Genomic DNA, 72089 nt, shown 5'->3' on the forward strand with positions numbered 1-72089 from the left:
TAAGCATTTTGTCAATAAATTGTATTAATGTATTGATTGACACACTAATATTTTGTATATCTGTTGAAAATATTTTACATTTTATTTTCACAGTGTTGAACTTTCAACCATCAATTGCAATAAAGAAAGTATCAGTAAAGCTCATAAGTCTTAATTTCGGTCTCAGTTTTGTAAGAATGTCTTAAGGAAAATGCATAATCAGAAAAAAAACAGGAAAAGAAAATTTTACTTGGAAAAGCTATTACTTTTCTTACTGCAGTAATTTCCCCTTCCAATTTGGCTTTTTTTTGTACTGAAGTTTCAACCATTCAGTCCTTGAAACCATCAGTAAAGGTCCTTTTAGGTCTAAAGTTAGGTTTCAATTCTCATTAAGTTCCTTTGCAGAAAGTTGGAGGACTCACCCATTTTTTATTCCTATGTATATGGGAACCTCACACAAAAAATGACAAAAATACAGGTCACGTAGTTTTTTATTAAAAATCTTTAAATGATTATCATTTACCAGACGCACAAAACTGTTTTTTTTTGTCTATAAAAAGCATTCGAAAAGTTTGGTGTAGAATTTTGTAAAAATGATCAATTTCATGTTAAACAATTTTTACTTTACACTGACAAGACAAACATGTTGTTCCATATTAGTAGAAAAGTGCTTTAAAGTAGGTATATTTTTTCTTGTTTTTGCTGTTATATTTGAAATGATATAATTAGGACAAGCAAAATTGTCTCGTATGTAAAGTATAATTACTTTACTGACTTTGGTGTAACTATTTCTTTGACAAAATTGCTTATTCTACTAGAATTTGTTGTAATTATGGTATGAGTAATAATACCGAAAATAAGTACATTTTCTCCAATGGGGTGATACATTTTGCATTGCAAAACTTGTTAGTATTGAATTTGAATTTTTAGACATTTGACCTACCGTAAATTCCGGACTACTAGCTGCTCCTTTAAATATGGTGTGATTTAATCTTTTTTTTTTTTGTTGGCGAAGCCGAAGCGAGCTGCTCTTTTTCACAACGCATGTGCTCTAAATACCACACACACACACGGTTGTGACATCTGGAAACATTTTGACATCCTTCGAAAGAAATAAGTCCATGTTTTTGTCAACATCATTACTATAATACACATTAAGGGCAAAACGGGAAATTTAACATTACCGGTACTTTATCATAATAAAGTACATTGCTATAAAACACATTTTCCTGATCAGTAAAAACACATTCAAATAATTTGACATGGAAAAATACGGTAATAAGATATCTCCATTATCTACACCGCTTATCCTCACTAGGGTCGCGGAGGTTCTGGAGCCCATCCCAGCTATTTTCAGGCTGGGGGCACCTAGGGGACACGTTGAACTGGTTGCCAGCCAGTCACAGGGCACTCAGGGACAGACAATTCACTTGCTCATTAACACCTCGGGACAATTTGGACCAGGCGATTAACCTGACATGAATATTTTTGGAATGTGGGAGGAAACCGGAGTGCCTGGAGGAAACCCACGCAAGCATGGGGAGAACATGCAAACTCTGCAAAGGAAGGCTGGTAGTTGATTTTAACCCATGACCTCAGAATTGTGTCGCAGACGCGCTAACCACTCATCCGCCGTGCTGCCAAATGGCAATTCAACTTGTTGTTATTTTATTCAAAATTAATCTTAAAAGATGGAAATGTAAAAATACGTATTAGGACTTGACACAGCATTTATGAAGTATTAATGATACATAAGCACTAACTGTACACCTAAAATTCAAGTTACTGCAATTTTTATATGAATGCACGCACCAATCGTTTTTTAAGTACTTTTATTATTTTGTCTGTCAAAGTTTGTATGTGCAAACTGGACAAACTGATGCTGGCGGTAAGTAGTCATGAGCGGTCTCGATTGGTCTTTAGTTATAGCCTCTGGGACTGCTCGTGAACTGGATTTTCCTACGTATTAGAGTACGAAGGAAAAAAACAAAACCCTCGTATACAAAAATTCTCGTGTTCAGAGGTGCTTTTATAAAGAGGTACCACTGTATTGTCTCTGTTTTGCATTTTGAAGACACCAGACGCCTATTATTGAAAACCCTTTACATTCAAGTTACAAATTGAGATTTTTTTTTACACACAGACGATGATTGTAAGCACTGATGTTTACTCTTATTTGTCTCTTTTTTTTTTAGCTGAGCTCTTCCACCAGTTGTCTCAGGCCCTGGAGGTGCTTACTAATGCGGCTGCCAAGGTATGAGTACAGCTCCTGAAGACAATAGGAACTGTGACACAACTGCTTCCTATAAAGATTATATCACAATATGACAATAAGGGGTGCAGCTTACGACTATTTCAATAGTCGACTGGTAACCGACTATTGAAGAGATAAGTCGAATAATTGAAAATATATATATATATTTTTTTTCTTAAATCTATCATGATATTGATTTAACTATGGTACAATGAACATAATACGGATTCCTACAAAAATCAAAGGCTTGAACAACTAGGCGCAGTGCACGGTCAGTAGAGACATAAATCCACAAATGAACCTCCCAATTTCTCGGGACAGGCAAATAAATAATAAATTCAATTCTAATAAACATGTTTTTATCCCTGTAAACCAAAAACAAGCTTATGAGCAGCAGAAGTGCATAATGCACATTCAGTGTTCTAAATGGCAATCATAAAGCCACAACATTTTGTGTAATCTTATTTTACCATCAATGGGCTTTTTTTAAATTATAAGTACTTGTTTATTGTAGACTACCTAATAAAAAAGCAATAGCTTTTGACGTTAAAAAATCAACATGAATAACGTATGGTCATGCTAATGCGAGCGTGAGTAAAAATAGACTAGCACCATTTGCACTGTATCATTCATAATCAACGGTAGGGAAAAATACTATTGATCTCTGTTCATTATTATATTGCTACTGGCTTACCAGCATCTTGCTTTATTCGCTCCTCTTTTCTTCTTTTTTTTTCATTCAGGAGGGATAGTTTCTCTTCATAGTGAAGGTCTCAAAACGCATTTTTTAATTCATCACTAAACTACTTCGTCAACTGCAATATAAATTTTGAATTTCTGTCGCCAGTTGGTGGGGGCCCCAAGCAACTGCCTGGTTTGCCTTGTGAAAATTGCCTCTGCTCTCAAACTCGTTGTTGGTTTTGGGGGAATCGCAGCATAACGTCTCTCTTACCCGCATTTAGAATAGAATAGAATAGAATAGAATAGAATAAAATAGAATACCTTTATTGTCATTGTTACAAAATGGGTTAACATATTGTGACAACGAAATTGGGCATTTAACTGCTGTGCATCATTTAAAAATATTGATAAGCAACAGAAGTATATTGAAGAAGGATCAGGTGAAAGAGCATAACAACCTTATTTTGGGTTAAGATATTGTCAAGTCCTTGATTTACACATTCATGATTTATTTATTATTGCTTTTAAAAACATTTTTTCAGGCCTCCTATGACAAGGTCCGCGCTTCCAAAAAACGAGCCGAGGAAAGAGACCGAGAACTTGATGAGAAGACAAAGAAGATGAAGCTTGGTAGGTTCCTTCTAAGAAAGACCAATTGCAAGAGGTTGTTGTTGTAATAAACCCTAAAAAATGTTTTAATGTGTTATATTGTCTGGACCCAAAAGGAATGTGTAAAGTATGTTGATCCACTGTATGTCTTGACAGATCTTGAGAGAAAAATCCAAGAACACAAAGCTAAGGCCGCAGAGGAAGAGGAAAAAAGAAAATATGAAGCAGAGGTGAGAAATGACCAGAGAATACACTACCGTTCAAAAATTTGGGGTTACCCAAACAAATTTGTTTTCCATTAAAAAGTCACACTTTTATTTATCAAATGATTTGACCAATGTCTGTTTTGCGCTTACTAATCTCTTCCGTTTTTTTGCTTTTTCTTTACCACTCTGCCTTAAAGGCCAGAATTGTGGAGTCGCCTCTTCACTGTAGATGTTTACACCTGTGTTTTGTGGGTACTAAGTAACCAAGCTGCTAGTTGAAGAACTGTAATGTGTCTATTTTGCAAACTACAGACTCTAGTGTACTTGTCCTCTTGCTTGGTTGTGCTTGCTACTTCACTTTCAACTCTGGCTAGAGCCTTTATGTGCTGTTTTCCTACACTCTGTTGTCGGAGATCTTCACTTTTTTCTTTCATGGAATAACCTTCATTTCTTGAAACAAGAGTAAACTGTCGAGTTTGACATGACTGTAATATTTTCCTGGCCAATTTGAAAGCTGAATCACAACCATAAATGTGATTATCCAGACACTTGACTTGCTTAAAGGAAGGTCAGTTTTATAGCTTTTATAACCAGTGAAACTGTTTTAAGCTGTAGCAACATCACAATGGTTTTCTAATCATCAATTGGCCTTCTTGCGCAATTACAAAACACAATATACCATTAGAAAACTGTAGTACTGGTTGCTGCACAAGGGCCACAGTACACCTATATAGAACTGGTTGCTGGATAAGGGCCTCAGTATACCTATACAGATATTGCATTTTAATAATTTGTAACAATGTATGCAGTTTATTTCTGAATAGTTTGATGTTGTCTTTGTTGGAAAAACTATGCTTTTCTTCTAAAGATAAGAAGATTTCTGAGTGCCCCTGAACTTTTGAACGGTTGAGTATGTGTTTGGAAAACCCAAATATTACTAAAATTCTCATTCATGCATTCTTTTATCCACCCATGCCTGCTGTTACAGTGCAGTTTCTATATTTAAAAAAAAGCAAAGAAAAGATACAACAACAATCTGTAGCCAACCCATCAATTCATAGATTGGGTTGATTGTGTTTCAATCGTCCAATGTTTGGGGCCTACACCAGATGCATCATCTTTTCACTGCCACAGCATAATGATATGTAAACCAATTTAGACAGATTATATTGCATGACTAGACACATATTGATCAGATAGGAAAATACCGTACATTAAATTATTGTCCATCCTTCTAGATTGAGTCACATGACACGATTCTTCTGTGGCATTGTTTTGTGTGGTAAAAATAACCACTAGGTGGCATTATCCTAGTTTTATTCAACTCGTACCCTACTCACGTGCAGCTATTTCTTTTCTAAAAACAGTACATATTACCTTTGTATTCTATCGATTTACAGATCGTCTTTTAGAATTCACTCATGACTAAAATGCATACTTTTTGTAATCATAAATGAGTGTGTATACCCGTTATGAGTGTTGCTATTTTGACTATCACAATAAACATAATGTTGTCACTAATGTATTGCTGCTAAATAAAATGTCAACATTCCTTCACCATGGTATTATTTGACTTTCTCCACCAGCTTAATCGTATTCGGGCAGAGAACGAACAATTTATCAAAGAAGAAATGAGACGCCGGAGAGAGCGAATGAAAAGATTGTTCGAAGGTACTTCAAGTTTTGATTTATAACCTGTTGTGCATGTTTTGTGAGGAAAACAAACCAGGCAGGCTTTATGGAGGTTTGTCTTTCCTGTTTGACTTTTGCACTCACGCAATTGTTTGAACCCCTGCAATCAAACAGTCATGGTTTCCAAAGTGACCTGTTATTTTCGAGATATGAGTCACACTGAAATAATTGATAAATAGAATAAAATGTTATCAAATTGTTTAGTTTTGGGTTTACTTTTTTTGAGCCATCTGTAAAAAATAACCCACAACATACTGATAGACTCACTGATACCATTAATACTTCATTATAAATTAGTGTAGATAATTGTAATTGTAATAATTGGGTAGATTTTCTGCTTTTTGTTTTCATTTCCTTGTAAGATAAATCATTTCACAAAATGCTAAATAATTCATTAAAAAAAGAAACTTGATAGGCATCTCTCATGCGTACATCTGTTCGTTTCTGTTTGTAAAAGCAGATACCAGTAAGCTATTGTAAGTACTAATACCTGAAAATATGATCTGGTATCTTCCAAATACCAATACCCGACATTGATATTAGCAATTCCTATTCCTACTTTCATTCATTTTCACTCAACTTCTTGGATTTGAGTTCTAGCTCCAAACATTATTTTGTCCCTTTTTGAACAAACTGTTTGGACAGTGAAGAAAAGCCATACTCTTTTAACACTTTAAAACTAACATCTTTTGTCTGTCGCACAGACATGTTGGAATGTTCAAACAGGAAACTCAATCATCAAGCCAAATATACACACTCGAACCTCCACTTTGACCCGGCGAGTACATTTTGGCATGAAAACTCCCATGCTGGAGACATGAGGAACTAAGAGTCCATTAATCACGGGTATGGATATTGTGTGAAGGTAAAGGAAATTGGGAGCGTTGGCTCACGATTAGACTTCTTTTTGTGGCCGCGCAATTACTCATGCAAAGTCAGCATATCTTCAGCTTGCACGCAGTCGGCCCCCCCCAAAGTCTAGAAACAGTCCTCTTTGTCTTTTTCTAAAGAGGCACTCTCTACTTGATCTTAAGTCTTTGGTATTCATTTCATTATCCCACAGTCCAAATAAAGGTATTCAGATAATATATAATATATGAAGATATGAACATTGTTTCTTTTTTTTTTTTTTTTTATTTCAACTTCTTGTGTTTCAGAAAACCGCCCGACAGTCAAACCACTATTGAAGGTAAAGACTAGAATTGAAATTCTTTCTTCAATCCCTTGCCATCCTCATTGGAGAACGTGAGACATTAGTAGAATTCAATACCCTTTGGGCCAATCCTAGCTGTTTGTATAAGTCCCAATATGTTTTAAGTTGCCAAAAGGTAATTGTTATAGTTCTTTCTCTGTGTGACATTAGATGATTTAAAAATATATATTAAATAAGAATAATGCCAGAGGCTGCTTTCCATGTAAAAAAATCTGTATGCCACTTAAAACTTTTTTCCCTCGCGTAGTTCCTTGAGATCGTTTAGGCTCATTTTGACCTTAATTATTTTACATAAATAATGGTTTTAAAAAAAAAAGCAGAGTGGTTTTGTAAAAATAGTCACAAAATAGTGCAAACAAGGATACTGACGTATTTACGTTTGGTGCTTTAGGTTTTCCGACCGCTGTTTTAAAGGCTTAAAATATAACTGGTACTGTGGATCCCAGCTAATGTTTTGAAACATTAAATCGTGTTTTAAAACTTAAAATCTGTCCAGCGCAGGAAGGAACAAGTCCCACATTTCTCAGTTTTGTTAGAACAACAAACTGCTGCTGGTGGACAGTGTCATGTATTGTGTTTTAAGCGGACTGATTTAGATATGTTTAGATTAAAATATCAAAATGTTCTGTTTCCTTTTTGATATTTTGCAATTCAATGTTAAGGTTTTTTTTTCTACTTAAAACTGGCAACATTTTGAAGCTGTGACTCAAGCCTTCGCAATCAAGAAAATACTTAACATTTCACTTTTACTGTGACTGCTAGTTGCATGAACTTTCACTGTCCCTGAAATTACTTCTTCTTCAACCTAGAGCCGGATCAACACCTTTTGGCTCACATTCAATAATACTGTTTTATTTTGTGATTGTTGCTGGGCCTTGACACTGTGCTTGATTTGGCAAGTTGTGTAAGAACTGGTTTTAGCAGCACAGGAATTCATGTCCATCTTGCCTATCTTGCAAGATTTTCATTGAAGCAGGCTTACCAAGAATTTCTAAAACAACATCACGTGTTATGGTGGGAATCAAGGCTGAGTTAAAAATATGAAATTTCTCTTCTCAAAAATGAGTGAACCAAAATTCTTGTTTAAAAACTTTGTCATACACTTAGCAAGTCCTGTTTGCCTTTTTTATTCTCCCTGTTTACGGTTACATCTATTCTGTCTTCTCTTTCCAGTTAAGGTGGAAGTGCAAAAAGAGTGACAATACTAATGGTGGTTACACCGAGGACAAACTTTATAGACTACTAATAAAGGTAAGGGGTATTGACAAAAACCATTATCACACCGAAGGTTCAAGTTGTTTTTGAAAAGGAGTGAACAGTTTTCGAGGACATCAAAAGTGACCATTACTCTTTAGTTACTGAAAAGGCATTGTGAAGAATACCTATTCACATTGTGTGATCAGGTGAACAGACTTTCTTGAGTCATAAGTACAAAAATGAGTTGCATATAACTACTCCCAGACTGTGCAAAATGGTTTTAATGGTACCTCGTTTAATGTTAATACTTTTACTTACAACACTCTAAAATCTGGATTTAATAAGAAGCAACATTTGATCCAAATAAATCAATGTATTACTTTATACCGACAGCAAGACAAACACTTACAATAACAAGGAAAATAAAAGGGGAAAAAATAGAGGGATATGACCAAGGTAGATAGATTACTTCATACCCGTTTTGGGTCAGGAGTGTTGCGAACCTCAACTTGTTTTGTCACAATTGCTGGAATGTTTTGGAAAAACATCCCAACAAAATGGCGGACAATCTTCCGCTACCTTTAGGTGAGCTTCACGTTACATACAAAATAAAATATATGCAAATTCCTTGAACTTCGAGTGCTTAAAAAAATCCACGTTTATATGAAAGTTCATGTCTCTCATCTCATCTCATTAGCTGCACCGCTTATCCTCAGTAGGGTCACGGGGGTGCTGGAGCCCATCCCAGCAATCATCGGGCAGTGGGCAGGGGACACCCTGAACCGGTTGCCAGCCAATCACAGGGCACACGGGGACAGACAACTCACTCGCTCATTCATACCTAGGGACAATATGGACCGGCCAATTCACCTGAAATGCATGTTTTTGGAATGTGGGAGGAAACCGGAGTGCCCGGAGGAAACCCACGCAAGCACAGGGAGAACATACAAACTCATTTTTCTTTTTCTCCTTTCAGTATGGACACATTTCTATTGTGACTATATCAAATTCGAAGAAAGGACTTGGAGCTGTAGAATTTGAAACTGTGAAGGCAGCTGTGAGTACCAAACAATTATTTGTTCAAAGCAAAATAAATCTTGTTTTCATGTTTTCATAAATGCACAGTGCAATATCCTGTTTTCATATATGCATAAATACACAGCCCTTTACATAGACTCTTCCACATTATTGGTTATTGTTTTTTTAACATATAATGTCTGTATGAACACAACACAAATAAGAAATTAAAATTGAGAGAAAGGATCTACAAAGGATATACAATCAACTTAGCATACTTTGCTAGTGGATTAGAAAGACGTATGGGTACTGATCTTGCCCTTCTTGTTATAGATTATTTACACAAATGTGTCACATTTATGTCTGTAAAGTGTTTGATATTTTACATTCATTCTCTTGGCTTCCTGACCACATGATCTTTGCACACTCTGGTAGGGGATGACTATGGATTTTAGTTATATTGTCAATGAAGTTTTTTTAATGCTTCTGGAAATCATAACATGGATATACCTTTCCACTACAATACTAACCTTGCTTTTTTTGAATTTTATTCTTAGGAGATGGCAGTGAAATTTGAACAGGGCCTCCAAGAAAATCCATTAAAAATTTCATGGATCCAAGGCAAGCCACTGGTAATAAATAAACTCTACTATCTTTTTTTGTTGATGTGCTTTCCCTGTTTTCGTCCGCTATGGTGTGTTGATGCAGCCGTGAGAGATGCTGTGCCTAAATTCGACCCCCCCTGCAAAATCTGACTTCCCTTTGCGTGAATGCGCACTGTGCCTTCGACAGAAAGTGTGTTGCGTTCGTAGTCGGTACAATGTGTTTATTAAGCCATATTGATTGGCGTGATTAAAACCAAATAGTGATCATAGCCTATATAATGAATTTATTGAGACATTTTCAAACATCACCAACGCTACAGTGCTTAGAAGTATAGTTCACGCAAAAGAGGGCGCAATGTGCTCTGTGTATGTGTTAAATACAGAAACAGAACCAGCTATGGAGAGTGCGCCTTTTAAGCCGGTGCGCCCAATAATCTGTGGTTTTACTTTAGGTTGTCAGCTATCATCATTTGCTTCTATTGCCCGTCTTTGCGCATTTTGTATGGGTAAAAGATCTTGCTTAGACCGTCCTGGTGCGCTGGTGCTCATTAGTGGTCCTGACCTGGGGGGCCTCAGAAATGTTGTTCTTAATACTAAGGTAGCATGATACCCCAAAGGGTTATTTCTAAGGTTTTGTATTGAAGAAGGAAAACGTTTTCCTATCATAACCCATTATTCATTATCTGCACCGCTTATCCTCAGTTGGGTCGCAGGGGTGCTGGAGCCCATCCAAGCTATCTTTGGGCAGTGAGCAGGGGACACCCTGAACTGGTTGCCAGCCAGTCGCAGGGCACACAGACAGACAACTCACTCGCTCAGTCACACCTAGGGACAATTTGAAACGGCCAATTAACCTGACATACATGTTTTTGGAATATGGGAGAAAACCTGAGTGCCCGGGGAAAAACCATGCAGGCACCGGCAAAACATACAAACTCCACACGGGGAAGTTACGGTAGCTGGACTTGAACCATAATCCTCTGCACTATGTGGCTGCGCACTAACCACTCAGCCGCCCCTATCATAACTAATTATTTTATCATGTTTTGATCACCCTTTTTTAAGATGCATATTACCCCATCAGCTCTTATTCTTTAGAGATAACTTGTATTTCACCCTTACAAGCCCCGTTGCTAAGGCAGATTTAGGTTGTGTGACCTGGGAATTGTCACACTGATCTTTTGAAATGTTATTACAGTAACTTACTTAGCTTTCTTGATATCCAAGGCTCATTACTTCATAGATTTGACTGCACTCGCGACTGAAAACTAAACAAATGTCGAGGGATTTTTAAATTAGTCTTCCCTGGGAACTGCTCTCAAAAAGAAGGACCCAGATGACATAATGTTGATCCACATCTGGTTTAAGGTCAGTGGCCAAAACCTTAGAGGACCCGTAGTATTGGATTTTATCTGAAATCAAACAATCGTATCTCTCTCCTGTTATTTATCCTGCTCTCACCTCTTCACATCAAACAGCTGCACAAACACACACAAGGAGAGGCTGTTGTAATGAATGGCTTCCAGTCCAAATATAGTGTTCTCTACAGGGAGCAGACACATGCGCGCATTGAGTACACTGCTTCAGTCCAAAATTTGAGGCCCAGAAGAGTGGGATGGTGCATTTGTTTTGACAACCCTACCTCATAGTCAAATGGGATTCACCAGTAATTACTTGTGTGGTGTTTTCTAGCACAAACTGATGTCTCCCACAGATCATGGAACAAATGACACCTGCAGTTATTATAATGTTAGCAAAAAAAAAACAGATACGAATTGATGACATTGATGCATGTGGTTTTCACCTAGTTTTTTACTATGGATATTTTGGAATGTAAAATAGTAAAATGAAAATGTTTCCATCATGTGGAAGTTTTTTCCTTGTCCGATTTAAAATGTGCTTATGTATAACCAAGTTTGCCACTTTTTTAAAATCGATTTTTTCATTAGAATAATCGTTTTAGGAGTCCTTGAAAAACGTAATCATTTCTGTCTTAAGTATGTTTAACACAGTGCTTTAAGAGTTCCCAGAGCCCATATGCTTAGTTTTGTCTGCGCCTATCTGCTTTTATCTTACTTTTAGCAAAGCCGTTCAGGGCGGAACACATTAGGTAGGAAGAATGGTGAGTTGGAGGTTGTGCTGGTGAGTGACGTCAATCTCATCTCTGCTGGTTCTTTTCTATCTATATTTTAGTGCAGCATGAAAATGTTGAAAGTAAGAAAATGCCTGCTTCAGTTAGAGTCCAAACACCAACCCAAACCTTCAAAAAGATGGAAAATAGAAGTGTTTATTCGAGTGCCTAAAAGAATTGCATGTACTTGCACGCACATCATGAACGAGCTGACTGATGCTGTAATGATGACATGATCCAGGAGATGGCGGCGGTGACTAAATACGTTTCAAATTCCGTACAGCTACTTTAAAGCAAAACATTTTTAATATAATATTAAAAAAGACCATTTGGTAAGGCTTAGACAGTTCAGAATTAGTTTGAGGAAAAATGTGACTTTTTATTAGGCATGGAACATCACCAGGTATCGCTGTCAGTGCCAGCCTTTTCCTTTTAAAGTAATTGTCCATACAGGTATCTACTAATTTGTAGTTGCCTCATTTGGGAGCCTTTCATTAAAGGACTCCTAAATTAGTAGCCATTTTTTGCAGAGTCGAATACAATTAGCTTACACTAACATATTAATGACTAATTTATAATTTGGGTTTTGGTATTGGTTTAGAAATGTGGAATTGAACATCAACATGTATGACTAATAACCTCTATTTAATGCATTTTCATGCTCAACGAATTGTCAGAGTAAGACGCTAACATTAAATTGTTCCCTACAGTACATCTGAAAAGGTATTTTGTATCTACTACGTAAGTATAGTGTGTTTAAAATAGTCCGTACATGCGTCATGTCCACACTCGATCAGCCTTATAAAACTGGAGAGGCATTACTAACTTCTCATGATGCAAACCAGATGCAGGGGGGGCCTTCTTTTTCGGCTTGTTGTTTATTTTATAGCTCGTCAATTCGCTAGTGATTGAAAAAGAAAATACTCTTTAAGTCATCAAATGTATTCAAGGTCATGCAATGTACTATTTGACCTAGCACCCTTATAATTACGGGTGATGGACCTTTGTAATTTAATAATGACAGCCCAGTAGTGCCCAGTAATACCTTACCTACAGTGAACATCTCATGCAATCATGTAGATCCAGTGAGCTCAGGTCAATGGGCAAAGGTGGTTAAGGTCAAAGAGAAGATTCATGTATTTTCTTTTACAAATTGAAGAGCAGCTCGATTGCAAGCAATTTGCTTTTACTTTTGTTCCTAGTTCCTCGTACATTAAATTAATAAAATGAAAGGGAGTTTGGACACATTGACCCTTGATCGTAGATAACAGCATGGCTTATGGCTGTACAGAGAATAGCATAGACTTGAGACAGCACAATATGTAGAATAAAAAAATCCTGTTCTCTGCCACTTTTTAGGGTACAAAATAAAACAGGAGGTAGCAGAAGGCTATTTTGATATAAAAATGGATGTCTGTGTACTGTCTAATCATTCTTATGATGAAGTTTTAAAAATGGTCTTGCTTTTATGTAGGTTTTAGATCAGGGGTGGTGTAATTGTAGTCTGTACAACCCTTTGAGACTTCTTGTTATTTAGAGCTATACAAAAAACTTGTCATGTATAATGCTTTGGCAACTCTATAGTATAAATAAGGGACGTGCAAATGCTGAATATGTATGTGCCATTAATAACCAATAGAAGTATCAATGTTTTCACAAAAAAACAGTAGTCATTTGTAAGTACTATCACAGAATAAAAATAAAACCGGTAGTCATTTCTTGGGGGAAAAATGACACCGTATGTAATGTGGCTTTACCCAATGTGAAATTTCAGAGTAGAACTTTTGAGAACGCATTTCATGATAAAAATACAATTGGATGCTTTAACACATTACAAGAGTCTAACTTTTGACAACAGATGCACTAGTTTTGATAAGTGTGAATTTTACTGATGTAGATCAAAGCAATGGTAGCATATTTATTATTTTGGGACAATTTCAGATTTCAGATTTACTTTATTGTCATTCGTATACACGTGTATACAGAACGAAATGTCGATACATCTGACCCGCACAGTTACTTTGAACGTCAGCCGGGATAGATAAGATTAACCATGTCTTTGTCAGAATTTTAGCGCAGCAGTTCGTCATCTCGCGGTTCGATGCCACTTCCAGTTGTTAAATGGTCCAGTTTATTGTCCAGAGAGCGAACGTTGGAGAATGGATGGGAGAGGCGTTTAGCCTTCAGCCTAGCTGTTAGCACGGCCCGACAACCTCGCTTCCTCGTCCGGTGGTCACACCGCTGTCTTGCCACTCTGCTTCGCTGCTTTGTAGGCCGCTGGGTCTTGTTGACATAGCAGTCCGTGGCTAATGAACACTCCCGAGTGGTCGTAGCACCGAGCGCTTGATGTCTGGATGATCGCATATCCAGCAAAAAAAAAAAACTGCGATCGTATCTTAATCTGCAGTTCGAGCCGACTTTGTGCGCCGTCAAAACTGAGTCGAAGACTGGGTCTTATGGCCGACGTGTAAAAAACTGTTGCGAGCCGATGCAGCCGCAGCCGAACAGGGGCGCCGCCATGATGTGATCAAGATATATATAATATATATATAGTGTAATTTTAGTTTGGTCAAGATGTTATTGCGGTATGGATCAGTCCCGGTTTGCTTTTAGTTTGGTCAAGATGTTATTGCGGTATGGATCAGTCCCGGTTTGCATTGCTTCTGTCCCAACTTGGTAAAATGTCCTGAAGTGTCTTGACGGACAACTCAAAATAATATCAATTTGATGAGTTGGTTATGTGTGAGCGAAACCTGTAATGCATTTCGGTAGCACCAATTTGTGCTGAAAGATGCGAGTCCATTATGACACGTCCCTCATTTGCCAAAACAATATTTTCGTTGTTTAGTTCATCCCTTACGGATTTCATAAATCATATGTGCAACGCTCAAAGATATGACTGCTCTTTTGGTATCCTGTCTGACAGCAAACTCAAATGTTTGGATGGACAGAAGTAGAACCAGATGTGATTGAGATTTTTGCTGTGTATGCAAATCTGTTGCGGCTTAAATATTGACAGCCCATACACACACCCACACCCCAACCCCCTCCTCAAAAAAAAATGAATCAATCATATGGTGGAACACTTGTTGATCCATAGTTTTTTTGTCACTCTTATGCAGCTATGTAAAATATATAAATTTATTTGTATTTATCTTTGTAAAACGTAGGTTTTGCCTTTACACTTTTGAGCAATGGGAATTTTTCTTTTCTCTGATAAACTTTTATTGAAAGCAGGTCGGCGCCTTGCATGGCTGCATGGCCGCTATTGGTGTTTGAGTGTGTGTGTGAATCGGTAAGTGTGAAGCACATTGTAAAGCGCTTTGGGAGGTCTTCATTGACTTGAAAAGCGCTATATAAATGCAGACCCTTACCATTTGAACTGCTCTTACACATCATTACATAAAAAATGCTTACAAATTGCACTGACTGCATGATTTTGCTTGTATATTTCTTTAAAAAATAATATAAATTGTTGTGGCATACTTCACATAAAAATAACAAGAATAAACAAAACTTGCTTACACTAGAACCACAGAAACTGTAAAAAATGTATTTTTTGATCAACTTTGAATGGACATTAAGTAAACCTGAGTATTTAAAAAACTAGTTGTCGGCCCTTTTAACAGCAGTAATCTCAAACAATAATATCTTACAGTAGAAGTTTATACATACACAACAACCACACCCTATTATGAACATTTCAGTAAAACTTGTTGTAAGGGTTCACCTGATATTTTTTCAAACTTGACAGTGCTCTTTAGCCTTAAAGTTCGAAAAGTGACATAAAAATGCTTCAGTATGCAGTCATACACCAAGTCTGTTTTCATCACAGTTACCTGTCTTTGAAAAAAAACCAATACCCTCATAAGTCAATGGACAAATTGTGTAAGCTAATAGGACTTTCTCTTCAGATACATTAAGCAGTACCTTTTTGAATGCAGTATTTCCCAATGTCTGATTTAAAAATACAAAAACAAAAGGGGTACAGTGCCATTACGCTGAATATAGTCACAATCCAAACTGATGCAGTGCAGAGATTCCCACATTTATGTTTTTTTTTATGACCAGCATAGAAGTCTTAATTCTCAGAAACTGGAAACGTGCAGATCCTACATGACCTGTATGGCACTTCCTGCTATGAAACATTACTGACTGTAGTTGTATTTCATACATGACCACATTTACTTGTTTTTTTTATGTGGGCAAATTTGTGTGACATACAAGCATTCATTTTATTGTCCGAAGTTTGTTTGGTCACAAAGTTGTGTTTAAATAAGATTTCCACTGCCGTAATTGATGTCCACTTCCTTCGACTTCCCTTCATATGTAGAATTATCACTTTACTGTTTACCACGTTTGTTCTTGGTGCCATTCAACAGTCTATGGTACTGTTATTCCAGCTAATAAAACAGCTTACTCAGTTATTTTGTTTTCATTTCATTTGCCTCAAATATGTGTACCGAAGGAAAATTACCCGCTTTACACAAAGGATTTGGAAATAACGCAAAGACATCACACCGCCAGGAATTTTCAGTTCCAGCTGCAGCTTTTCTTTTTTGAACGTTACATTACTTGAGCTTTAACAGTGACAAAGTATTGCACTATACAGTTTTGGGAACAACAATAGCAGCTTATGTAGTACACACAGGTAAATATGAACAAAAATAATTGAAACAAAGAGTAGGTTACATGCAGGAATCGTTGAAATAAGATCAGAATATTGTCTATGTTGGGGTTTTGTAGGTCCATGAAAACACAGAAATCCAAATATGCTCTTATTCAGGTCGTTAATAGCCCTGATAATAGTAGTTGTGAAAATTGAGTTAATCCTTTTAAAAGTGGTTCACTGTAAACCCATTTTGTTAATTAATTGCCTTATGTGTATGCTCAATTTCCTTTTTGCCTCTTTGTTTTTTTTCTTCCTTGGTGCTGGAATGAACCTTGGTCTCTAAGTACAGAATCAAACTATATATTCTTTATCTGGCTAACTCACTAAACAAGGCTGTTAGTTTGACTGCAAAAAAATGATTTCTATTTTATTTTCTGTCACAACAGTGAAAATGCCAGTCTATACAGTACATGTTTAATGTAAAGCCATGTTACTGGCGAGCAACGTATGATTAGAACATGTAAATGCATGATACATGGCAATGAAGACAATTTTGGGAGCTAAGAGGAAACGATTACTGTTCTTGTGGAAACAAGGTTCATTATTGTCACTAGTCATCTGAAAAGATAATTTTGAATGACTCAGAAACCAGAATTGTGTTAATCCAAGTCTTCCCTGCATGACAACATACCCAATCTCCACAAAGGGAAGGTGTTTCCCAAAATGATTACCTACAAATTACTGCAGACAAGTTACTTCAAAAAATATTTCCTCTATAGTGACACCAGACCCTTATTTTTACATTGAACACATACTGAATTGTGAGGCTCCAAAAGAACTGGAATTTTAAGCTCCTGTTCTTATTACCACTAGCTGTATCATTCACTGTTGAAGTCTGTCCATCACTTGCAACACGTCATTCAAAATGGAAGGCCCAAGGTCAAGGCTAAAAGAAAAGCCGTTGTCGTACTCTTTCTGTTGTTCTTCAATTTTGTCACTGAGCATTGAGGAGTCTCCATTTACATCTCCACTGAGGGCGCACCATGCTGCTTTTGAAAACTCATTGTTCACATTGTTGTTTCCACTTTCACGCCCGCTCGCCAAGTCTGCTTCGCCTTCTTCGTTGTCCAGCAGTGGCATAGAGCTGCATTTCTTTCTCGTCTGGCTGGCGCTGTTCTGGTCGTCCACAGGCCAATCGGGGCTATCAGACCACTCTGTCTCCATGTTCAGACGAGGCGGCTTTGGTGGTGGCATGCAGGCCAGGAAGAGATTTTGCTCACTTTGAGAGCTTTTTAGAAGCAGACTGCGGCTCATTTTTAGGAAAGAAAGGTCTCCAAAGCTGTCTCTATTAGCATCGTTTCCGATATGGGAAATGTGTCTGAAATCAGCCAACGGAAGACTGATCATGTTGACGGAGAGAACTTCTCTGCGCTTTGAGTGTCTGCTTGACCAACGGCCAGTAGTTGGCCTTCTGTTCAAGGACGCTCTTAATGGCATCTTGGCAGACTATATACAGTAGTGGAGTATTTTGTATATCCTTTGAATACAAGCGAATTTGTAGAACCCTCTTTGATCAAATGTCAATCCTTAGAATATGATTCATTAGAAGCATCTTTGGTATCTACAAAAAAAACAAAAACATATTTAGAACATTGTTTTAGTGACTGTTAGATCCATAAGAGCTTGGCATTCCATCACGAAAGCCCAACATTCTTTTACTATATTTAGAAAGTGGGTTGTTGGCAGTCAAACAAACAATTAATGTAAAAAAGGAAAACTTTCTTGCTCCATGACTTATAATTATTGTATTAAGTAAAGCCTATCTGAGCGAACAAACACTTGCATGTAGATTAGACAATCATGTCAGGGTCTGTAATTTTTTTTTTTACGCTCCCCAAACAGCTTTGTCTACATTAGAGCGGTGTTCGTGACTTGAAACACTCACTTTGTAAATTTAACGCCACTACAGAAAACAGGTTTTGTTTGCACATAAAGGTTCTATCGCCACTTTGTTAGCAGCGGGGGATTGGAGCGCAAGGACAGAGCAGCATTCCTATCCCAACATGTCAGTTTGGCCTAGGAGACTCCGCTATGCATTTTTGTCCAGGAAAAGCTCAACGTTGCCAAGTTTTCATTAAAGTAGACCATTAGAGCAGATTGTCCAAGAAACACTAAATGATTTCTAAACGCTGCCATAAATGATTCACACTTAAGATTCAGAACTTAGCCCTTGGAAACATTAACCAGCTTTCAAGAATAAATTATTTAAAGCTTTTCTTTTCCTAAACGTATGAATGATTCTTACCTCTGCCCATGAGCAAATACTGGATATTTGTATTCCATACTTGTGCACTCCATACTGCCATGAAAGTCTGATGTGCCTCGTACCTGATCACTGAAAAAACAGACACGATGGGGCTTGTTCAACCGTTACACAGACGTCTTCAATACGCAGCCTAGAGACATAAACTAACAGTGATAAGCCTTTCCTTAGTCACGCAGGATAATTATTTGCATTAAAATATTCTAATCTACCTTTTCCTTTCTGTCAATTCAAGCTCAGCCTTTTCTTTAAAAATCCTCTCGCGTAGCGACTCCCATTTTGTCTGTGGCTCTCCAGGTGTGTTACCGTTGAAAGTCCTTGCATGAGCAATAAACCAGGTAAGGTCAAAGTCCAAATGATTCAAAGCCTTAGGGTGGGAGAGTTTTTTTTCAAAAGGTATTCCGTACTTTAGTTCATGTTCATCCCATTTTTGAATAGTTTCCAGCCGTCTGATTATTTCTCCCAAGTGAGCTGGCTGTTGAGTCACCAGGTTCAACGGACGTCTTGTCTGATGCTTTGCTACACCTACAATCTCCGGGAGAGGTTGGGTGCTGGTTTAGATCTGTAAACCGAAATGCACAACTACTAACGCAGGGTGTGTTACAGAATGACAGGGTGAGCGTGGGTGAAATGACGCAACAGGTTGCGTCCCATAGCGTAGGTGCACCTTTGTAAAAAGCAGGAAGTCAGAGTGGGTTGACAAATGGGCCAGCTCCTCACGGGAGGAGGTTAACTGAACCCTAATCTCCATGTTATTGTCCCTTGCTCTGCTGATTTCCTGACTGCTATTGGCCTGTCCAAAGCCCCAAAGTCGCACAACTACACAGGTTCTTCTGCCTGACTGGATGTCTACAGCTTCACTTTGTAATCAAAGCACGGTATTGCACAGGCATGTGTGTGCAAGTGGCAATGGTGGTGACACAAGACATAAAAGCCATAGATATTTGGTTTCTGGTATAATTGCCAGGAATGGAAATCACAGGGAATGACACTGTAAATGCCCCTGCTATATTATTGTTAGCTTGTGTATGTCGTGATTACCTAACTGGAGCCACCTGAGGTAATCAGCTGGTGTGCTGGAACGCGATTTCCTGATTGGTGGAAGCTTTCTACATAAGCTGTCAGCGTCCAGAGATGGACGTTCGAGTGTACTCCTCGTTTCCCTGAGTGAGCCTCCAACATTCAAGGTACCACGATCCCTTTGTGTATTCCAAGTCTGATTCTCGTTGCCTGACCCTTGTCTGTTAAAAGTTTACGATCTACTCTTCCGTCCCGGCCACCGACTTACCTGCTACGTTACTCGTCACGCGTTTTCACCACGGAGTTGCCATATCGTCCAAAGAGACTTTCTGCTACCAAGAGACGACGTCCCAAGCCTGCTCCACCGAACCTTGTCCAAATAAATCCTTTAACTGACGCTATTGGATCCGAGTGCTTGTTCTGGTCCCTGACAGTGTAACTTTTAAATGCTCTTTGAGCTACCTTTCATTTTATTCAACTGATTGATGTGTGTTCTTTTACTGCTTTGATTTTACAATCATGTTTATAATACCGAGTTCATACATATTAATTGTGTTCCTCTTGTTGTCTACCATGAAACATGCGAGGTCTATTTTATCTCTCACGTTGATCTTATAAACAATAGTCAAGTCAAGTCATTTTTATTTGTATAGCCCTTAATCACAAAGAGTCTCAAAGGGCTTCACAGGTTATTACACAGACTATTTTTTTCAGACTATTATTACACCATCCCCTGATCTGGAACCAACATGAGGGCAAGGAAAAATTCAAAAAAAGTCAACATGAGGAAAATGAAGAAACCTCGAGAAGGGACAGCACATGTGGAATCCCCCTTTCAGGATTACCAGACAGCAAATGATTGTTGCAATCACAAATAATACAGAGATATTGTCCACGCATAGGTTATTCATATGCTATAGAGTACTTGTTGCACATTATAGATGCCTTAACTCCCGATGAAATAACTCATGCAAATGGAATTATCATAACATTTACTCAACCTTGATCTTGAAAAATAACACTAATGAAGGTATTCCATGAGAATCCCTCTACTCAGCCCTCTGTAACCCTAGAAACTGTTTTATTTATGAAAAATACCATGTCAAGTACAATAATGTTTCTATGGATTACAATGTTACTATCAGTTTATCCGATGCAGTCCAAACAGGTCAATCCGATAAACAAATACAGGTCACTCTAAATTGGCAGTGAGTGTGTTAATGATACATTTGTGGAAGAATTACAATTCACCCACCTGTTGTTAGCCTGAACACTTCCTGCAGTCATGTAATGTTTGCAAAGTAACCTGACAATGGGAAATCTTGGAATAAACACTTTTTCTCTCATCAGATGAGATTAGATTGCTTGGGTAGCTGTGAAGTTGTCGGGTTCCTGTACTGAGAAACAAGTTTGTTTCCAAGTAGTAATATTTTATCACCCCTTTATAGTAATTTAGATGAAAAACCTCTCAGGAAGTGTTTATAGCCACTGTGAGATGACTCAAAGCTGAATTTGTCTGACAACGCTCCAAAAGAAACTCAACAAAAAGGAATTTTATACATTCTGCGGTTTGACAGACACAAGATAAACTATGGTAATCTGTTTTTAGCCAAAGTCCAGTTGTGGCAATGTTGAATTTTTTAGTGAGACTAATCAACATTGTGAAATTACAATTAAAAGTGTGGATGGGAAGATTAATTGGCTTTGTTTAGACATTGTTTTTTTTAAAAATAATTTTAAATTCTGTTGTACATGCGCCATTTAGACTTCAGTCACAATATTATCTCCTATTTTTTTATTGTATTTTCAGCCATCCATCCATTTTTGCACCGCTTATCCTCATTAGGGTCGCGGGGTGTGCTGGAGCCCCTCCCAGCCATTTTCGAGCAGTGGGCAGGGGTCACCCTGAACTGGTTGCCAGCCAGTCGCAGGGCACACAGAGACAGACAACTTACTCGTTCATTTTCTTGTTTACAAAAAATTCAGGTTAAGAATGTTAAGTATCTGACTGTCAAATATTAATTAAATTTACTTTCAGTCAAACAACATGCAATTTGGATACGTTCCATCGATTGCAGACCATAAACAACGAGAGGCTCTTGGAAAATGGTGGCACTGACTTAACATAAACTACTGCATTTGTTTGTTTGGAACTTTTGTTTCACCATGACACGCATAACCTTGTTTTTATGTTTCACAGTCTGAGACAGCATTCTTATCCATCTTATGGCCAGTTTTGTTTCATTAGGAAATCTGTTCCTATCAGTAGATTTTGTTGAAAGCCTAAACGTGAAAGACATGTTTTTTTTTTTTAACACTATAGTATATTGTTAGATCTTAAAGAAGCCAAACCCCCACACTCTTGTTATTCTGGGATCTCTGAGCCCATCCATTATGTAAAATGCAATGGCACTGGGAGTTCAGGGCTCTGTTGCCATTTCACTTTTCACTGTTTATTTCCTTTGCTTTCACAGTTTCCAAACAAAGCATCGATTTGATCCAACATTGTGACCACATGTAACACTGCATACACGTCCACACATATGTATTTCCCTCCCCTTTACTCTTTTCACTGTTACAAAATCTGCAGTCTGCACGCAACTGTGATTACTTTTACTTTGTCATCCTTCACTTGCTTTGTTACAGTTTCGGGGAAAACGTTTGCCAAATAACGTAGTATGTATAATATGCAGGGATGAAGACCAAAATGTTGGTGTGGTTGTCCACAACTGTACCAGAGGTTGTCTTGTGCTCATTTCCCCTTGATCCACTGACCCCCGTCTATATGAACTTGAAAACTGGACAGTCTCAAAAAGACCCCTTTCTAGACTTTATAAATGAAAACAAAGGCCTGTGTTAAATAAAATATTAATTTATTTTGATCTGTGCAAGCAAACAAAAATTATTTGTCTTCAACTGAGTCAAATCAGAAATGTTCACTGTTATTCAGTAGTTCAGATTCTGACCCAATATCCATGTTCACTATTTATTGACAGTTAAATTGCCACATTTCTAATCAATTTGAATAGGATTTAAATTGTTGTTTAAAAAAAACTATAAAAGCTTTAATTGAAAAGAGTTAAGAAAACCTATTGTGTAGCAATTTGGCTATACCAGTGGTGTCCTTACTAAGGCCCATTTGCACCCATCTGACTTTCTGATTGGTCCGCACTGTATACTAGAACTTGTAATTGCTATTCTAAAAAAAATGAATAGACTTTTTCCTGAATTTAGAATGGATCATTAATTTCTAGAACCGTCAAAGGCAGTGAACAACCTTGATATGAGAGGATGCTATACTTTTATTTACAATAGTTGTGGCGACTCTTAATTTCATCAAATTTTCATTTCGGTAAAACTCTGAACTAACAATAAATAAAACTAGCTTTCTTTTTTTAATCGATAAACAAAAACCACTGCTTTGCTGTGTTATAAATAACTTTTCTCTAAGCTATCAAAGCAGCCCTTCCTTGTTTTAATATGTTTTATGTGGCGTTCAGGAAAGGTTTGGACACGCTGATCTCTATCATATGTCACTAATGCATTACCTAACCTAAGGAAATGGTTTACTATGTTGTTTAAAACAACTTGAGAAAAATTGATCTCCCCCGTAAACCTCGATCTTCGTTTGAATTAATTTCTGATCCGATTGCTTGACAGCGATGGGAATTTCATTTCCAAGAAGAAAAAAACACAAATTGGATTCAGCCACGTGTGCGTCCCTAAACAAGTGCGCAAGACCCAAAAACAATTACCGTATTTTCCGCACTATAAGGCGCAACGGGTTATAGGGCGCACCCCAAAAAAATAGTTTTTGGTCCTATTTTTGACGTACATAAGACGCACCGGATTATAAGGCGCTACAATGGGAACGTCGACAAAACAGTCAGATAGTTCAGTCAAACTTATTACCCCCTTAACATTCCCAAAGCTTGCAAAGAAGCAAATACGTGTCAAGAACACGTGCGGATGCGGTGTCCGTAGGATGTCACTCAAATGCATCGTTCCATCATTCGGAAGGTTAAAGTCTTGGGAATTCAAGAAATGCCAACCATTACTTAGTTTCTTTTTTCTTTTTCGCTCGCAACTTTACTGTGCATATGACAATAAACACTTGGAATTGAGTTTAATTTAAAAATAGACACTCCATTCCATCCATTATCTGCACCACTTATCACAGAAACATCGAGTTCAGTCTGAAACAAGATACAGGGTTCATATGTAGCCGGAGTAACTCACCGAAGTCATTGTGTTCAATAAAAATGTCCTCTTATATCCGTGAGTGTAGTAAATCCAGGAGAATAAAATATTTACAAATACAGAAAAGTAAAAAAATGCTTTCTCTATGCCGTCAACCACGTGCTATACACATTCATCTTTTTCGGCCAATTGCAGGCTTTGTTTTGCCGTCTAAGCCAATGCCAGCCTGTAAATGATAAAAAGGATCCGCCCCTTGACCTCCGAATAACTTTAGCCAATAGTGAACGATTCAACTGATGATTGACACATATTTTTCGGCCAATTGCAGGCTTTGTTTTGTCGTTTAAGCCTATGCCAGACTGTAAATGATAAAAAGGATTCGCCCCTTGACCTCCGAATAACTTTAGCTAATAGTGATTGATTCAAATGATGATTGACACATTGGTTAGCCAATGAAACGCCGGTAAATAAATCCCAGCATACACCGCGGACTACTGGCGTTCGGGGGGAAATCTGCTGCATTAGTTGCAAGACTTTGCGAATTAATATTGATCCATAAATAAGGCGCACTGTATTATAAAACGCATGGTCAGCTTTTGAAAAAAATAAAGACTTTTAGGTGTGCCTTATAGTGCAGAAAATTACGGTACTACTGTTCAAAAGTTTTGGGGCGCCTAGAAGTTTCCATTCTTTAACGAAAGCAAAGTTTGAAGGATAAAAGTTTTTCCCCAAAATCAAAATGATTTCTAACCTTCTCAATGTCTCCACAATATGATCTCTCCATTTTGCAACTCGTTTGATGAATTAAAAAAGGGTGACTTTTTATGTAAAACACACTTGTCTGGGTGACCTCAAACTTTTGAACAGTTGTGTTTATCTTGCCGTATGTTTAGGAAAATTTGTTTGTCGCTAAATGTTATTGCACTTCTTTTCATTGCACTATTGTTAAGATGCATTTTTTTTCATCGCATTATTAGTACGAAAGAAATTTTCACTTACAACTAGGCCAGTCTCCAAGCATCACCTTGTTAAAAATTTTGCCTGCTTATCTTGTCAAGTCAAGTCAAGTCAAGTCAAGTCATTTTTATTTGTATAGCCCTTAATCACAATAAGTCTCTAAGGACTTCACAGATTAGTACACTATGTTACACAGATTATTTTTCAGCCGACAAGAAGAGTAGGTTATTATTCATATGCAATGGAGTAGAAGTGAGTTTTAAGTTTAGATTTAAACATTTCCACTGAGGTTGCAGATCGGATCTCAGGGGGAAGAGCATTCCACAGCACCGGTGCCCGGATGGAGAACGCTCTCGAACCAGCAGAACACTTCTTTGCTCTCGGGATCACCAGAAGACCGGCACTCTCAGATCGTAGGCTTCGGACCGGGACATAGGGGCAGATCAGATCTGAAAGATAAGAGGGAGCAAGTCCATGTATGATTTTGTACAATACTAAGAGAACCTTGAAGTCACATCTTTGGCTAACTGGGAGCCAGTGCAAGTTAGCCAAAATCGGTGTTATGTGATCGTACTTTTTTGTCCTAGTTAAAAGCCTCGCTGCGGCATTTTGTACTAGCTGAAGAGACTTGATTCTGGACTTCGGGAGACCGGAGAGTAGTGCATTACAGTAATCGAGACGGGAGGTAACAAATGCATGAATTATAGTTTCCGCATCAGACTGAGACAGTATTGAACGGATTTTGGCAATGTTACGAAGGTGGAAGAAAGCGGTTCTAGTAATTTTCTTTACATGCATCTCAAAGGTTAGATCAGGGTCAAATATGACACCTAAATTTTTAACTGAGTCACTCTGTGTAATGTGACATTTGTCAATGTTCACAGCAGTTTTTGAGAATAAGTCACGGCATTTAGATGGACCAATGACTAACATTTCGGTCTTTTCAGAGTTAAGACGCAAGAAATTGAGTGACATCCACTCTTTTATCTCAGTGAGGCAGGCCTCCAAATTTCCACAGTTTAGTGTGGAAGATTCCTCCAACGGAAGATAGAGTTGAGTGTCGTCTGCGTAGCAGTGGAAGCTGATATTGTACTTGCGAATAATGTCACCTAATGGAAGCATGTAAATGTTGAAAAGAAGGGGGCCAAGCACTGAACCCTGCGGAACACCGCAGGTAACATTAAAGGGCTCAGATGTCATTTCACCATATTTAACACAGTGCGTCCTATCTGAGAGGTAGGATCTGAACCACGAGAGGACGGTTCCTGAGAGACCAATCCATTTTTCCAACCGTTCTAGTAGGATATTGTGGTCTACTGTGTCAAAAGCAGCAACTGCTCCAGGAAGGAGTTCAAAGAGCTCAGAAACTGTGCCAGTGCTTATATTGCGTCCGCTAAATACTTCAGCTTTTTTAACACTACACTTAGCTAGCACCTCAAATGTAACTAAATAATGATCCGAGATAACGGTAGTACACGGTAACACCATAATGTTTGAGGTTAAAACTCCTCGAGTCAGAATCAAGTCAAGCGTGTTCCCATTTTTATGGGTTGGCAAATCAACCAGTTGATTAAAGCCAAATGCATCAAGACCTAAACGCAATAGTAAGTGAATTGAGTGGGGAGTTCATATGAATGTTAAAGTCTCCCATAATTATAATTTTGTCTGCATAGGTTACTAGTTCAGACAAAAGTTCAGCAAATTCGTCTAAGAAAGTTGTGTATGGCCCAGGTGCACGATAGATAGTTATTACATAAATTGACAATAGAGAGGACCGCATCACAAGAGCCTCAAACGCCTTGTAATTATTAGAGGTACGTGGATTAAATTTAAGCGATTTTTCAGAATTTAGCGCAACACCACCACCCCTTTTCAACGTGCGTGCTATATAGCTACTCTCGTAGTCTGGGGGAGAAGCATAATTTAGCGCTAAGTACTCATCCGGGCGTAACCAAGTTTCACACAGACCCATACAGTTAAGTTTATAATCACGAATAATGTTATCAACAAGTAAAGCTTTTGGAGCAAGCGATCTAATATTTAACAGACCAAATTTCAGCTTTGCTGAATCATTTGACTTAGCTGAACTCTTTGTAGTCTTTGTCGAAATCTTCAAAAGCTGCCGCTCTTGTGGCTTTTCGTGTGGGTTGTCCGGCGAGGGATGAATGGTGGAATTAGTTACATCCTCGCGTCCTTCCTCGCGTCCATCTTGCTGCTTAGACTTCGCACGCTTCATACATCTACCTGCACGGCAACCACGCTTCTGTTTTCTGTCCTTACGGCGCCGTCGTCGTTTATTAAGCGGAATAGCCGTCCACAAGGATGGCGGGTCTCTTTGAAGTTCGCTCGGTATATCATAGGCGGTATAAAAAGTGCCCGAAAAGTCGAAATTTAGACGCCCACCCAACCGAATAAGTTCGTCCCTACTGTAAGTATTTTTGGCCACACATGTGTCCAAAAGTGAAAGCAAAAAAGACAAGAGAACGGCAATAAATAGAAGATTATCTGGAGAACAACGAGCCGCAAGCATGTATCCATGCGCCGCCATGTTGGATGATTTGAATACAATCTTGACATCTTGACATTTATTTATCTAATTTTTCTATTTTCAGGCTTTATTATGAAATTATGTTGTTTATCCTAGAGTGCTATGTCTAGTCTCATTGCAAAAAATGTTAACTGCAGTGTTACCTCTCCTTAGGGGCCGGTCACACAGACATTTGCGGCTGAATCATGGCCAGAAATTTCTGCCTGTGAGGCGGACGCTATTGGACGCATTGAGATCGCCATTCAGACGAGATACAGCAGTGCTTAACACGAGGTCGGAAATTCGCGCGCGGGTGGCAGCGCGAATAAGTTTTGCGCTGCTCAATTCTTCAGAGCGCGGGAACACAGCCTTTCACGAGCGTATCAAGGTTGAACCACGGCCAGAAATATCTGGCCGTGAAGCAGATGCTGTTGGGCGCTGTTTGACGTTTAGAGACCGCCATATAGACGAGATAGAGCAGTGCTTTACTCGCGGTCGGAAATTCACACGTGGTCGGCCGCGCGCAAAACTTTTGAGCTGCTCAAAAGTTTGAGCACGTGTTAAACCGCGTGCCGCACACGTGGTCAACACGAGGTAATGACGCGGAAATGACGTGGAACGACGTGCTCTGGCCGCGGCCAGGGCGTGGTTACACATGGGTAGGACGGGAAATTTCAGCGGGTAATCGTGGGTGGAGCATGGTAATAGCATGTTCTGCGCCTGTATCGCGGTGTTATTACGTGAAATTAGCGTGTTACGCGTGTGACAGTCAAACGCCTTTCTCCGCGTATATACAGCGCGATTTGCTGAGCACACGTCAGTTGTGCTCGAGACGTCAAGGGGGTGAACATGGATCCCCGTCAGCGTAGTGACCTCGTCTTAATCCATTTTTATTTCTTTTCAAGATAATGAAATAAAAATGATGCCATAGCTTGAAATCTTGATCTTCACTGGACTGTGTCTTGAGCGGTTATGATTTCTACAGCCCGGTGTTATCGGAGAAATGCATCCCTGTCGAGATTCGCATCCCCACTTTGACCTTGTTTTATCTCACTTTTAGGGAATGTAATGGCGAACATATAACCAAAACCACTTCGTCTTGCATTTGTTGGGAATGTAATACAACTTAAACCATTCCGTCTTTGTTTTTGTTGTGAACGTAATCGAACGGTAAATCCCCCCCCTCGCGTGAACGCGCATTCTGCTGCGCTTCCAACAAAAGCGATCATATTCTATATAAAACGCTTATGAAAACAATAAAGCGAGCTAATTATAACAATTGGGAGATCCTAGTCTATATAACGCGTTTATTTAAACAATAAAGTGCGATCGTATTCTACAAAATGCGTTTGTTAACGCGGATGAAAAAGTCACCAACGTCAATGCACGCTTCCCACAAAAGCGATCGCAGCAGAATGCGCGTTCAGGCGAGGGGGTGGGGGGGGTCGGATGTGTTGCGTAGGAGTCGGATTTGGGCACAACACTCGGGAGCTTTTATACCCGTGGTCCACACGAGGAAATGACGCAGAAATGACGCGATGAGGAAGCGGAACAGTCGCCGGCGTGTTTTGCGGGCATACCACCGATGAACAGCGGGTTGGCCAATTTTGCGCATTTTCCATCGCGGGCAACCACGGGCAAAAAAAAACCCACAAAATTTTAGCCGTGATTCAGCCGCAAATGTCTGTGTGACCGGCCCCTAACAGATTTAATTGGTTCTGGGAGTCGCTTCATAACTAGAAAACTTCTTAAGTAGAGGCGCATTTCGTATGCAAATGCACTAATCTGTTCCAAGCCCAGCAAAAGTAAAGTATATATTTTTTAAAAATCATAAAAGAGCATCTGAACATAAACACATAGATGTTGAAATTAGATTACCGCACAATAAACATAAAATGAAAGGTGCATAATGTAAAAACTTATAATAAAGAAACTAATAAAATATTCATTTCACCTTTTGCATAGCGTTCATTTAGAAAAACAGATACGATGACGTCTGCTTATGCTGGCTTTAGACAATCCGTCAGAAGAGCGCGAGGCAGACATCATAAGGGACGATAGCACGGCTTGTCAAAACTTTACGGATGATTCCTTTCCTCAAATTCCAAAACTTTATGGAATTTTGTCAAAATGTCTTTAATTTGGGCTGATGGGATGATGGCTCTGGTAAATTGAAAAGGAAAGACCAAAAACCAAAATATTTTTGAGTCAATTTAAGTTGTTTATTTGGTCATTTTTTGGTCAATTTGAGTTGGTTTTTCTTAGTTTTTTGGTCAATTTAAATTATTTTTTTTTGGTCAGTTTGGGTTAGTTTTTGGTCCATTTCAGTTTGTTTTTGGTCATTTTTTGTTCAATTTGAGTTAGTTTCTAGTTGTTTTATGGTCAATTTGAGTTAGTTTTTTGCTCGTTTTTTTTGGTCAATTTGATGAGATATTTGTCATAAAAATATTTACACACAAACTGTTAAGGTACACAAATATAGTGGCGATTTAATCAAGATTTAAAAATCTTATGTTGTGATAAAGACAACACAAAATAAAACATCACACATGTAAATCACTGATATGTTTATAACTCTGCAAAATGCATGATTTACACTCGATTTCTTCTATTTTACGTGAGAATATGAAAAAATAGCTTTCAAAGTCCTTAAGTGCTTGGATTTGGCCATGAAAAAGGTGTATGAACACTGTATAAAACACAAATGATCTACCTGGTTGTCTTAGTCAATTACTTGATTACCTGATTTATTTCCTAAAATCATCTGCAGAATATCAATCGCTTTTGTTGCCTTTTCAAAGGCGGTATTTTTCTGGAATTCCATTCGGGAACCATATGTCCTCAAGACATGATTGCAACCGGTTAAACACAGGAAGTTTTTTGGACGTTAATCTCGGTGTAGTGTTTGTTCTTCAGTAACGAAAACTCAGTAACTCACCAGACTTTTAGGGTTTGATGTCCGCAGAGTTTCATAATATAGCGATTGGCTGGCAACCAGTTCAGGGTGTCCCCTGCCCACTGCCCGATGATAGCTGGGATGGGCTCCAGCACCCCCGCGACCCTACTGAGGATAAGCGGTGAAGCTGATGAGATGAGATGAGTTTCATAATCAGTGATAATGAATCCACCACCATTTCCCAACATTTCTCTGCAGACGGTCAACTTTTTGTATGTGTCCCACAACTTCTCTTCTTCCTTTTGTTTAATTTAGCCGAACGCACACGCTTTCTCTCATATGTGCAGATCACTTCTTATAAATCATCTCCTTTGTAACTCAGTGATACGAACAGCACAAACAATCCTAGAAAGACAACACATGGCATCAGACAAATAGTTCCTTGATTAAATTTAGGCGAGTGCATTAGAATCAGAGAAGCTTGTCTGCAAACTCGAGGCTTCCATTTCTTTTCTCGGCAGATTGCAAAATGTTTTTTTGACTCAGAGAAGATTTTCCTTAAAGTATTTGATGGCTTTGATGAGTAATCCGTTTGCAAACACTTATTTGGGCTTGGGACGTTTAATATTTCATCCAAACCACTGATGTACAAAGTGAGTTCAACTCCTTTTCTGTTTTCAAAATAGTTTTCAAGAACCAAATTGCATGGCGAATGCTAATATCACCTGTTAAAATGGAAAAAGGAAGTTATTTTTCGCATCAGTCTTGTAGCGCACAGGCACATGTGGCTTGTTGTGTGTTTACAATTACTTAGATTTGTATTTTAAAAACAAAGCAGAACTAAAACATGAAGTAAAAATCATTTTACTTTCTTTTATATAGAAATCACCTTCCTCTGCCTTTTTGGCTTTTGTCAGTCCAGGGCCTTTGTTTAACATGATGGCTTTTAGATAAAGTAGAATTTGAAAAAAAAGTTGCGAATGTAATGTATGTTGGTCAAGTTATTTTACATATGTGTACAACTTAGATCGCAATATTATTGACGCACAGGCAGAAAAGGGGCGGGGTGACTCTTTAGCCAATCAAAATGCAGAACACTCAATGTAAATGCGCCAAAAGTACAACGCGATACAGCAAGGGATTACTGTTTATAGTTTTGGTAAAGCTGCAAAAAGTTTTTTAGATTTTCAAATAAGCATAAGAAACTTTGGCCTCTTGCATCCAAAGCTGCCACCTGCTGAGTTTGTGAAGGATTGTTAGACTACGAGTGTCTGTTTCCATATGACTGACTTTACTGCACTGGAGGTATTCATGATGTCACGATCGGTTCGGGTTAGCTTGATGTTTGCTGATTTGAAGCATTGCCATGTGCTGATGTCACACTGATAATCCTTGGCTTGTTCCACTGTGCGTGCATGTTTGTTTTACTGCCATCCTACCTCGGAGGTGGCCTTTTCCCGCCACTCTTTGATTTTGCGAAGGCCCCCTTGTTTGTGTTTTGCAGTCTCCTGCTTGCTCAGGCCCCCGGTCTTATGACAATGCACATATGCGTGTATGTATGCGCCGAGTGTGGAGTAAAAAGGGTGACGCACTGGCTAAACATGTACGTTGTTAGGTAGCACCATATGCAAGGAACATGAATCGTCCTTACAAGTTATGTGTCTCACTGCCCAGGAATTACAAAACTTCTCTCGCATAGGATAGTTTTAAAAAGGTCATTTGCATCTTTTTTTAACTAGCAGGCATGGCTAAACCGGGGGTCGGCAACCTGCGTCTCAGGAGCCGCATGTGTCTCTTTAGCGCTTCAGAGTAGTTTTTGTTTTAATATGGGTTCTGTTGGAGGACAAACATGACACAAATATTTTTAACGTTTTCCAATGCTGTAAAAATGTATAGAATAACATTTCAACAAGGGGTGTAACTATGAGACGAGCGGGAAGATCAGTTGGTACGAGTTCACGGGTGGGAAGTGGCGGGTTTGACTGCCACTATCTCACTGGTATTGGGTTGTAAAAAGACGGGATACAGATTCTTGCCTAAAAAGCAGTATAGTCATATATTGTGACATGATGTTTTGGCTCTCAGGCTTGGACTCCTGCCTGGAGAACTTAGCTGCAATGCATAACTCCGGCGCATCTCTCCTTCGCTTGTTGTCCACTTCCTCCACCGTTGCCTGTTTTAGAAGAACTCTGCCCCTTAAAGGGGCGCGTGACAAGCCAGACAGGTAACTGTTTTAAATAGACCGCAGGTGTGTGATCGGCCGTGGATCCCAAAAGTAAAAAGAGTAAAATAACCGCACAAAAATCATACTTAAACTTAATTAATGTGATTTCATCTAATATACTTTTCCAAAGAGCTATTTTATTTTTATAAATGCTTACTGCTTTTTATTGCACTTTTTGTTGCCAAGATAAGGGGTACGTTGAATTCTCCAAATAAAATGATATCAAAAATATGATTTCTTTATTTAGACAACCTGTAATTCATTAATACTGTAATAAAGTAAAACTTGAGGCAACAACAGAGTAACCACATGGTAGGTAGATAGATAGATAGATAGATAGATAGATAGATAGATAGATAGATAGATAGATAGATAGATAGATAGATACTTTATTCATCCCTGAAAGGAAATTCACAATCTCCACAGGATGCACTGCATATAACATAGTAATTTTGATAGAGGACTAATATAGATACATACATCATGTATTGATTTTATTATAAGGATTTTATAAGGCTTTCATTTTATTTTTTTGCTGCTCTGAACATTTTTTTGGGGGAGTATGGCTCTTTCAACACTGAGACTGTAACCACTAAGCTAGGGCTTGGGAACCTATGGCTCCTCTCATGAGTACATATAGCTCACAAGCCATATCTGTCTCTTTTCATGAGTGCCTATGGCTTGGAGATAAAATAGAATTTGCGCATTTACTCAGTGTATCGTTACATATGAAGCCGGTTGTCGCACGTGCGAAGCTGAGACAATACAGACTGACCAAGGGGTTCAGTCCACAGTACACAATTTTAACTTGAGTTTGCAGTCAAGGTGTCACATCAAAAGACCTCGTTCTGGCTGTAAGTTGCTAAATAATCCTTTACGCTTAAGCTTTTTTAACAATCTAGGTTCATTGTTGAGACTATTTATGATGAAAAGCTACATAACAAACGTTAAATACATAGAAGCTCGAGCAAAGCACCTGGAGCAATTTACCTGGGTGTGCAGTAGGAATTGGCAGAACTATACACAGGGCGTGCGTGCTCCTTTTCCTCCTCGCACAGCGCTATCTGCACTAAAGGTAAATACGTTGGTATCCTCATTTGCAGTATATTGTGACATTTTTACATGAGAACTTTGCTCGCACTTTGCTTTGAAACCATTATTATTTAGGACAAGATGAGCTATTGGAGGGAAACTAATATTAAATGGTATATTTATATTGATACAGGACATAGACTCTGGCATTTACTATTATTTCATAGATTTTGGACAAATCATCAAACATCACATGGTGAAATAAAATTAGCTGAAGAATTTAGCTTTTGTCTGGAGAGCGAGGTTGGCGGTTATTTCTTATTTTTTTCAATTAATTTTGTCTTAAAATACATTGTATAGATTTCTCCCCATAAATTATCAAAGTATTTTTGCTCTCATGGCTCTTTAGCGTCACAAAGGTTCCTGACCCTTGCACTAGGCCATTAGGATTATAAGTCGCATAAGAAAAGGCATTAGATTTGATCTCATCATCACACTATTTTTTCTCACAGTGCCACATTGTACATTGTTGTAATGAAACATTACGGGAAGGAGTTAAGCTAAAACATTGTTCAGTGTGTTATCTTGAGTATCCTGGTGTGATGATGAGATAAAATGTCATGCCTTTTCCTATGTCATCTAGATCCGTAGTGATCTAGTGAATACACAGTGGATTTCAGCTTATTGATTATTTATTAGCGCTACTATTACGAATGGTAAGATTATGCCGGGCCATGAGAATATTGCCAGACCTTAAACCAATCCATTGTACAGAAAAGGTTGCAAAACACTGTCCTAGACAGATTGGGATTCTGGTTTCACCCTTATTGCTTGACTTTACCTGATGTAGATGCAGGCCACCATATTGACCACCAGAAGGCAGAACATAGTTCAACCTGGTTGCCAAAGGGAGCTGCACACTTCCAATAGTTTGGTCGTTTACTTGCTTGTTTCCTGTTTAATTGGAGGATGCACACGCTATTTCGACTCATCGCGTTTGCGTGATATTTCATCGTTACGTGCCAGACAAGGGCTTGAGCTCATAGAGCTGGAATGATAATAGCAGCTTTCCTCGATCCAGGGGCCGCACGTCGAGGGGAGTAGCGAGGAACTTCCCCTCGCACGATCGCTGCTTTTCCTCGACACTTACCCTCATTCGCTCAGCACATGAGTGCTGGAGTCCCTGTGATGTTTTCCAGATGCCGAGGTCCAGTGAGCACATTGACCCAGACCTTCTTGCTCAGACCCACTTGATTTCTCCTCCAGTACAATGTCTCGTTAAAGAGACACCTCTTTGGCCCGCCAGACTTCCTGGCTAGGATCAAATGAGACAATGGCTTTTTCTGAGGACACTAGGCCTCCAAACCTCAAAAGAGAAAGTTAATTATACTCACATTTATGATTGCTGATCAAGTTCTGCTGTACAACTTATTTGTACTTTGTTTTTGGGGCTGCTTGGTGTGTGACATTCCTATTTACCTTTCATTGCGGGCTACAGAGCGCACCAAATTAAAAGCCACATGTGCAAATTTAAGGAAGAAACTCGATTTCACGTGTGGTCAAGCCGCACTGTTTTAAAGACAGAGTATAAAACATAAAAAAACAGAATTCACGTCGGTTTCTTACAACAACAAAAAAGAGCTGTCAAACTTAATCAAATAGCACAGTGTTCAATATCAACCCCTTAATGACTTATAAAAAAACAAATACATGTCAGTAAGATGTCACCAGTCACTTAAATGCGTCATGCCACATATCATTGGAAAGCTCAAACTCCTGGGAGTCAAGATATGATGACCATACATCCCAAAATATACTTATCACAGAAACCTCACAATCTGTCTAAAACGAAAAACTCGAAAACTATAAAGCCGGAGTAACCAGGGCGACCTTACATTCGCAAGATTCTAGTGAATTCAACCATGTAAAATATTTTCTCCAAAACACACTATAATGCCAGCAGATAAGAAATATCCACTTGAAAGCACCTCTCCTACGCTCGATGTTTCTTCTTGTAATCTGTTCTTTTATTTGCTTCACCCTTTCATAGCGTTCATTTCCAGTTAGCATTTTGTGGTCAACATGTTTGGTCTGGCAGTGCCTCTTGACATCATTATATGCGGGACAGTAAAAATTACTTCACGCGCCATAACTGTCCCCCAGGTTGGACTTTGGACATGGCAGCCGTAGACCCAAGCACCGAATGCGACAATATACTGTCAATTCATCAGGCTGTACTTGTTGGTGATCGCAAAGGCAGGCAGGCATGGGTTCTGTACAGTAGAACATCACAAAAAGCTGAGACAAGAGTGCTTTGGACTTGACAAAGATGACAATAAACTTGCAAGGAACCAAAGGGGGTTAAGTACTTATAAAGACACATATCAAGACTAGTGACAACAGTTGTTAGAAACAAATTGGCACCAAGAAGTGAGTGACCAAATAGGTAAGGTCAGGCGAGAGAACATTCAGAGAAGCAGAACTCAAGAGTGCAGGATTGGGACAGTCGAGTACATTGGTCACAACAGGATCAGACTTGGCACTCCAGGATAAACATATAATGAAAAACTTCCTGTTCGAAAGTAAGATTTCCATCTTAAAAAACAAAATACAGGAATCTCTCGTTGCATCGCGGTTCACTGTTTGCGGTTTTAATACTTCCCGGATTGTCATTGTGCCTTGTGTACTGCATTCTGATTGGTTAAACTCTCCCCTTTCCTGCCCGTGCGTCAATAACTTTGCGGTCTTAGTAGATCTATGTAAAACAGCTTGATGAAGGCACATTACGTACCCGCAAATATTATACAATCTCCAGTTCTCCTAACGCCATCATGTCAACAAAAGGCTTTTGACCCACAATAGGACCGGCTCAAACAGCTGAGCAAGATGCTTTCTACCTACCTACCTACCTACCTACCTACCTACCTACCTACCTACCTACCTACCTACCTACCTACCTACCTACCTACCTACCTACCTACCTACCTACCTACCTACCTACCTACCTACCTACCTACCTACCTACCTACCTACCTACCTACCTACCTACCTACCTACCTACCTACCTACCTACCTACCAATGTCATATCCCTCAAGAAGGGTGTTCGACAGCAAGACAAACACATACAATGAGAAAGAAAATTAAAAAAAGGGAAAAAATAGCAAAAAATACACACAAAAATTTTTGGACCATGGCCAGCCCAAACACCCAAACAAGTTAGGCACTTCGGCACCCAAGTTGGTCATGCTTTCGTCCTTCCAGATGAAACGGGACACACGAAAGCGGCCATGTCACTCGGGTCAGGGTGACACAACACACTCTTTTGTTCAACAGCAGGGCCCGACAGCTTTCACTGGTTTGCCCCTTCCGCATCATACAGGTGCCCAGCCCATCCCTTAGAATGCGCCCAAACATCCCACTATCCTTTTACAACACCTCTCCACTCATTCCTATCACCAACAATAGCTCTAGCTTTCACTAGATTTAGACCTCTTTCCTGCCGAGCACTCCTAACGCCATCCATCCACGTCAATCGCGGCCTTTTTTTTGGTCTCCTTCCATTGACTTCTGCTCTGTAGATCCTCTTCAACATTCCCTCCTCATCCATATCCTCTCTTATCCACACACTTGCTCAGTTCCACAACTACTCCAGTTCTGTCTCTCACAATTTTATTTCTCAATCTATCCAATCTTGTCACTCCTAACATACTCTCCAAACACTTCATCTCAAAAACATTAAATTTCCTTCTCAAATCTGCATTCAGGCAAGTTTCTGCACCATACAACACAGTCGGCACAACCGCACTCTTCTACAGTCCCCTCTTAACATCCATACTCATACTCTTGTTGCTCATCACTCTCCTCAGAGCACCCAAAACCTTGCTTCCTTGATTTACTCGGTGCAATACCTCGCACTCCACTCCACCGACTGCAGCCACATCATAACTCAAATACCTAAAGCTTTCAACTTTTCATGTAGTCAAGTATTTGTACGAACCTGATAAAAAGCTACTTTGGTTATAAGCCAGAGACTGACGAGTTTAACTTGCTAACATTAGTAAACTTCTAGACTTGGTTGGATTCAACAGAAGAGCAGGAGGCATAGAAAGGCCGTCCTGAAAAAAAAACATCAATAACACCCTCTCTCGGTATCTCTCTGCTGTCAGCTAGCTGAGGAAAGCAGTGGACCCCTGGCCACTCAAAGTGGGAGGCAAAACCTTCCCTGACTGCTTCCAAATTCGTACCTTTTGAGGCTCAGGATGACGTTTTTCTACACTGCACTTTATGGATTATTAAATTAACTGCAAAAATCGAGGAAATACCTGTACTGTAACATTCCTGTAACGTTCCAATGCATCATTGTGAAGATCCCGAATATGAACGCGTGAGTGAAATTATTTAATGACCACGAAACCCAGTTGCAATTTAGTAATTGTTCCAACTTTAATGCAATCAAACGGGTATGTTTTGTCTGGCATACACAGACAATGCCTGAATGAAGCCAAAATCCTTCCGCTGTGTCATGCCCGTAGACTCAGTGAAAACAGCTGAGGCGCATCGCGATCCAAACCACAGTCCGTGACTATGTGGATGGCTTTTCTCCCCCACGAAATAACAACCTACCCTGGTGCAGTTTGAGGAAGTCTTGTCGTAGCCTCTTGATCAGTGTTGGACACGTTACTGAATAACTAATTAGTTACAGTTAGGAATAACTTCATTTATAAGTTAATTGAATTACCTCCCCAGATTACTGATCACCCAAAAATAGCACGTTACTCTGAAAGTAACTGTCCAGTTACAAACAGGCTTGGGGAGTAAGGGAATACATGTAACGTTAGGTAATTAGGATTGAAATACAATGCAATTGTATTCCGTTACAGAAAAAGAAATATCCAATTACAGGTATATTTAATCTAAGGATTCCGTTGCAGGACTAGTTTTATTTTGAACACTTCAGGGTACAATGATTAAATCCAGTGCACGTCTATTTTAACTATTATTTATTTCATCGTTCGCATTTTCCATCCATCCATTATCTGCACCACTTATCCTCAGTAGGGTCACGGGGAAGCTGGAGCCCATGCCAGCTGTCTTTGGGCAGTGGGCAGGGGACACCCTAAACTGGTTGCCAGCAAGTTGCAGGGCACACAGAGACAAGACAACTCACTCGCTCATTTCCACCTAGGGACAATTTGTAGTCAAACCTGCCATGCATGTTTTTGGAATGTGAAAGGAAACCGGAGTGTGCGGAAGAAACCCACCCAGGCACAGATCATGCGAACTCCGCGCAAGAAGGCTGGTAGCTGAATTTGAACCCTCATTCGCATTAGCTTGTTTAATTTTTACTTTACTTTACTTCACTAGACATTTCCCTGTTGTTGTTTTTCAAAATGTTAGACATGGATGAGTTTATTTATAATGGCTGTTTAAGCCTGCAGCTTAAAATCCAGTGAGGCTTGTACACAAAAAACATTGAGTTTCTTCCTTAAATATGAACATAAGGCTTTTAATCAAGTGCTCTGTAGTCCGGAATTTATGGTATCGCCGTGTATCGAATTGATCTCAGTACAGCCCATTCTTACTGTGCGGCTTTGGTACACAATATCCAGCGATGGAACACGGTGGAAGACATCTGGAGACTGCTCTCCTGCAATAGCCATTCATCACACTGCTCTACTTACGTGTTGGCTCTTTTCTTTTGAACAACAGAACCGCCAGACCTGCTTTGAGCCATTGACCTTTTGAATGCGAACCAGGGAGGAGGATGAGCCTCTTTTTTCAAAAATTGTCTTTCTTCACGGCTTCCACAGGCTGATTTTGAGGGCTGCAACTAACAATTATTTTATTATTATATCTATGAGTCATTTATTGATGAATCAAGTAAATTACTTGATACTGCAAACTTACGGAACGGAGAACATCTGTTTAAATATTTAGTCGTAAATTCCGGACCAACGGTTAGAATTCAATGATACTGCAAACGATGACTGTTCTGCTTTTGACAAACATACATAGCGGTCATTGAATGCCCCCTTGTGGTTAATATGTTAATTGTACAGACAAGCTTGTGATACTTCAACCAATGACGAAAGGAGTTCTCATAATAGCCTACCCAATATGCAACAATAACCTTTTTTTGTCTTTGTTTCAGAACAATAGTTTGTATTTTCTTTCATTGTGTATGTATATTTAAATCCATATAAATTATGTTTGGCTCACAATCATTCGTACCGGTGTGAGGTCACTGTTCTGCCTTTGAGAAACAAAAAGGGTGGCCTTGGAGCGCCCTCTTTTGTTTAACATGTTAAATGTTTGATGCTAAAAGAAGAAATAACGGAACTTCCAAGGACAGCGCAATAACCGTTTATGAATTAATTTTCTTAGTGAGACAAATATCATAACGTTAATTTTCATTTTATGATAAACATTTGTAAATATTTTAAATTAAATTTATTTACTTTTTTTTTATATAAATCTCGAGCTGTTATTGTAGTTTTACTTACATGTGTCTTATGGTCCATGCCTCATATATGAAAATAATATCGCAAAAGACTCATTTTGGGGAGGGTGCTTTATAGTCCTGATAGTGCAGACAATAAGTAATAAAGATTTCCCAAAATAAATGCAAATTACTGGGGTCAGGTCAAAACCTTGTCAAGTCTTATTCAACACAAAATACGATTCTTTTATTATAATAGACTGTAAATCCTAATCAGAATGCCCGCTAAACAATTAATCATAGAGAATAAGTTGTCTATGGAATCCTTAATGAGTTATTAACAGTGCTCCATTCCGTCAGTGTCACGTGTTTAGATGTATGACAGTTCCTTCCCAAAATTGACTAATTTGGCTATAACAAAACCAAACATGGATCATTGACTTTTATTTGAATGGATGCACAACCTTTATCATTTTTTTGAATATATTATGTATCATACTGACCTAAAGCAGTTGGGCCAAGTTTGGCAACACAAAATGTTGAAAAAGCCATATTGGCCCCAAAAAATGGTAAAAGATTAAAAGCCATACATAGAAAGCAACACATACAGTACTTTAAATATACTGTATATAACTATAGTCATTGGAAAACGTTAATGTTTGTGTCATGTTTTCCTCCTACAGAAACCACATCTTTTTCCAGTCAAGTCAAGTCATGTTTATTTGTATTGCCCTTTTCCATTATCAATCATTTTCTAAAAAACGCCAGAGAGTCACTAGGGAGCGCCAAAGAGGGATCCATGAACCGTGGACGGCAGCGTTCCCCCCCCCCCTTTTTTAGCATAACCTAGAATAGGCTATTTTATCATTTTTTTTAACATGAAAGCTGATTAAATTTAATAATTTGCAATTTTCAAAGCATGATTTCCATTTGGAGGCTTCTATTCTCCTTTATTTTTCTTATACTCTGAGAGAAATAGATTTAAATGTATTTAAAAACGCATTTTCGGCAGAGTTTGATGGAAAAGTACTGTAGAGAATACAAAGTCAAAACTATTTTTTTAATATGAGGCACCGAAAAGAAAAATGGTATTGTAAAAATAAAGTAAAGTATATTAAAACAAAATCCATCCAGGATTCTAGATTTTGATTTCAAATTCTGGAGATAATTTTCTGAAAAATATATTTATTAGATACGCACTTCCAGCAAGCCACAATGATTTTATACATAATCTGTAATTTATCCTTGCATTTTCATTCGAGGCAACTAAAATGGTTAATTATATATCAGCATGTGTCTATATATCACTGAAACACTGAGGCAACATTAACGAACCAGAAAATAACATTCGGCAGCCTTTATTTTGCAGATACACAGTATGATGCAAGGTGCAGGGTTCTGTGCTATAAAGGTACCATACATAGTAGACAATAAATCCAAAAACTTAAGACAAAAGTCGTTTTTTCCCCAAATTAACAAGTACAGAGAATCACATGTTTCCATTGGTAGTTCATATTTAAACATCTAGGGTTGTTCTAATTTGCTCACACTTCTTAAATGTTTCAAATAACTCTCATTTTGGACATATTAAAGATGTGAAACTTCAATTTTCTGTTTAAGTATGCTGGCAGTGTGTGAAGGGGAAAAAGAAAACAGTCTTGGGTGTTTCCTCCAGCTCAAACATAATCATAAAGAAACAGTGTGTATTATTTAGCGTCTCATAGTGGTAAATAAATGCATTAAAACAATATCGGTGCCAACAATGAGTAAAAATGAATGAAATACCATACAAACATGTTTTTTTTTCAAATTACATAAGTCATATGTATATATTACATATTTTTTTTTTTATTTTGAGCAGGAAATGAGCCTCACCTTGAGGCAGCTGACATAATTGTCCGTCATCTTTCTTATACATGTACCCAAAAAACCCAAAACCTTGCAAAAAGGCCAAGACGAAAAATACAACTAGAATGAAACAATTTGATCACTTTGAGTCTCCATAGTTTGTATTATTCCTCGTGCTTTTTAGCACTTGTTTTCAGCTACACTACACCATAGAGTGATATTTAGTGGCCAAATGATACACACTATCCCTTTAAATAGCTACAAAACCAATTAGAGATGGATGGAAAGATGGTTTCACACATCTAACAGCGTAAAGATGCCATTGGTAGAGGGAATCACTGCTGCTCCTTGTGAAGGCACCACACCAGCGTTTGGCCCACGCCCGTCATGGTCAGCATGCGGTAGCCAATCTTCTCCAGCTTGTCCAGCACCAGGCGGGGAGGCTCATCCACGTGGTACTCTGAACTAAACCACACAAACACAATTCACCTCTGCCGCCGGCTTCACATGCCACAATTTGTTTGGAGGTTCGTTAATTGTTCTGCATTTTGTTGACTCCCTCACCTTAGTCTGTTTGCCAACAGCATTTGGATCCTGTCACCGATGACAACACCTCCCCAGGTCTGTTTCCCATTTAACGGACCCAGCCTTATTGGAAACGTGCGAAGCAGCACGCTAACCATTTGGACCACATTACGCGTCCTTTTGTGTGGCTATGTCCTGCTATATGTAGAAATAAATGTATAGCGAGACTCATGGGAACTAAAGGTAGCCCAGACAGGAAATATTGCAAAGACTGGAAAAGAGAGTGGAGCACTCAGTCTGTTTTGCTGGATGCAGAGGCACGACTATGCCACAGAGATTTGGCGAGTGTCATGGCCCATGGCAGGGTAAGTCTTGGGATGTTCCCAACACCACCTCATCACAGGGGGCGCAAGGGAAAGGAGAAGCCAAGGCAAATTCAGGAGGAAGTCAGGACTGCAGTCGATAGAGAAAGAACAAGCACAGGTGGTTTAAAGCAGGAGGGGGGCTGGACCAGGTGGGAACATGCCATGGACCATAAAGACACCTGTATGGATCTGCGGCAGGTAGAACTACACCGAATCAGCTTCTGTGTCCAGCCTGTGGAGGACGTGCTACCTAGCCCAAAATCATTCACCTGGGAGAAAGCAGAGACCCCAAATTGCCAACTGTGTTCAAGAAATGTAACACGTGCTGACCTCCTGCCCAAACTGCATTTCACCAAGGAAGATATGCCTGGCCACACAACCAGGTCCTGAAGACGATTACAGGAGTCATTAGCAAAGGCATCTGCAGCACCAACTGGGCAACTGCTATTGTCAGAGAAGGAACCCAACCAAAAGCAAGTGGTTCTTGTTGTGTATTTTGCAGCAGGGATCTTGGCGACGACAGCTCTCTGTAGACCTGTAAAAACAGCTGTCAGCACCACCCTGAGGTCGGACGTCCAACTGGTCTCAGAAAGTATCAAGGACATCATGCTGGTGGAGCTGACAGTGAACCGCTTGGGCGAAGCCCACAAAAGGAAAATGACCAAGCACGAACTGCTGGTCATTGACTGTCGATAGCAAAGTTCGTAGCAAAGGATTTGTCGGGCACTCCCTCCACAAAGCTTTAAGTGCCCTGGGCATTACGAAAACCGCAAAGAGCAGAGCCATCAAAAACACCACCAAAGCAGCTGAAGAATCCCAAAATGGCTCTGGAAGTGGAGAATTTTGGGGACAGCCATATAGCACCTAAACACAAGCCGCGGCTGGGTCACCTGGGCAAGGGTGTATCGTGATTGTGAGGCCAAAAACACCCTGGGAACCCAGGAAACATTACTGATGATGTATCCAGGTGCATCAGTAGGTGTATTTTATAACTATAAATAAATAAATACCTGCAAATATATGCCGTATAATTAAATATACATGTACATAAATCATGCAATACCTAAATATATGAAATAAATGTAATTTAGTTATGCATTTTGTCACATTTTTTGTTCTATATTTTTGTTTGTTTGTTGTTGTGTTAATCGTCATTTTTTTATTTTGGTATTTATGTTGGCCTAGAAGAGGGGTGGGTACCACCAGGCTTGACTTGCCCAAAACACACAACAGGAAATCGTGCCCCTACAACCCTAGAGTTAAAGGGATATTTGGTCGAGTAACATTTATTTTGTCTTTTAGGTCTAAGTGTATTTTATCAGGTTTTTTTTTCAGGTATTTTGTCATTTATTTTGTTGTGCATTTTTTTCACGTATTTTGTACCAACAGAATGATATTGAAATGATGGGGCGGGGTCACACAGACGGTCCTTTTCACCTATTGGTTTATCAACAGGTGCACCAAATATCCTTCTGCATCAACCAATAGGTGAAAAGCTCTGGGCAACTGGGCCGCCTTCTCATTTGAATAACAAAACGCGATACGCGACAAAAATATACAAAAAAATAGAGGACAATATGCATCAACTGATACATTCATTTATGTCATATTTTAATATTGTTATATTTGTTGGTGATAAGAATGAGTGGATAGGTGTTGTAAAAGGATAGTGGGATGTTTAGACACGTTCTTCGGGATGGGCAGGGCACCCGTATGATGCGGAAGGGGTAAACCAGTGAAAGTTGTCGGGCCCTGCTGTTGAACAAAGAGTGTGTTGTGTCACCCTGACCTGAGTGACATGGCCGCTTTCTTGTGTCCCGTTTCATCTGGAGGGACGAAAGCATGACCACCTTGGGTGCCGAAGAGATTAACTTGTTTGGGTGTTTGGGCATTTGGGTTAGCCGTGGTCCCAAAAAAATTGTGTGTGTTTTTTGCTACTTTTTCCCTTTTTTAATTTTCTTTGTTTTTGGATGTGTTCGTCTTGCTGTCGGTCACCCCTCTCGAGGGATATGACCGGGCACATAGATAGATGGATAGAATTTTAGTATTACGTGATTTACGTATGTCTTCATGAACTATATTGCATGTTGTTGCCGGTATTTTTTTATCTATATGTACATTTATTTCTACATATAAAGGCAACGGCCCTCCATACTGATAAAGTCGCCGACACATTTATAAGGGTTAACACAGTTTGTTTTTTTTAACTACACACATGATATTACACCCCAAATTTAAAGACATCAGGGTGGTTATATGAAGACTATGACCTGTCACAGGTCTGTTTGTTTATTTTTTATCAGACAACCAGCAACCACAGCTCGCATTTCAATACTCACAAATTATTTCCCAGCATAGTTGTTTTCCTTGCTCCCAAGTAATTCATGACATCTGGATCCGAATATTCGTCCCCCACATTGGTCGGCCCATTCTCCTGAAAAATATTTTCAAACTGAGCAACCTCAGTTAAATTGGCATTAGCTGCTTGTGCCGACTAATCTCCCAATAAGTAACCGTCTATAAATAGGTAATCCAATTCTTATTGCGACGTGAGACTTCATTCGGTTATGTGAATTGGGTAGGCAAGAAATAAACTAGGTAAGAGTTTCTCAACTGGTGGGTTAGGAATCAAAAGTGGGGCGCCCACCCGTTTTAGTTGGTCGCTGGCCTTTGTTTTGACAAAATAATGCGAAGAAAGAAAACTGAGACGGATTACACTCTCTAACAGTAGATGTCCATAATGCCCTCCAAAATCTCTTCTTCCTGTTCAGTCAGTCAGTGCTTTTGAGAGGGACCACATTTCATTTTATTGTGATTTTGATAGTTTCAATTTCCTTCGCTGTCCATAATAATAATGGGTCCTAAAAAGTTTGTGATATGGGGAAGCAAAATTGGAAAGCAGTGACAACAACGATGGAGTCAAAGTAGGAAACTACGAAAATATGAAAATGATGTACGAGGAGTTGCTGGTTTATTTTTTTCTTATAGTTTTATATTTTTGCCATTTATTAATGTTTAGGTACACACGTTATTAATATTTGGAATTCATTTTAGTATGTGGCTATTTTCAAGCGATTTGAGGGGGTCGGTACTTGATATCATTTTGGTTTTTCTGGTCCTGTTTTTTAAAGTTTAATATATCATATTATTTTTGCTTGAAACTGCACAATATTTTTCTTGGATCATTTTGAGAAGAGAACATTTTTTCGTTTGGTGTCGCAGCTTGTCATTAAGGTGGAATGGTGGGACTGCAAGTCAGACCAGTTGAAAACCACTAAACTAGGGCAAAGTTTACTGAAGGGACACTGTATTATTTGCACCTCCCAGTGGTGAAGAAATCTTCATTGGTTAAAAAAAACAATATTGATTTGAATAATAAGCAAAAAATACAAGAACTATTATCTAAACAGTGTCATTTTTTGTCACATTTTCCGTCTTCTTGATGCGACTGGTACCCAAAAACCTAAAAAAGTTAAGAAAACAAAAAACAAGAAATAAAATAAGGCAGTGTGGTTACTTTGAGTCTCCGTGGTTTGTATCCTTACATGTGCTTTTTAGCTCTTGTTTCCACTTGCACTACACAAAAACATATAGTTGTCGAAAAATAGGTACTGTCTCTTTAACAGTGCATTTCCAAAACTAGATGGTTCAATAATTTATAAATATAAATAAATAAATTAGTACGGGGGCAGCACAGCGGCGCAGTGGTTAGCGTGTGTGCGCCACAGTTCTTAGGTCATGAGTTCAAACCTCCTGTGTGGAGTTTGCATGTTCTCCCCGTGCTTGCGTGGGTTTCCTCCAGGCACTCCGGTTTCCTCCCACATTCCAAAAACATGCATGTTAGGTTAATTGGCCGATCAAAATTGTCCCTTGGTGTGAATGAGCGAGCGAATTGTCTGTCCGTGTGTGCCCTGCGATTGGCTGGCAACCAGTTCAGGGTGTCCCCCTGCCCACTGCCTGAAGATAGCTGGGATGGGTTCCAACACCCCCCCGACCCTACTGAGGATAAGCGGTGCAGATAATGGATGGAAATTAATACAATTATGTATATAGGGAACCATATTTATTATATTCTCTTTGTTCAAATGAATATTGTTTATATTTAATAGATGAAGTTTTTTTAACACTAAGAGGCACCCAATAATACCAATAATAATTATATTATATCAATAATAATATAGACAAAATACACAACAAAATAAGTGACAAAATACACAACAGAATAAATGACAAAATACACGACAGAATACATAATGAAATACATCACAAGCTACATGACAATATACACAAGCATTGAAAGTATTAAAGTATTAAAAAATAACACATTTTTTAATGTATTTTTGCATATTATTCAAATCTTACGTTTTTTTGAACTAGTAAAGGCTAATTCAGTGTTTATCAACTGGTGGGTCAGGAACCAAAAATGGGTTAGAGACCAATTTTCATTGGGCTGCAGGCCTTTGACTTGGTAATGATAATGATAATGGGCTGCATTGATGTAGCGTTTTTCAAGTCAATGAAGACCTCCCAAAGTGCTTTTCAATATGCTTCACACCCATTCACACACGAGCACATACCGATAGCGGCGTAAGCCATGCAATGCAACTAACTACCTGCTTATTGGGGACATTAGGGATTCAGTGTCATTTATTAAATACACTACTATACATTGAACCCAAAAAAGTCAATTTACAGGCTCAGGCATTTCATTAGAAAACACAAGTATTGTACTTCTTTGTTCATTTTTTACATAAAAAAATCCTTTACTGTCAAATTGTAGTTTTAAAAATATTATTTTGACTTTAGGACACCACGTTTTTACTTTACTTTGTCGCAAACATATGGGCATTAAGGAAAACTGCATTTTCTTGGCAAAATAATGTTAAATTAAAAAAAATAATAACAAACAAAAAAGAAAAATATGTGAGTCGACACCCACAAATCGCAGCTTGTAATGAGGGTGCTATGGTGAATCCATAAGTCAGACCAGTTGAGAACCACTGCACTCAATAATAAACGATGTCCATTTGAGAATATTAGTTTTAAAAAGGGTGTTGCTTTTCCCCCAAATATACTAATTAAATATAGTTGTATTTCTAGTAAAGTTTTTTCGTGTTGCTATCGCCCAGTTTTAATGAATTGAATGAACTAAAGAACTGCACTTGAACAACAATTCGTTTGCGTGCCACTAGAGGGAAGTAGCCTATTTCGTGATGCCCATTTTTTGGCAACACGTGTACTTTTGTTGTCTGCAAGAGTTTGGAACTTTTCTGCACTATAATGGAGAACCATTGAATTGTCACATGCACAATGTTGCAACAACACCTCACAAAAAAGGAAAAACAAACAAAAAAAAATTCAAGCACAGCTCCGCCCTCGCTCAACAAGCACACCACGCTTCACCACAGCAACAGTATGCACTGCATTTACGCACCAGTCTGATCTGCGTGCTGATCAGAATATAAGGCATCTTTCCTCTTTTGCTTTTTATTTCCCAGGGTACCAAAACTGGCCAGGTTCCTCGGATGCGACAGGTTCTCCTCTTGCAAGTTGCGATTCTGCTGGCAGATTTGTGCAGGATACGGAAACACCCACCGCCATGGACCAATCACAGCGCGTCTCTCCGCCACTGGGTTGTTTATACGAGAGAGAAAAACTAGAAAGATAGATAGATAGATAGATAGATAGATAGATAGATAGATAGATAGATAGATAGATAGATAGATAGATAGATAGATAGATAGATAGTCCCTCCATTTATTTGTAAACTAAATGATATTAGTGAGGTTCAGGTCCGGTGAGGCAGTCAGATTTGCAAATGGATGAATCTCCATCTTATTCTCATTCGATTGACAAAGCAAGAAAGACAACTATAGACTGTTATTCATATTTATTTGTATTGCCCTTAATTATGACAAGTCTCAATGGGCTGTATAGGAAACAACGTTTATGTGCTGCTTATTTTGAATACCATTGAATAAAAAAGTCCATGCAAATGTAACCGCGGTGTACCTGTCCCACCAAAGATCCACATTCATGCTGGACTGGATGATGAGTTTTTTCATTACAGTTTCTGCAGATGAAATGAGTCACAACATTAGCTTTCTCTGCTGGCTGTGATCTCGTTGGCAGCTCGCTCTGTAGACTGCCCAAAGCATATCAAAGAGCTTTCTTTTCAATTTACATAAAATACATTTTAGAATATCACAATACATTTTTACATCCATTTTACATCCATGTACTGTTTTTTTTTTAACGTTTACAATGAATTCAACATATTTTTCTTTAGTCTGATTTTTAACCAACATCATCCTTTTTATATATATGAGAAAATAGAAATAAAAACAATAATAAAAAGTATAAAAACGGGTACAATTTACCTGCAAATGAAATGAGTCACAACACGTGCTTAATTTCTCTGCTGGCTTTGATCTTTTTGATCTCTACAGGGGAAATTACCATTTTAGCAACAAACAAAACGAAAACAAATCCAAACAGCTTGACAACATCAATCACATTACTGTGCATTTTGAGAGATTTGTCAGCTGTGGTTATAAGGTTTAAAATAAACTTTTTTTGTGGAGCACCAAAAGATGTGTCTTACCGTTGGCAGCTCGCTTTGTAGACTGCCAACAAAACCCTACCTTCCGACCATTTAATTTCATTCCGGTCACATGTCAAAAGCCAAAACAAACCCTACCCCATACCAGCAGATGGCATAGTTGGACTCATCATTGCAGGACACTTACCAGAATTTATACACATATTTCAGCAGGAATTTCAATGAAACAAAAGTTATTATTACACCCGTTACACAAAGAGAAAAAATAAATACTGGATGGCTTGACTAGCTGTTAGCTTGTGAAAACCGTCACTAATTATATTTGGGGGGGCTGAGCTGTGTGCCAAATCAGAATCCTTGGACTCTCTATCGCTCCCTGCCTTGAGACAAGAGTATTGCGTGCCTCACTATGCAGCTGCAGATGCTCAGCTCAGTAGTACAAAGGTGAGCACGGCCCTCACATTTCTGCAGATATTTCATGATGTTTAATTGAATAACACTGAAGAAACATCACTTTGACTCAATGAAAGTCAGTATGTGTAACGCTTATATGGCAGAGTAAAAATGTTTCCCCTTAAAAAAAATTCTAATATAGCCATTAGTAGCTAAAACCCTGGTAACAAAAGTGAGTACACATTAAAGTAAAAGTTCCTATAGTTCAATATTTTGTGTGCATCCTCCTGACCATGAACTTCACTAGAGCCTCAAAAATTGCCACTGAAATTCTCTTCCACTCCTCCATGACACCATAACCGAGCTGGGGGATGTTCGAGATCTTTTGCTTCTCCAAATTTGCTCGAGGATGCTCCTAAGATTTAGGTTTGGATCTGGAGACCTGCATGGCCAGTCCAACCCCTTTACCCTTAAACCCTTAAGAACAGTTTTGGTCATCTTAGAAGTGTATTTGGGGTCATTGTCAGGCTGGAACTTTGCCCGGCAACTCAGTTTCTGGAGGGTGGTAATCATTCCCTGCTCCAATATTTCACAGTACATGCTTGAGTTCATGTTTTCCTCAATGAAATGCAACTCCAGTTGTACTCATGCAGCCCCAAACCATGACATTCCCAACCCCATGCTTGACTTAAGCTACGACACACACATGTTTGTAGTACTTAGCTGTTTGCCCCCACATGCTTCAACCCATCTGAGCCGAATAAACTTATCTTTGTCTCATCAGACCAGGAGATATTTTTCCAATAACCCACGGCCTTTGTTGACAGACTTCTTTTATTGTGTCGAAGCGATCTTGCTTCAGTGATGTTCTATTGAACATTAAAATGAAACCTCTGCACAAATGTGAAGGGTGTAAACACTTTTGTGACAAACTGTACATTATATACTATTTGTTTTGATAAGATTCAGAACATAATGTGAAAATTCAGCAATTTCGAAAAAGAAAATCCCTGATTTCGGCATCGGATGGGTTTCGCCCGCGTCTGCAATGGCATTTTTTTCCCCCAATGTATTTATTTCACCCTGCGATGCACTGAGGCTGCGAAGTGAAAAGCATTAAGTAGCGAGGGATTACAGTAATATAATTTTTATTACCATGATGACAAGTGAGGCACTGCCTCCCCTGCCTGCACACGTAGTCCATTTATGACTCCTTTATTATTCTAGTCACTTACTAACAGTCAGATTAAGCGAGGTATGCAAACAAACACATTCTTGAGTTGAAATTCACATTACGCAAAGTCCACATTCTCTCCTGTTAAAGAGGATACAATCAATTTTCCTCAGACAAGGGTTAAACCGCTTTGGATTTTCCCTAAAATGAGAGGCCATCAATATTTTTTTCCAACAAAATCCATATAACCAAGTAGTGAAGCATATGCCCATTATTTATCTACCGGTATATCTATTGTGTGGGTTGAAACGCTAAATTGTTAATATTTTCAAATAATGTAACATTTTTTCATATTGATGTTCAATGATACTTGAAGGCTTAATTTCCTCCTTCAAGATGGTATTATCTCTTCCTCTGCACCGAAATGCTCTGACAGGGGGAAATGAAAGCCCACAGGAGAACAACCAGATCTGATAAAATCAACAATAAACACCATGTGCTGAAAACCAGTATAGGGTGACCGTGATATTGTCATTCTCATCTCATCTCATTAGCTACACCGCTTATTCTCAGTAGGGTCGCGTGGGTGCTGGAGCCCATCCCAGCAATCATCGGGCAGTGGGCAGGGGACACCCTGAACTGGTTGCCAGCCAATCGCAGGGCACACGGGGACAGACAACTCACTCGCTCATTCACACCTAAGGACAATTTAGACCGGCCAATTCACCTGAAATGCATGTTTTTGGAATGTGGGAGGAAACCGGAGTGCCCGGAGGAAACCCACGCAAGCACGGGGAGAACATACAAACTCCGCACAGGAAGTCTGGAGCTGGATTTGAACCCACGCAGGAGATTCCCACGACATGAACTGTGCCGCCGTGCTGCCCATATTGTCATTCTGTTTTCATAAAAATATTAAAAAAAAAAACATCACATCGCCACTCGCTTAGTACCGGGTTGCATTTTCATTAGCTTTTGGTTTCGAATATTTGTTTCGCACACTTTAATGCTTTAACCTCCAGAATGAATCAACACATTGACCCAGTGAACAAACGTGACCTAACCACGTGACGACACCATGACGGACGGCAGTAGACTGTAGTAGAGAGTGAGTGAAGCCAGTAAACAGTGGAAAACAACAACAAATAAATGCGACACTTTTCAACATAATTGGTAGTGACTAGTCAAACAAATATTCTGCAGCTGTCGGATGAAGTGGCTCACCTTGTCTGAAACCACAAAGAGCGCTATTTAGAAAAACTGTGGATAGCATTAGCCAGTGTGCAATTTGATTATAAAATAATCGTCAATTAAATATAATAGATAAACTATCTGTAACCTAATGAACACAAATCTTAGGACAATGCCCTGGAATCCAGATAACAAAAGAATATTGCGACACGAATCTAAAGGAAATACGGATTTTGACCTTGGGGCAGAAACTGGATGTAACCTATTCAAATTTTTTATTTTTCCCCCTCAACAGTCGTATTTCGAAAGAATATTTCTAGCAGGTGTCATTGACTCTGTTAATAGTAATTGCATTATTTTTACTACATGTATCTTAAAAAAATCTGTTAGGTCAAGAAATTTGTATTCAAGTCTAGAAGGAGATTAAATGATTTTCTTTCATCTTCCTGCTGAGGGTACCCCTAAAATACAAAATCCCTGTGAAAGGCTGCGTGAAAAAAAAAGAGATTTGTTCACTTTGAGTCTCCGTAGTTTGTTATGTTATTTTTGCTTTGTAGCAATTGTTTTAGTTGCATTACACCATAGAGCAGGGGTCGGGAACCTATGGCTCGCGAGCCATATATGGCTCTTTTGATGACGGCATCTGGCTCTCTGAAAATTTCTGAACGAAACAAATTTTACTAATAATGTTACTTTAGCAAAATAAATAATAATAATAATAAAGTCAGAAAAAAACATGTCAAAAAAAATAAATAAATACACACATTTTAATTTATATATATTTTCACCTGCAACTTTTCGTTCAGGCACACAGCTAAGAGCCAATCTGTTCTCCGGTGAGCGGGAAGGTCCGCTACCCGGAAAGTCTAACTTTAATTGATAATTTACAACAATCTGCACAAGTCATTTTGAAGCAAAGAAGAAATATTTCCTTTCGTTTTTGGTTAGCTTTTTTTATGCAGGGTGAACCCTTCTAATCAAGATGACAAAAAGGAAAAGCGATGAAGATTACCGTACGTTTCAGCAGGTATGGACAGAGCAATTTGCCTTTATTGAGAGAGCAGGTTGTGCAGTGTGTCTTATATGCAATGATAATATTTCCTCGATGAAACGGTCAAATATAAAGAGACACTTCGACACACGCCATGCCACATTTTCAGCGAAATATCCAGTGGGAGACAAGAGAAAGAAGGCCTGTCAAGAACTACTTTCTACAGTCCAGGCGAGTCAGCAGCAGCTCCGTGTATGGGCCAAACAAGGAGATTTTAACTCTGCTAGCTTTGCTGGTTCTTTAGCAATTGTGAGGAGCGGGAAGCCGTTTACAGATGGCGATTATGCCAAATCATTCATGCTTGATGTGGCCAACGAGCTTTTTGACGACTTTAAGGATAAAGATAAAATAATCAAACGGATAAAAGATATGCCTCTTTCAGCAAGAACTGTGCACGATCGTGCCATCATGATGTCGAAACAAGTGGAGAAAAAACAAGTGAATGACATAAATGCAGCAGAGTTTTTTTCCCTCGCTTTGGATGAATCAACAGATGTCAGTCATTTATCCCAGTTCAGTATTATTGCACGCTATGTTGACGGTGACTCGCTGCGTGAGGAAAGTCTTGCCGTTTTGCCACTAAAAGGGACGACGAGAGGAGAGGATTTATTCAAGTCTTTCATGGAGTTTGCAAATGAAAAGAATCTACCAATGGATAAACTTATTTCTGTGTGTACCGATGGTGCTCCGTGCATGGTGGGGAAAAACAGAGGATTTGTAGCGCTGCTTCGTGAGCAGGAGAACAGACCCATCCTCAGCTTCCACTGTATTCTACATCAGGAGGCACTTTGTGCGCAAATGTGTGACAAGCAGCTTGATGACGTGATGTCACTGGTCATTCGGGTGGTCAACTTTATTGTTGCCCGAGCTTTAAACGATCGCCAGTTTAAAGCACTGTTGGATGAAGTGGAGAATAATTATCCCGGTCTTGTTTTGCACAGTAATGTGCGTTGGCTGTCAAGAGGGAAGGTGCTTAGCCGTTTTGCAGCTTGCCTGAGCGAAATACGGACTTTTCTTCAAATGAAAGGCATCGAGTATCCCCAGCTAGCGGACACTGAGTGGCTCCTCAAGTTTTATTATCTTCTGGACATGACTGGACATCTGAACCATCTCAATGTGAAAATGCAAGGCATTGGAAATACAGTCTTATCCCTTCAACAGGCAGTCTTTGCATTTCAAAACAAGCTGGAAATCTTTACTGCGGATATTGAGACTGGTCGTTTACTACACTTTGAAAAACTGAAAGTATTTAAAGATGAGTGCACAGCAAGTGACTCCCCTGAACATTTTGATCTCCATCAGCTCGCAGTTTTCACATCTTCTCTCCTGACGTCATTCAAAGCACGCTTTGGGGACTTTCGTGAGCACACTAGTCTTTTTCAATTCATCACTCATCCGCACGAGTGTGATTTGGACAAAGTAAACCTGAGTTTCATCCCCAATGTCTCTGTCAGAGATTTTGAAGTAGAAGTTGCTGACCTGAAGGCCACAGACATGTGGGTTAATAAGTTCAAGTCACTGAATGAAGATTTGGAAACCCTTGCACGAGAACAAGCAGAGCTGGCAGGCAAACACAAATGGACAGACATGGACAGACTTCAGCGCGCAGACCAGCTGATTGTCAAAACCTGGAACGCGCTTCCCGTCACGTACAAAACACTGCAGCGTGTGAGTCTTGCTTTATTGACCATGTTTGGATCTACGTATGCATGCGAACAGTCGTTCTCACACCTAAAACACATCAAAACCAACCTGCGATCACGTTTAAAAGATGGAAGCCTAACCGCCTGCATGAAGCTGAACCTCACCACCTACCAACCGGACTACAAAGCCATCAGCAAAACCATGCAACACCAAAAGTCGCATTAATAGTAAGTCAGAAGTACTTTTCTTATCAATAAATACCTTTAATTTTATTTTGAACAACGTGTTATAACAGAGTCTTATTATAATATATATATTGTTGGTCTTCTTCGATTTAGATAAGAAATTGCTGACCTGAGGGCCTCAGACAGCGGTGAACAAGCAGAGCGGGCAAGTAAACATGGACAGATATGAATAAAACCTCAGCCTGCAGACCAGTTGATCGTTATAATTATAAATAATTGTTAGTTTTTGTTATTAACTTACAATGTTGTTCAAAATAAATTCTGTCTTATTATACTATAAACTCGTTGATTTTCCTCTTCCATTTAGCTGTTTTTGGTATTAAAATATACATATGGCTCTCCTAGGATTAGATTTTAAAATTTGGGTTTTTTTGGCTCTTTCAGCAAAAAAGGTTCCCGCCCCCTGCCATAGAGGGAAATCTAGTGGTGAAATCCTACGGTGTCCCGTTAATACAAGGAAAATACTTTTTTCATTAACTGTATGAAGGTGATGTCAATCTATTATTCCTCTAATTTCTCATTTTGTAATATAATTTTCTTGATTCTAAAATGACCACTAGGGGACGCTGAATACTGGTATTAGTCTAAGTAATAAGTACATGTACCTCGTAATTAGGCTGAAAGAGGCACCGTTATGATACTTGCAGGTTACAAGTTGTAATAATTCCTGGTCGTCCTGATACACAAAACTAATAATCACCCATCCTTAGTAAGAAATTGAAAAACTTGTATCCCATTAATGAAAGGCGCCCAAAAATAATAACTAAAAGGAGTGATACAAAGAATAAAATAACAGTAAAAGCAATTTTATTTTGTTTGTTGGCAAAAACAAACTATATCAACTTTAATCCACCCATTATCTGCACCGCTTATCCTCAGTAGGGTCGCGGGAATGCTGGAGCCCATCTCAGCTGACTTCTGGCAGTGGGCAGGGGACAGCCAGAACAGGTCCCAGCCAATCGCAATGCACGCAGAGACAGACGAATCCCTCGCTCATTCACACCTAGGGACAATCTGTACTGGCCAATTGACCTGACATGCATGTCTTTGGAATGTGGGAGGAAACCGGAGTGCCCAGAAGAAACCCACGCAGGCACGGAGAGAACACGCAAACTTCACAGAGGTTCGATCCCATGACCTCAGAACTGTGCCGCATACGCTGTAACCACTGCGCTGCCACGCTGCCCTATCAACTTTAATCATAAATTGATATTTTTGGTTAAGTTAAACCTCATATCAAGAAGATCAACAACCGACTCTCGAAATGACTGGCACAGGGGCGAATTTTCGAAATGACTGATAAAACAGGATTTTGTACAGCTTGGAAAACCCCAAAGGCTTCAATTTGGCTGTTAACAGAAAAATGTGCAAATGATGGCTAACAGGAGACTGCAGCTGTGTACTTTTTGCAATGCTTCAGAAAACATAAAAAAAAAAAAATACAGTGGCTTGTGAAACTATTTGGCCCCCTTGAACTTTGTGACCTTTTGCCACATTTCAGACTTCAAACATAAAGATATAAAACTTGTAAAGAATCAAGTGGGACACAACTGTGAAGTGGAACACACTTTATTGGATATTTTAAACTTTTTTTAACAAATAAAATACAAAAAATGTGCAAAATTACCACGCTCCGATCTCCCGTCCCGGCTCCCCGACTTCTTGTTACTCCGCGATCGCCGTATCGCTGGCGTTTGTTTTCCGGCGACTGACTTCTCCGCTTCTGCAATAAAGCTTGGTGTGAAATATTACGCGTTTGGGTCAACTGTCTGTTCTGGTTCTGACATTATCAAAATATCTTAGTCCATCCAATCAACGAAAAATGACATTCAGTCTAAAAGTAGTTTAAAATAATCAACGTAAATTCAAGTGCTTTAATGAACAATAAAATATAAATAAATAAATTAAGCACATGAAGCACCAAGCGGAACATTTAAAGCCCGAATACTTATCTGAACAGGCTCTGCAAACGTAACAACAAGCGAGCCCATCAACTCCAACAAAGAAGATATTGCACATTGTAGCTGGTGTTTTTTAAGGGGAACAAGCTTTTGATGTAAGGACAGGTGTGCGCTTCCTCTTTTGTGTTTTCATAGTCGGTATTGCTAAGCAAAATTTTCCATCTGTAAACAACTTTTTCCCACCACTGAAATTGAATGTGATCACATGACGAGACGGCTACGCTTGATTGGTTAAACATTGTAGAAATGCGCCTTAGCGGAGACAGACAGACGCTTACTTACGTGGAGGGGATTTATTAAGTAACAAAGTCACGACTTCAATGTTGCTTAATGTAGCGAAGTAAAATTACCGTTTTTTTACTTCACAAATTTACTCAAGTAAAAGTATTGGGATTTAAAAATACTCCTAGAAGTACAACATTTCCCAAAACGTACTCAAGTAAATGTAACGGAGTAAATGTACACCATTTCTACCCACCTCTGCATTCAACCCAATAGTTTTAATTACATGCATTTCACATTTATACACATAAACCTGCTATAAACGAGTGCTTGAGCGTTATGCCAGACTTTGCCTGATAAACTTGTTTAATATTGAATGCATGCAGTCTGAAGAACAAATGTCAGTTGTTATAAAGTTGAAAACAATACACGACAGTTGTTTGATTTCAAAGTGTTGCGAATCGTTGAGTTATTTTGTTATACACTTTGCAGTTGACCACTGAATGTACTTCACAAAATGGACATCATATTGATTTTAAATGCTGTTCTGCTGTTGCTGTCAAGTCTCTTTTTGCTTGCAGGGAGAAAAAACCCCAATTTATTTACTTATTTATGTCTCTACTGACCAAGCATTGTGCGTAATTGGTTGAAGAAAGGTATTTGATTTTTGTTCGGATCCGCATTATGCTCAATAAAACATGTACTTTCATTACAGGCATTTTCTTGTGTGAATTATGATTTGCCACATAATTAAATCAACTTCAAGCAACTAACTTGAAGAAAAAACGAATCCTTAACCAATTATTATTCCATCATATATTATTGTTTCAGTAGTCAGTGACCATCCATCCATCCATTATCTGCACCGCTTACTCTCAGTAGGGTCACAGGGGTGCTGGAGCCCATCCCAGCTATCTTCGGGCAGTGGGCAGGGGACACCCTGAACTGGTTGCCAGCCAATCGCAGGGCACATAGGGACAGACAATTCGCTCAATCATTCACACCTAAGGACAATTTGGACCGTTCAATTAACCGAACATGCATGTTTTTTGAATGCCCAGAGGAAACCCACGCAAGCACGGGGAGAACATGCAAACTCCACAGAGGAGGTTCGATATCATGACTTCAGAACTGTGCCGCAGGCGCGCTAACCACTGTGTCGCCAGTTGACTATTAAAATTGACGTTAATTGCAGCCCTACATGTCACATCATGTTAAATTATGAGTTTTGTCTTGCATTTAAAAAAATAAAAAATAAAAAAATAAACTGTCGGACGTGCTCGGTGTTTAAGTGTTCCCGCATCAATGAGTTACTGCCATGATGCGCAAGGTCTGCTTTGCAAACTATGCGAGTAGTCTTTTTATTTGCTGTATCCAGGCTAAAATGCTCCCAAATTCATAACAAGAATAGCAGGTACGTTATTTTCCACAGGAGATATCCATCAAATGCTTGTGCTTAATTCCCTCATGTAGAATTTAGATCAGGGGATGGTCTAATAATAATAGTCTGTAGTTTGCAATAGTCTTTGATCTGTGCAGCCCTTTGTGACTCTTTGTGATTAAGGGCTATACAAATAAACATGAATTGACTTGACAGAGTTCTAATAATTGTCCAGGATCCCGTTTGAAATAGGTGCAATTATTCTGATGTAAAACAAACCTTGCATCCGTTAACGTCAAATTTACCCAACATCAGACAACCACAATATGTCGAGGCCTGAAGTGATAAATGTTAACTTTAAGAAAAACCGAGTCGTTATCCAATTATTGGACTAATTGTTTCAGTAGTCGGTGACTAGTTGACTATCAAAATAGACGCGAGTTGCAGCCTTACATGTCAGATCATGTATCATTATGAGTTTTGTCTTGCAGAGTCTAATAATTGTCCGGGATCACACTTGTAGTAGGCGCAATTATTCTGAAATAAAACAAACCTTGCATCTGGTCACGGCAAATTTATCCAGCTTCAGACACCCACACCATGCCGAGCCAGCCGTGATAAATGCGGCAGGCAGACTTTGTTGAACTGGAGAGAGAAAAAAACAACACAGCTAAAGACAAACTTGTCGCTTTAATCAGCGAATGGATCACATGGAGCTCAGTATGCGTTTCAAGGTGACTGACATTCGGCGGTATTACAATAAGACAAATTTCAACGGTGGGAAATGCGAGTAAGCCCAAATGATCGATTGAGTGTTAGGGTTACGTAGAGTATAGGTATACATCTCCCTAATTGTGATGAATCGCCTTCTTAGGCAGCCATGTGTTTCTTTTTCAGACTCCTTTTCTTCATTTGGGTCTTTATTCTTTCCCCACAACGAACTCAGCCTCAAGGAGATATATGACCCTTCTCCTTTGCTTTTGCTGTTTTAAAGATTACGACCCCGTCTCCCCCTGATGATATTACCCAGCAGCCAATTTTGTCTTCCTATGGCTCAATGTCTCCTAGCACTTTTTGTGATGGGTTGTTACACAACACCACACACGGTCACTATATGTGCACAATGCTGTCAATAGGTATTTGTCTGGTTTTGGTGTCAGTCATCGTTTCTAAAGCGATTTAGCAGTGAAGTGTAGTCAGTGAAGGCAGGTTCCCTTGCCTGTCATCAGGAAAATATAACATTAAAAATATGTTAAATGGGTTAGGTTCTGTGAAACCATTATCGAGATGATTCACATCAATGAGGTTCAAATATATCTGTGTCAATACATTTTTAATGAAGCATATCAATGCTTGGTTCATGGATCCCTTAACCTTCTGAGTCGTCCTGTAGTGTGTTTTGTGCAAGTAGAGCCTTGCGGTGCTCATCACTCTCCAGGATGTACTATTATTTTTAACTTCTTTTTTCTGGCAAAATAGGAAAATATTACTTAAAACTATCAAATATATCTGATTGGACGAATTGTTTTATTGTAGGATATCCTTATTGCATAATTAGAAAAAAGCTCATTTCAACCATCCATTTTGTGCACCACTTTTACTCACTAGTGTCCCGGAGGTGCTGGAGCCAATCCGAGCAGTTTTCGGGCAGTGAGCAGTAAGTCGCAGGGCCGCAGAGACAGACAAGCGTTCACACACTCATTCGTACTTAGGGACAATTTTGGGTCACCAATCAACCTGTTATGCATGTGTTTGAAATTTAGGAAGAAAGGGGCGTGCCCAAAGGAAAGTACGCGAGCACGCGGAGAATATGCAAACTCCACATGGGGGGGCCCATACCCCTGACCTCTGCAACGTGAGGGTGACGCGCTAACCACTTATCTACCACGTACCTTGAAAGGCTATTGTTTAACCTCTTTTTTAAAATATTCTTGATATCAATTTTTACTTTAATTTTGTAAAGTATTTTTACAATAGTTTAAAGAAGACCACCAAAAAAAAAATAGATCAAATAAAATAGATCAAATCTTTTTCAAACATTAGGATTATTACTGGTATTAGTATTGGTACAGTGGTTAAAAAGTCCTATGGGTGTGCAGCAGCGATGTGCAGTCAGGGGGAGGGAGGCAAGTGAGGCGATTTTCATCATGGAAATATAACATCATAAATGTATTAAATAGGGTCAGTTCTGTGGAAACACAATTGAGTTGATTCACTCCAATGCAGTCCAAATCTATTTGTTCCAATACACTTTTAATTATTTGATCCAAATTAAGCCTATTACTTTTACACAGGTTAAAAAGTTCCATAGGTTTCGGGCAGTGAAGTGCAATCAGGGGAGGCTGGTGAGTCGCTGCCTCACCTGTCATGATGGAAATATGAAGTTGGTTATATTTATTCAGTGTTTTTGTTCACTCTCATTTTAATTCAGAACTTATGCATTTTCTTTACAAAATCTGCCGAATATCTCACATTCATAATGAATATAATTAATACAATTAGCATGTAATGTAATATTGTCCTGAACGTTTGCAAATGCAGAGTGAGGCACGCAATTTTCTTGCCACATGGCAGAGGGTGATAGTGAGTGCAAGGATTCTGATCTGGCACACACCTCTGCCTCAAATAACAGACAGATAGACGGACAGATGGACAGACAGACAGACAGATGGTCGGACAGACGGACAGACGGACAGACAGACAATTAGACAAACAATTAGACAGACAATTAGACAGACAGACAGACAAATTAAATCATTTTCCATTAAGTGTTCAATCCTAAATTCTTTTACTGGAAAATGATAACTATATGAAACATAGTATACGTATAAAAAAACAAAACTTGATTGTTTAATCAACGTTCATAAAGACAATGTATAAAAAGAAAGAAAATTGCCTAAAGCAGCAACAGTTTACTTTAAAAACTCAATTCCACCTGTTATAATTTGTAAAACACAGTAAACATAAAGAATGGGTACTAATTTTGTGATGCACCAATTTTTAACTTCAAATAATTTCGCCAATTTGATCTATTACTTCACTGATTCAACTATCTTTCCTTCTTAAGCTATTCAAGTACTGTAAATAGGGAAGCTCCGACTGATGTATTCATAGAAAATCGCGTCAGGCCTTTAGCCTTTAGTTCTGTCTGCAAATCGCACAGCCTGAATAAATCCTGACCACAATGGCAGTTAATAACAAGTACCCATAGTGACTCAAAGCGAGAAATAGATGGCATAACTGGACTAATAGCAAGACAATCTGGTGTACGAGTGTAGAACCGTTTCAACGCATTAAACAAAGTCAAGCTGTCTCGTCGCCACTGCCAAGCTCATTGTCAGAGTTGTTTCTCTAAAGAAAAGCCCTTTCCTCTTTGAATGGAGCAGAAGCGATACACCGAGTCGATGACGTACTACCGACTTGTCCGTAAACAAAAAACACATGCTGCCGCTTTATAATAGAATCCCGGTGATGACCACGGGCCTGATGAGAAGCGTGATCTGACTCCAATTAGTCGGCGCTTTACTCATACTTGTATGTATGTATTTAAATGTCATAGTCATTCATGCTTCACCATATAATGGGAAAAGTTTGTGTTTTCCTGGAAAAAAATACTTCACACATCTGCAGGTTGCTTAACATCCAAACCAGTGAGCAAAGGGAACATGCTACTTCCTGTTTAATCACCTAGCAACCAATGCCAAATAGCTTTTAAAAGAACTAAACTAACAACATGCAATAGGTAAAAAGGGGAAAGAGACAAACAAATGCATTTTCTTGTGAAATCTCCTCAGCAAAAAAATACATTAAAAAGTTCACAATTTTGCTGGAAAAAGGGTTATAAATGTATGATTTTAAGACTCGATATCGAATTTTGTATATTTACTGCAGTCCTAGTATTTCAAGTCACACTATTTTGTTGTTGACCCCAGAATAGGTGATCGTATTAGGAAGCTAACGCCATGTCAAGCCAAGTAATTTTTTTCATAGCGTGGACGTTTTTTCCAGAATGAAGGATTACCTATCTGTGGTTTTATTAAAAAGTAGCAGCTCATAAACTTCATTTACATGTTAAGAGAAAACAGTAACACTTTTTTTGTCTCAGCTGCAGGTTTTTTGCTCTGCCGATCAAATGTAAATGATAAAAATATATACGGCTATGCACACACACACACACACACACACACACACACACACACACACACACACACACACACACACACACACACACACACACACACACACACACACACACACACACACACACACACACACACACACACACACACACACACACACACATCATCTGTAAGAGAATTAATGGTCTTAGTGTGCCTTTTACTATACATTGCCTAAACCAATCAGAAAGTGCTTAAGTGCATGTGTTTTATTCTATCCTCCAATCAGAAATCCATGAAACCGTAGCAATCCAAGAACACAATTTTGCCTTGTTTCAATGTGCTTGCTTTTCTTTAATAAATGGGTTTCATTGAAACTCAAAAGACTCTTATTTCATCCGGACATGGTTTTGAACCTGACAGGATTACGGTATTTAAAGAAATAACGTTTTCAACCAGGAACACCTGTGTGAATAATATCCCAAACTAAAATGTTTTGCAAACAAGAACCATAAATCATCATCATCAATGTGGATATTGTTAGATTAGGCCTCTCATGTATTAGATATAAGAAGAGAGAAATTCCATCGCTGTAACTTGTCTTTGCTTGCGGCCTTGTTTCAAGATGCTTGCTTTTCTCTAATAATCGTGTTTGATTGTAACTCAAAAGTCCCTTATTTCATCTGGACAATCACTTTGAACCAGTGCAGAAACCCTCAACAGCATCTTACTTTGTCTGAGTTAAAACATGTATAACAGTCTATAGCAGAAGTTACCAATGGGGTGACCCGCGAGGAGGCGCAAAATAATACACAATGTCCTTTCTAAGAAAATACAAAAAGTCAACAAAAGAAATTACAGTTCACATAGAATACCTTAAAATATTGGAATACAGTGACATGAAAATGTATTTGCCCCCTTCCTGATTTCTGTGTTTTTTGTATATTTATCACTCTCAAAGGTTTCAGATCATTGAACTAATTTTAATATCACACGGAGACAACCCAGGGAAATACAAAATGGAATGTTGATTCAATTTATCAAGGCACAAAAAAATCTAATCCTATCTGGGCCTATGTGAAAAAGTGATTGCCCTCACGCTCCTTCTTTTAAATCACAAAGTAACCGTGTAGAAAAATATACTGCCACCAACTGTGTTGAATCAAGAATTGACTTTATTTGAATCTGTTAGATAAAGTGAAGTAGGCTACTAAATCTTAAAAACACAATTGACATGCCATGATCCAAAGAAAAGAGAAAAAAAGGAAATGTACTCTATGAGTAGGTTAAAAGTCACAAAACAATTTCCTAGGCTGTAGGACTCCAGTAAAGCATTGCCAGAACCAATATCCACAAATAGAAACAACTGGAAACCGTGGCAAACCTCCCCCATAAGTGGTCCACAAACTAAGATTGCTTCAAGAGTTCAATGACGGCTTATCCAGGAGATAACAAAAAACCTCAAAAACATCCAAGGAACGGCAGGCATCATAGACCTCAGTTAAGGACAGTGTTAATGACTCCACTATATGAGAGACACTGGCCAAAAATTGTATCCATGGGAGACTTCCTAGGCAAAATCATTGTCGTCAACAAAGAACACAGAGTCGTCTCACATTTACCAAAAAGCATCTTAACTATCCTCAAGACTTTTGGTGAAACATTCTGTGGACTGATGAGTCAAAAATGGAACATTTTGGAAGTTGTGCAGCCCATCACATATGTCAAAAAACACGACACAGCATTTGAAAGAAAGATTATAATGACAACAGTAATGCATAGGGATGGCTGTGTGATGGTTTGGGGCTTCTTTCCTGCCTCAGGGAAAGGAAAACTTGCTATGGTTGATGGAATAATAAACTCTGGTGTTTACCAGAAGATCCTGAAAGGGAAGGTCCAGCTATCAGTTGGTGCCCTCAAACCTTAAAAGTGCTCTTGGGTCATTTAGATCGATTGTCAATCCAAAACCCACCAGCAAGTCCACCTCTGAATGTCTCAAGTCAAAGTCTGGATTTAAATCCAATCAAGATGCTGTGATGTGACCTTAAATGGGCCGTTCATGCTAGAAAACCCTCCAATATGGCCAATTTGAAACAATTTGGCAAATGAGAGAAGCCTATTATCAATTATCATTGAAGTTCGATTTCTGTTATCGCTGCCAAAGGTGGCCCTAATCGCTGTTAGGTTCAGGGGGCAATTACTTTTTCACATAGAACCAGATAAGATATGATTTTCTGTGCCTTAATAAATGAATCAATATTTCAAAACTTCATTGTGTTTTTCCTTGGGTTGTCTTAGTGTGATATCAGAATTGGTTTGATGACCTGAAACGTTTTTGAGTGATGAATATACAAAAACCAGAAATCAGGAATGGGGCAAATACTGTTTCACAGGACTGTAGTAATAAAAATAGTAGAAAACAAATAGTGGCTACAACACTTCATGATTTTCATTGATTTTCTCTGTGGTTCGTATTTCCATGGCTGTATACCTACACACGCAAACACACACACACACACCACAAGCACCCACACTGATTTGAGCCTAAAAATGATTGATGGTGTTAAGAAGCGAGCAACCTTCTCTTACTACCAGAGTGGTTGCACTTTTTCCAGCTTAGCAGTTCACTGACACGTATCTAATTCATAATTCATCGTCTTTTTGAAATGCTGTCATTGAGGTGCGGGGTCACTGCGAAGACAAGGACACCCACACTGCCACATACACATAACGTGTTTTATGCATACAAGTTTGGAGTAGTCATTGAAGTGGTTTTTGCTCTCTGATCCTACTCTATATGAGTGTGAATATCTTTTTCCTCTTGATCTGTCTATCTCCACATCAGTATGTGTTTTTTCTCATTTAGCTTTCAGTAGTCATTGATCCCTAACACTGACAACAAAGATAAATAGATTAGGCCTGATTGTCTACAGGCCTGGGAAAGCATTGTATATAATCCAGAACTCTCATCTTATCTTAGCTGTACTCTTCTTTTTTTACACCCAGTCCACCCCACCAAAAAGACTTCCTGGAAAAGAGTATCTTCGGTTTTCCTAGGCTTGTTAAAAACCACACATTCCTGATGGCAATAAGCAAAGGCCTCCTTATCTCCTGTCAGCACTTGTGGTAGTGAAAGAAACACTGAGAAGATGGCCTTGCAGGGACCTTGCTGATAAAACTTAATGCAAGCCATCCAAAAAACAAACCCCAGACCCCAATTTTCCAATGACATCTCATTTATCGTCAATTGTGCATCAGATCATTATTTATTCGAAAAGTTTAACTGCCAAAATCCAATAGATAGTGTACTGTTATTCAAACACCCAAAAACGCACAATACTCAAGGCTGTTTGTCTAATACAGACGCTCCCCTTTGGCCATTCGACTAACGAAAAACAGTAGATACGAAAAAAAATTCATGATGTCGAAAAATACCCGGACATTGGTGTAAGTTAGATTGTATTGTGTGCTCCTTTTTCCGAGTACAGGACAGAACTGTCGTGCTTCTTTCCGCCGCTACCGGCGTATGGCGCTGTGAGAGGTCACCTGACATTTTTTTTGTCTAATATCGTGCATCCATTCAATATGGTTGGTGTAAAGTGTAAAGAAGAGGCGAGCCGTTTCTTTTGAAATTAAAGTGGAATATGGAAGCTAGATGCTGTTGAAAAAATGGTTGGATCACTTTTTTTGGTCACTATTTACGAAGGAAAAGGAGGAGGTCGCCTAAGTCTTGAAGCTCATCTTCTAAAAGTAAGTTAAACTTGACTTTATCTATCTCCTTAGAGCATATTATTTTATTAAACGTTTATTTTTTTTAGTACAAAACAATACAGGTTACTTATACAAGCCTTAAACACACTTATATAAACCTTAAACATACATTCCATTCAAAATATAGCACTCAAGCAACTTACGACAAAATTGAACTTACGAACGATTGTCCGGCACCTTTCTCGTTCGCAAATAGGGCAGTGTCTATAGCTAATTTTTACTGGTTTTATTATAAGTACAATGAAAATAAAAGCATCTCTGTCTGTGAAAACCTATACAAAGGATAAAAAAATCACACAAAACAAAAAGTTAATCGTTAAAATATGCAGACTTATACAGTTGAACTATAAGTTGCTAAGTAAGTGTATTTTGCTTTTTTAAATGGACCGTGAGGAATATTTCACCTCTATATGTTGCTGTATTGTGTAGTGCAAGCAAAAATTTGTGCTATGTACCACAATAATGAATACAATATACGGAGGCTCCAAGTGACCAAACTGCACCGTTACTCTTTTCGTTTTTTTTCTTGACCAAGGAATATCTTTAAAAAGTGTACGTTTTTACGAAAGTTTTTGTATTTTTACTATCTATTTCATACAATTTTGTTTCATTTATTTAAGTTACTTTTTGCACCACTAGCAGAAGCTAAATAATACACAGAGTTCATAGGGCGATTGTAGATTTTTGTGGCAGCAGTGTAAAACGTTTTAAAAAATACAAATGCTTTCCAAGAGAAAGTTAAGTCACTATTTGGCCCTCCATGTTTCCAGCAACTATTGACTGTTTATTAAAAAAAAACAAAAAACATTTATATTTAATGACCTACGCAGCATAAAGAAGCTTGATAATTTCTCTAAAAGCTACCAAAAAAATTGAAATAAACAAGATCCCGTTTTTTTAAATGTTTTACGGTCTCTTAAAAGTGTAGCAAAATCCACTTTTTTTGTGGATTTAAAACAAAACCCAAAGTAGCTTTTTATCAGGTTCGTATAAATACTTGATTACATGAAAAGTTGAAAGCTTTAGGTATTTGGGTTATGATGTGGCTGCAGTCGGTGGAATGGAGTATGAGGTATTGCACCGAGTGAATCAAGGAAGCAAGGTTAGGTGCCCTGAGGAGAGTGATGAGCAACAAGAGTATGAGTATGGATGTTAAGATGGGACTGTATGAGAGTGTGATTGTGCCAACTGTGTTGTATGGTGCAGAGACTAGGAGCCTGAACGCAGATTTAAGAAGCAAATTGAATGTTTTTGAGATTAAGTGTTTGAGGAGTATGTTAGTGACATATATCCCTTTTATATTCTTGTTTTTGTATGTGTTTGTCTTGCTGTCGGTCACCCGTCTTGAGGGATATGACCAAGGTAGATAGATAGATAGATAGATAGATAGATAGATAGATAGATAGATAGATAGATAGATAGATAGATATATCTAAAAAGGCTTTACATTCTATAATACACATCATTGATATGTTTATTTTGCTTACTTACAATAAATAATGTACTGGTAGTTATGTTTTATTTGATGCCAGGGTTGTTTGTTATTTTAACTAGTATTGCTTACTGTTTACATCACTGTCATAATTCCCCAATAATGTTGTTGTTATTTGATTTCAACCCTCATTGAGCCGGATCTATTTTTTTTCAACCGAGAAATTTTGATGATCTGCTGCACCACCTGAGGCTACAGGTCTGTCACGCCATCGGCCCTCTGCAATTTGCTTACCAGGAGAAGGTGGGAGTGGAGGATGCTATAGTATACATGTTACACCGATCCCTTTCTCACCTGGATAGGGCTAAGGGGGCTGTGAGGATTATATTTTTGGACTTCTCCAGTGCCTTCAATACCATACAGCCTCTGCTACTGAGTAAGAAACTGACAGAGATGGGAGTTAGCGCACACCTTGTAGAATGGATTACGGACAACCTGACAGGCAGACCCCAGTATGTGAAACAGGGGGGCTGTACATCGGACACTGTGGTTAGCAGCACAGTATCTCCGCAGGGGACCATGCTCTCTCCGTTCCTATCCACTCTGTATACATCGGACTTTAAGTACAACTCTGAGTCCTGCTATGTGCAAAAGTTTGCCAATGACACTGCGATAGTGGGATGTATCAGAAATGGGCAGGAGGAGGAGTACAGGAAATTGATTCAGGACTTTGTCCAATGGAGCGACGCAAACCACCTGCACCTGAACACCACCAAGACCAGGGAGATGGTGGTGGACTTCAGGAGAACTAGAACTCACCTGGTTCCTGTAACCATCAAAGGAGAATGTGTAGAATTTGTCCAGACCTACAAATACCTGGGTGTGCAGCTGGACAACAAACTGGACTGGACTGCCAACACAGAAGCTCTGTGCAGAAGAGGCCAAAGCCGACTTTACTTCCTCAGAAAGCTGGCTTCCTTCAAAATCTGCAAAAAGCTCCTGAAAATATTCTATGAGACAGTTGTGGCAAGCGCCCTCTTCTATGCGGCAGCGTGTTGGGGAGGCAGCGTCATGAAGAAGGATGCCTCGCGTCTCAATAAACTGGCGAGGAAAGCGAGCTCTGTTGTGGGCACAGAGCTGAACAGCCTGACAACAGTAGCCGAGAGACGGGCACTGGAAAAGCTGCGGTCAATCATGGACAATACATCGCATCCACTCCACAGCATTATCTCCGGACAGAAGAGCAGTTTCAGCGACAGACTGCTGTCACTGTCTTGTACCACGGACAGACTGAAGAGATCTTTTCTCCCTCATGCCATGAGGCTCTTTAATTCTACCCGGCAGAGTAAAAGCCCACATTAAACCACACCCCCTACATTGCACATTACCGAATCTTATTGCAATAAGTATTCTGCGTAGCACTATTTAGACATTCAACACGCTACAGTGGGCATTTGCACGTCACATTGGGTATTTGTATATTGTATCCTTTCTGCTTTATTATTGTATTGTTCTCAGCTCAGGGATGCTGCTGGAAATCTGAATTTCCCTGCGGGGATGAATAAAGTATCTACCTATCTATCTATCTATCTATCTATCTATCTATCTATCTATCTATCTATCTATCTATCTATCTATCTATCTATCTATCTATCTATCTATCTATCTATCTATCTATCTATCTATCTATCTATCTATCTATCTATCTATCTATCTATCTATCTATCTATCTATCTATCTATCTATCTATCTAGATTGAGAAATAAAATTGTGGAAGATAGAACTGGAGTCATAGTGGAACAGAGCAAGCGTGTTGATAAGAGAGTACTCGGTTGGTTTGGACACATCGAGAGGATGTATGAGGAGCGAATGTTGAAGAGGATCTACAGAGCAGAAGTCAATGGAAGAAGCCCAAGAAGAAGGCCGCGATTGATGTGGATGGATGGTGTTATGAGTGCACAGCAGGAAAGAGGTCTAAATCTAGTGAAAGCTAGAGCTCTTGTTGGTGATAGGAATGAGTGGAGAGGTGTTGTAAAAGGATAGTGGGATGTTTGGGCGCGTTCTAAGGGATGGGCAGGGCACCCGTATGATGCGGAAAGGGTAAACCAGTGAAAGCTGTCGGGCCCTGCTGTTGAACAAAAGAGTGTGTTGTGTCACCCTGACCCGAGTGACATGGCCGCATTCTTGTGTCCCATTTTATCTGGAGGGACGAAAGCATGACCAACTTAGGTGCCGAGGTGCCTAATTTGCTTGTGTGTTTGGGCATTTGGGTAGGCCATGGTCCAAAAATTCTTGTGTGTTTTTTGCCATTTTTTCCCTTTTATATTCTTGTTTTTGTATGTGTTTGTCTTGCTGTCGGTCACCCCTCTTGAGGGATATGACCAAGGTAGATAGATAGATAGATAGATCTAAAAAGGCTTTACATTCTATAATACACATTGATATGTTTATTTTGCTTACTTACAATAAATAATGTACTGGTAGTCATGTTTTATTTGATGCCAGGGTTGTTTGTTATTTTAAATATTATTGCTTACTGTTTACATCACTGTCATAATTCCCCTATAATGTTGTTGTTATTTGATTTCAACCCTCATTGAGCCGGATCCATTTTTTTTCAACCGAGAAATTTTGATGAAGAGAAAGGGCTCAGGTGGGGCTTTAGAACAGATTGGGTTTTCATCATCTTGAGGGTTGTTCTTTCCTGTTCGTCTCGCAGGTTGAAAATTAATCGATTTTATAAACTTATCAAACATTTTATAAGATTATAAGATTGCTAAGAAGTTTACTTTGCCACAAATAGGCCCTAGGCCATCGTTTGGACACCTGATCTAGATTAAGTTATATGTGCCCAATTTATTTTCTCTTGGTCATTAGTATAACAAAGAAACTGTCCAGTCACTAGGTTTATATGTATAATAGCGCTACCAAACACAAATTATAGGAGTATATTCACCAAAGTCAAAATTGAAGAGAGAAAGCATTGCACTGTTCCATTGAGTGCCTTTAAATGAGTTAAACGGGCCAAAATGGAGCAATGTTCTAGTCCTGCACCCCATGCCGTTACAGTCCCAAGACTGGACAAACATCAGACAAACACGTTTAGAAGAAGACCTTAGCCAATGACATTATTCTCTTTGGTGCTGAGATGTCCTGTCGCGTTCCAGGAAGGGAAACGTTGTCTTGGAGCTTTTGTACTCAAAAGCACAGACGGCCCCCCATCGTCTCTTCCTCCATCTTTCATTTTACTCCTGTTTCATCTGCGGCCTTCACAATGCCTTGCAAAACGTGTCTGCTAAATCGACATCATCTCACATGCAGTACTGGGAGCTTGATACAAGTGTCACGCGGCCCCGATTGAACCTGCGAATAGACTCATACGAGCGTCCATGTTCGGCCTGCTCTCTGTCACGTAGCATCGCTCTGGCTCTGCTTACCTCCTCATTGCACAAGTTGTGTTCCTTGGCAGGACTTTCTATTGCGTTGGATCGCGGCACATGCTTGTGTGAGTGTATGAGCTAAGAAAAGTAGAAATTACGAATCTACACTACCGTTCAAGAGTTTGGGCTCACCCTGATAATTTTTTGTTTTCCAAGAAAATGTCACGTTTTTATTTGTCAAAACAGTTGTATAATGTCTGTGTTCTTTTGCCCACATTCATCTTTTTTCAGAGTCAGTCTAATCTTTTTGTGTGCCACTCTGCCTTGAAGGCCATTATCTCGGAGTCGCCTCTTCAGTGTAGATTTTAACCAAACTTCTTGTTGAGGACCTGTTGTAGTCCTTTTCTCAAACGCGAAACTTAAATGTACGTGTCATCTTAGCACTTCTCTTTCTACTCTAGTTAAAACCTGTTTGTCCTTTTTTTTCTGGGCAATTTGAGAATAGCTTTCATTTCTTAGAACAAAAATAGACTGTTTTTCTAGCCATTCTATAAATGTGATTCTCCAGATACTTGACTAGTTCAAAGGATGGTCAGATTTATTGCTTCGCTAACCAGCAAAACTGTTTTTAGCTGTGCTAAAATAATTGCCAAAGGTTTTCTAATTCGTAATTCGTAAACACTATGTACCGTATTTTCCGCACTATAAGGCGCACCGGGTTAGAGGGCGCACCCCGAAAAAATAGTTTTTGGTCCTATTTTTGACATACATAAGACGCACCAGATTATAAGGCGCTACAATGGGAACGTCGACAAAACAGTCAGATAGTTCAGTCAAACTTATTACCCCCTTAACAATCCGAAAGCTTGCAAAGACGCAAATACGTGTCGAGAACACGTGCGGATGCGGTGTCCGTACGATGTCACTCAAATGCATCGTTCCATCATTCGGAAGGTTAAAGTCTTGGGATTCAACAAATGCCAACCATTCCTTAGTTTCTATTTTGTTTTT

At 39.0% G+C, this 72089-nt stretch overlaps 4 protein-coding genes and 1 long non-coding RNA gene across 5 annotated transcripts in view; 3 read left to right on the forward strand and 2 right to left on the reverse strand.

The window, feature by feature from the left end:
* The window catches only part of LOC148351629 (uncharacterized), a 6731-nt gene extending 481 nt beyond the window's left edge, over window positions 1-6250 (forward strand). Inside the window, exons 3-7 of the mRNA XM_088354965.1 lie at window positions 2175-2233; window positions 3457-3544; window positions 3680-3753; window positions 5316-5400; window positions 6126-6250. Of these exons, the coding sequence (XP_088211091.1) occupies window positions 2175-2233; window positions 3457-3544; window positions 3680-3753; window positions 5316-5400; window positions 6126-6250 (431 nt within the window). The remainder of the gene's footprint in view (window positions 1-2174; window positions 2234-3456; window positions 3545-3679; window positions 3754-5315; window positions 5401-6125) is intronic.
* A 10828-nt stretch (window positions 6251-17078) lies between these two features.
* On the reverse strand, window positions 17079-18833 carry LOC148351630 (cdc42 effector protein 2-like). The gene is made up of 3 exons (XM_088355062.1): window positions 18732-18833; window positions 18502-18652; window positions 17079-17817 (listed from the first exon to the last, which is right to left on the reverse strand). The coding sequence occupies exon 3, from the start codon at window positions 17691-17693 to the stop codon at window positions 17079-17081; it is 615 nt and encodes a 204-aa protein (XP_088211188.1). The 5' UTR covers window positions 17694-17817; window positions 18502-18652; window positions 18732-18833.
* A 22324-nt stretch (window positions 18834-41157) lies between these two features.
* Window positions 41158-48145, reverse strand: gchfr (GTP cyclohydrolase I feedback regulator). Its single transcript, XM_088355030.1, has 3 exons — window positions 47988-48145; window positions 44893-44987; window positions 41158-42128 (listed from the first exon to the last, which is right to left on the reverse strand). The coding sequence occupies exons 1-3, from the start codon at window positions 48021-48023 to the stop codon at window positions 41999-42001; spliced, it is 261 nt and encodes an 86-aa protein (XP_088211156.1). The 5' UTR covers window positions 48024-48145; the 3' UTR covers window positions 41158-41998.
* A 4833-nt stretch (window positions 48146-52978) lies between these two features.
* Window positions 52979-54659, forward strand: LOC148351632 (general transcription factor II-I repeat domain-containing protein 2A-like). Its single transcript, XM_088354966.1, has 2 exons — window positions 52979-54573; window positions 54644-54659. Exons 1-2 carry the CDS (start codon window positions 52979-52981, stop codon window positions 54657-54659), a joined length of 1611 nt encoding a protein of 536 aa, XP_088211092.1.
* Window positions 54660-54720: 61 nt separating this feature from the next.
* On the forward strand, window positions 54721-55005 carry LOC148351633 (uncharacterized). The gene is made up of 2 exons (XR_015852964.1): window positions 54721-54795; window positions 54907-55005. It is a non-coding gene; the product is annotated as an uncharacterized LOC148351633 (long non-coding RNA).
* The last annotated feature ends 17084 nt before the right edge of the window (window positions 55006-72089 follow it).

The sequence above is a fragment of the Urocampus carinirostris genome, chromosome 15 (genome assembly GCF_059441175.1).
Source record: "Urocampus carinirostris isolate Australia breed hairy pipefish chromosome 15, RoL_Ucar_1.0, whole genome shotgun sequence".
Classification (NCBI taxonomy): Eukaryota; Metazoa; Chordata; class Actinopteri; order Syngnathiformes; family Syngnathidae; genus Urocampus; species Urocampus carinirostris.

Bases quoted from the DNA above. Each gene is read 5' to 3' on its own strand.
- LOC148351630 (XM_088355062.1), bottom strand. From the start codon at position 17,693: ATGCCATTAAGAGCGTCCTTGAACAGAAGGCCAACTACTGGCCGTTGG.
- LOC148351632 (XM_088354966.1), top strand. From the start codon at position 52,979: ATGAAACGGTCAAATATAAAGAGACACTTCGACACACGCCATGCCACA.
- gchfr (XM_088355030.1), bottom strand. From the start codon at position 48,023: ATGCCTTATATTCTGATCAGCACGCAGATCAGACTG. The intron at 44,988-47,987 runs GTGCGTAAATGC...AATATTTTTCAG, and splicing joins TCAGCACGCAGATCAGACTG to GAGAATGGGCCGACCAATGT. The intron at 42,129-44,892 runs GTGAGTATTGAA...TGTGTGGTTTAG, and splicing joins ACTATGCTGGGAAATAATTT to TTCAGAGTACCACGTGGATG.